Below are 71776 nucleotides of genomic sequence, written 5' to 3'. Positions count from 1 at the left end.
AGCTTCTGTCCAAAGGTCTTTGTACAAACATTCTGCTCCTGGTGCTGGTGATATCAAAAAGTAGTAGCTTCATGTCTAGACATAATCATCCTCCAAATACAGGTATTTCATTTTTTGACTGCACTTGCACAGAAATCAGAGATCAAAATAATAATTTTTGATTGAGCAACATTTTGCCTTCAAACATGACTGTTCCCAAATTAAATTATTTCAATTTTGGGCGAATTAATTCATGCTTAGCCTGTGGAGTTCTGTTGAGTTCAGATTCTCAAAAATCAGCTGGAAAGGATAAAGACTGAGTAATTATTTTTACGATTGGCTGCCCATTCAATTTCTGTTTCTCTAATGGGATTGTTCAGTGAGTATCCTACCAAAAGCGCGGAAATTGGTTCAGCTAATTCCCCTCTGCAAAAAAAAATAAAAAATAAAAAAATGAAAACCATAATATTGTATTTAACTGCTTTCTTCTTACACAGGTTCTGCCTAAACTCTTTTACTGCATTTTAATCTGTGTCACTTGAGATAGTTCTGACAGAGGAAGCTCAGCTCTGACTCCATTGAGCCACATTTGCTGCAGCAAAACACCTACACATGTTCCTCAGCCCCGTTGCCTTCGGTGAATAAGCTTGAAGCTAAAGATAAGCTGTTGCTCGAAGCTCTCCTTGCCTTTGCCATTAAGGGGGGCAGTTATTAACTTGTTGCATGCTGTTATTGCTTCATTGATCTGCAGTGAGTAGGGAGGATTTATAGCAAGGAAGGATCTGGATAAATAGTTACCATGGGGAAAGGCAGGATGTATTTTGCCAGAACACTAAAACCTGCCAAGGATCTCTGGCAATCTATAAGATTGCATTAACTAAAAATAAAACAAACCCCACCCCCCAAAACAGGTTAAAAAACCCCCAAAACAGCAACAAAAAACCCACTAAGCAGGCAAGTTCAGAGCAGAATTACTGTAGGATGTATAGGATAAAAAACAAGGGTTGCTTGAATAACACCTTCTCTCAAATACTGGGCTGAGAGAAAAAATTATTGAAAATTACTGCTTGAATTAGGGGGGAAGCTAATGAAATTGCTCTGGATGAGGAGGAATGTACAGGGATGAAGCTGGACACAAGCAGCTCCCCTCCTAGAAATGAATTCTCCTCATTGCTGCCTGACTCCCCATCTGGGACCTGCTGATCATGGAAACAGCACTGCTCCCCATTTCCAACAAGATTAATGTTATTTTAGTTCCTTTATTAGTAGGAAGAAAGCTGTTGAGCAGATTTATAAAGATACAGAAGTGCTTAAATCCTGCTGTTAACAAAATGCCTTTGAAAGTCAGCTATTGTGTTCTAACCATTTAATTTCTCTGATTATAGCTTGAAATAAGTTACTCCCTACTTAAAATAACCAGTCAAGTGATGAATAGGAAAAGTATTTCCTTACTGAATTTTAAGGCCTCTTTAATTATAGGCTCTCACTGGCTTTTGAATGTAGGATCTGTGGAGAGTTCAGCACATTTTAAGATAAACTCCTGAACAAAAGGAGGAATAAAGCATGTCCTGTCAGAACAACAACAAATAAGTCTTGATCTTAAAAATACAATTCCTGGCTCAATCTTTAGATCACTCCTACTTCACAGGCCAAATTCTGCTGTGATTGGAGTAGATGGATCTCCTGCCCATCAGGGAAGAAGAGAAATAGAGAATGCTCATAGTCCATAAAGAAGAGCAAATCATAACCTGCAGATTCCAGGGTGTGTCACATTCTACAAAAATTATGAGAATCCTCTGGAAACAAAGAGTTATCTCCATGAAAAAGTTAGGCCTGTGAGGACTCTGATATTGCCTGTGGTTTATCATTCCTTTGTGACTGTAGAGACAGGGTTTTCCCAGCCACAGATATTTTTTCATATTGGGAAGGTTTGCAGTGCCTGGGCTGTAGGAAGTTGTGAGTTCTTTGTCTGGAAGAAAATACAAGAGCAAGTGCTAGAACTGCTATTTCCTTAATTACCAGCTACATCCAGTTAGACTAAATCCTCTAAAAATAGAATTAATTTTGTTTAAGTTATCACAATAGCTTTATTTAATCTAGAGCATATATGAGCAAAGCTTATTTAAAAGCTGACCAATCTTTTTAATTATTCATTGTTCTTCAGTTACTTTGTAATGTGGGTGGAAAAACACTTGAAGTTTTTTTCTTAAAGATGATAAATCCATATTCATTTTTATCTTGGCGTTCCCATTGCTTTTGAGGGCAGTAGTGAGTTTAAACTGTGTCAGCATTTGGCTATGAGTGAATTGTAGAAAATTATTTTAATTGATTTTTATGTTTTGAATAATATGTTAACAGGCAATCATTGAATTTTGCTTATGCACATAAACAAACAAACTCATGGGAACGTGTAATGTTAAATCAGATGTTATACATTTGGGCTCAAATCTATCTAATAACTTCTAAATCCACTTTTGTGCAGGTGCACAAATTTCCACTCAAAGACTCAAAGCCAGGGACTGCAGGGATGGCCTACTAAAATATTTTAGGACACTTCTCAATCAAGTCTGATTTCTTAGACCCAAATTTCATTCTAAAGCAGAAGTGAGGCCATAGAAGTCAGTGGAATTGCACAGTTGCAAAATTCCTCTCACTCTGAAACCTTACACAAGTGAAGGGCAGAAGGAAAGCCTGGACTCTGGGTTCCCTTTACATGGCCTTGCCCTGAACGGGGAACCTGCTGGGACTCTGGATCAATCTGGTTGGGACATGCAGTAATTGAGTTCTTTGTCCCAGGCCCCTTGTGGCTCTCGGGAGATGGATCAAACTCACAGCAGAGTGGAGTTTGACCACAGCCCATTGCAGACTGTTTGGTGCTCTGCACACAGAGCAGGAGATGCTGTGATGATAATTCATCAAATTAATTCCACCCTTCTCATGGCCCAAGTACTGCTAAGAGTCATTAATGTAAAGAGGGTTCAGCACTTTGAACTACAGACTTCACTTGTGATCTCTGCTAGAACCACACATAACGTAAATACTACAGGAAAATTCAAGTAAAGATAAATTCACTGCTGGAAAGAAACATTTAAAAGCTATTCATTTAAAGAATCACCAGGGAGGAAAAGATGAACCTCACTGGAAATGGAAGATATAAAAGATAAACTCTTTCCATCACTGCAGTTCAGCAGCATGCAGGACTTGGAGGCAGATGCTGTGTGATTTATTATTTTTCTGTGTGAATAGTTTATATATGGTCTTTGTTACATGCTGTAATTTTGCAAAACATATTTGTGCCTTCCTTTTTTTTTTTCTGTTTTACCCCCTATATAAATTTCTTTTCTATGCATTTAATGATTAGGATACTAAAAACTTTTTGCCCCTTAAAGACAGGTATTATGAAATACCCCTTGACTCTATTGTGAATCCCTGTTATGAAAACAGCTGTTGGACATCTGCTAAATAGGGAATATCCATCATGTATTACAAAAATAATCAATTTATTACTGAAGCATAATGTGGCTGCTCAGAAGCACTGACTCTGTTTCCTGTGTTTCCACTCTTGCTTAAAAACTCTTAGTAAATTGCTCCATGTTCCTGGGTATCTATATTTGATTTTGAATCCCATTTGAGGTTTGTCTATTCAAATTATTTATCAGGGTAAAGACTTTTTTTTCCTCTGGCTTTCTGTGCATTTTTTAATTTTTATTTTATTTTTTTTTTTTTGTGCTTTAAAACCCTGATCTAAATTTGGGATCCAGGCACTGCTGTACTTCAGTGACAGATAACAGTAGCAATGTCAGGATTGAAAAAGGCAGTTTCTCCAGCATTTGGCATTTAATGTAATGTCAATATGCTGAAAGATTTTAAGAAAATAGTCTGAATCATGCTGCTGTCATTCCTGAAATTTCTGTGCTAACACAAATTGACAGTGGCATGCATGGGTAGTATTTGGATTGAGAACTTAAAGTAAAATTGAATAAGTTTTGCTGGAGACTGCATTAGGCTTATGACCTTCATAGGCATAATATCAGCTCCTGGTAGAAATTGTTCAATCGATGGTAAAGAGGGACTGAGGGATTTACAAGGATGACATTTGACATGACTAAAATATTTTATCAGTGGCCTCTGCAAGAATGTCTTTAAGCACCACTGTCATAAAGCTGATTGCAATGTGAAAGGAGCAAGACAGCAGGATGCAAAAATGCTCAATTCCTCACTACATTACAGCTGTTACAGAATCCTGGGGTCACAGTGAATTGTAGCTTTGGAGTTGCTAAGAAAGATATATCCTGAATCAATGCAGGAAGAATTTTTCTTTCCCAGGCTAGACCTGGAGAGTTTATCATCAGCAGAGACACCATGAAACCTTCTGTAAGGTTACAGGTAAAGAATTCGGATAGCTCGGGAATCTTTGTATGCCTGACATAAACCAAAGCAGTATTTAACTTAAAGTCGATAGGCTCCCATAAAATTTGTTGCAAGAATGGGCAAAGCTGGTCACTTGTGCAATGGGATTGTTTCACAAATTCCCATGGCAGTTTCACTGGGATCATCGGCTCCTCTGCTGGCCATGCAGCCCTGGGTGGATCCCACCACAGCTCTGTGTGTTTCCCTGCTGGGTGAAGGCACTGCAGCCTGGCTGTCAGGGTGTCCTGCCCAGGCTCCAGGCTCTGTTCAGCTGCATCTGGGGAGCTCTGTCCTCCTGGAAATGGGAGGATTCCAACAGAAAGCGGAAATCTCACTAAGCAGCATCAAAAAGCCTAAATTTCTGAATTAGGGGTCCAGAAGCAAGGAACTGAAAAGTGCCTGGTCCCCAGGCTAAACACAGTGCAAAGATAGTGCTAGCATCACCTGCATCTTCTGGGAAGATGGGACTTTGCAAGAAACCAACCAGGAAAATTTTGGGAAGCACAGCAGCTTCCAGTAGGTCTCTACTGATGTGATCTCTCCTGTGATGAACTGGTATTTTTCAACAAAAAAATAATTAGAACAATTTTGTCATCTCTAATACTGAGCTGGTCCTGATTTTTCACTTCAGAAGACTGCAAGACTGCAGTTAGTTAGGGCTGTTCACATGTTGGGGAAAAAACACTAAAATCTGTTATTTACATCCTATGTTATTCAAGCATTTGCTCTTGAGAAAAATCTTCAAAATAAATCCCATAAACTTTAATTTTCAAATTTTAAAAATTGTGGGTTTGCTCCCTTTTGCACTGCAAGTTTGAAATCTTTCTACAAGGCTGCATTTGCTCTTGGGTTGTAAGGAAGTTGATAAATGGAATCACAGCTGTTAGAGATGTAACATCCTACTGAGCCACCCAGTTCAAACCCTCTGATGGGTTATAACTGAAAAGTAAAAGATGCAGGCCTTTTACTTAAGGATACTCCTGATTCAGATTTGTAGGACTGGTGGCACAGGATTTTGAATTCCCTTAAATAGTTTCACCCTGGATTGAGCAGTGTCACTTGTGCTAATGATAGAAAATGGGGTTGGCCATATAGCCTGGCATGATTTATGGAGGAGTGCAGCACACTATGAAGTTCTTTAGCCTTTAATTCCACCAAGACTTACAATCTCTACAACCAGAATTCTCTAAAATTAATGAATGTAGCAGCTGAATAAGGGTGAAAAGGATGCACAAATTATTTTCTAATGACTTAGTTAAAATGTTTATTTTAACCTCCACAAGGGACCTTCCTTTTCAAAATTAAGGATCCTCATGGAGAAACTATCTATGTAATGGGATTGGTTAAAAGATAGGAAATTATTTGTTACATTCCTAACAGAGTGCTGAACTCCTAGAGAAACAGGTTTAACCTTCTCTTACTTTGCAGAAGGAATGCAATTTGAACTTCATCTAAATGTGCTTTTTCCCAGCCAATGTGGGTACACTGCAGCATGTAGGTGTTGCCAGTGAACCTGGCTCCAATTTCTTCCTAATTTTGTAGGTAACAGGAATGCTGCAGGCCAGACAGTGCCACTTCTGGTACCTTTGGGACTTATTTATTGCCAGTGAAAAACAAATGGCTTAAATGCAGGATGAAAATCTGGTGGAAAAGCAAAAATTGGAACAGCATTCAACTCCTCATCCTTCAGCTGTGGCTCTTCAGTAAAACTTGGGTTGTTTGAGTAGCAGCAACAATGTGTGGTCTGGAAAAACCAGCAGTAAGAAATATTTGGTGCACAAAGTTAATATTCTTAAATATCTAATTGCAAAATAGAAAGGCAATAATTTATTTTGGTGGCTTCTGAATGTGAGGGTACTTAGTGATACATCAAACAAGCTTGTGAAAAGGCTGGGGGCTGTATTGGTGTGTTGGGAAAGACACAAGGGAGGTTGAACAGGCAGAGCCATACTCTTCTGAAAATATCACCAAATCCACAGCTTTTAGAGGAGCTGCTCCCCTAAATTGCTGTCTCCAAAAATCCTTGAGTCCTTATCCTCCACATAAACGAAGTGCAGGAAGCAGGATATGTACAGCCCTGTTGACTGGACACTGCAATCTGCTGTCACAAGAAGCCAAGGCTGAGAGAGACAGTTATGAAATGATCAGGTAATATGGATCCTCTTTGCTTTTCCTGCCAGGGATTGAAAGAGCCAGAGAGGAGTATAGCCCATTTTCAAGGCCTGAATATTCCTCATTATGAGAGAGTCCTACCTCTTTCTCATTAAAATGGTGCTGAGTCGGGCAAGTCTATGCACTGTGACACAAAAAATATATGAATGTTATTTAAGAAAGATAAATATCCCATTTCCAGTCAAATTCATGCTTCAGCTCAGAAGGATCCCAAAGGGGCCAGTCCCTACAGGAGTGAACAGTAGGTTACCAAAGTTCTGCTGCTGCAGAATTTCATCCTTGACAAAGAGCAGTCAGGGAAAAAACCCATACTCTCTTTTTGGATGTACCTTCTCCAGCTCAGGTATACTGCTCTGGGTGCCTTCCCTCTTTCCAGGAGAGGAATAAAAACTGCCTCTGTTCTGTCCCAATGGGGCTGTCAGGCTTTGTGCTAATCCTGTCCATTATCCACTTGTCATTATCTTTGCAGGTTCCTACACTCAAGGCAGAGCTGTGTTTTTCCTACACCAGTGCCCAACTCCATGCCAGTTTTCTCAGCCTGGCTTTCAAGCTATGTGGGAATTCTAATGGAAACACTAAATAATTTTGCTGTGGAAAGTGAGTATGCTTTGTCTATTAGCTATAATTAGATTCACCCTTCCTGTTTTAAATGAGCACTCTGCTCTGGGATCCCCCTCTAAACACAACATTTTGCTCATTTTAGGTCTTTCTTCCCTTACTGGTAAATAGGTACCTTGAGAACATCTCAGCTATCACAGCTCATCATTCCTCAAGGCTGTGAGTTTATGATGAATTTGTACATTATTTATATAAGCAATGGCTAACACAGTTGTGCAAATTATTTCCCTTTTGTACTAAAGAATGAATCATTAGCATGAACTTAAAATCTGTTAGTTTATGCTTTACACATTGAATTATCATTTATGTCTATGAGATATGACTGTAAAAGTCTTAAAATGATTTTCCCTTTGCCTTGTGCAGCTCTAGGGATCAGCTTATGAAACATGTGAAAATAAAACCCATTGAGATAGATAATGACCCTTTCCAGCTCCATTCTGCCATTCTAGGGACTAAACTTACCAAAATCCTGGCGTGCCTGGGAATTTCTTGTTAGTAAATGGGCCTTCAGGGTGGGAGAGTGACCAAGTTATTGGCTGCCTTCTGCCTCCTGTCCTTGGACTATGATCTGGGAAATGCCCTCAGCCGTGGTGTATCCTTTCCTGCAAGAATATCCCTTTGGGGCTGTGCCAGCCCATGATGCACCAGAGCAGCCTCTATTAGATGGCTCTGTGCCATGGAGCCAAGCCAATCTCCAGCTGAAAACTGAAGGGAGAGCAGAAGATTTAAGGTCAGTTTACTTTACCCAAAGCTGTGCCTGCTGAGGGCAGTTTGGAGCACAGAGTTGCTACAGAAATGTGGTGCCAGCACCCGTGAAGTGTGTTTGTTGTGGGACTGAAAATGCCATTTGGACACAGTCATTTACATGGGAAATGGTAACTGTGCTGATGGACTGCTGTAATTGATCCCTTTTGGGAGAATACACTGAAATGGATTCAGAAATGGAAGAGTCAAAAGGAAGAATAAGACTTTAGGAAGGGGACACTTTTTTCTTTTTTTGGTTTTTTTAAACGCATGTTTTCTCTTCAGTGGTTGAAGGCAAAATAACTGAAGAATTATAAAGTGGAGAAGAGGTTTGGACAGGAAAAGGAAGGCAGTGCAGAACATCCAGACTATGAGCAGTGGGAAGCTGTGCAGAGGTGCTCTGTGACAGCTCAGGGAACATGAGATGTCAGAGCAGCAAGGTTTGGGCTGGGATTTTTAAAGTAACTCATCTGTTTTGCACTGGAGCAGATAAGCAATGCTCATCTGACCCATTTTGTTATTTCACTGCAGTGAAGTCCATCTGAAGGTGACTTTACCAGAGCCTAAAGCAGTAGTGAAGCACAGAGGATGTTTCTCTGTGGTGGCTGAAGCTCAGAGCTAGGAGTGATCACTGCTTCAGGACACTGTCCAAAACACAGTGTCTGCCACCCTGTCACCTGTCACCTTCATAATACCTGTGCCCATCTCCACTGAATTCTGACCTCTGCAGTAACAGCTGCACCTGGGAACTAGGAAATGCACCAGTTTGGTCAGCACCAAACAGGCCCACTTTGGATTAAATATTTACTAAAGTGTTTGCAGATAAAGGAGCTGGAAGAGCTGTCTGCTCCATCTCCTGCTGTTTGCACAGTAAATAACCCAGGCATGCAGCTGTCCCCTACATACACAGGTGCTTTCAATGCAGGGAAGTATAAAGCCTGGTGTTCTGCCTGCCTGGGTGGGCTTCTAAGACACAGACAAGTGAATTGATTGAGGAAATATTTAGATGCCTCAGGAATCTTCCATCCTTCATTGCTCACATAAAATTCAGAGAGATATTTCTTCCACAGAACAATTGTTTTTGGAGGAGGGAAGGAATTTCTGAATGCCCAAATACTTTGGTAGGCTAAACATCAAAGTAGGCTTATGTTTAAACAGTTATCATGTAGTAAAAATTATGTAATTTCCAGGTTGTATGGAAAGAAATACATGGCTTGTGAGTCTCACTGCTTTTCCTCTTTAGACTAAAAGCACACCAGGATGAATGGTTTTTGCACATGGCCCCAATCCCACAAGCCCAAACAGTGCAGCCTTTTCCCACAGTGGCTCTCTGCCAAGGTGATGGCTACTGCCACAGCAAGCAGTGAATCAGAAATAGCAGAACCCCTCAGATAACTCACTCAGCACTTGAACTTCTGTTTAAAAACATATCCTCAATCCTCAAGTTTATAGCAAGCTCAGACAAATCTGTTCACAGCCAAAATTTTGTCCTGAAACCACTATTTGGACTAAGCTGGAGGTGGTATTAGGAAGTACTAAATATTTATTTGGGGATTCTGATGATGCTGAGCATTTTTTTTTTTCATGTGGAATCTCCTATCCCAGTGACCATAAAGGAAGAACAGGACTTGGATGGAGCAGATGGTTCAGCAGATGGTGACTTGCTCCTTTTTTAACCAGGCTTTTGTGTAAATGGAGTGTGGCATGGATCTCTGTATGCTTTTTGACTTTGAGAGTGTGTATATGTGCTTTTGGTCTTTAATAAGTATTTAGTTATGAAACCATGTATCATCATGATGGTGTGGATTTTATTGCCTTTTTAAAGACTTAGGAAGCTCTTGAAAATGTGGGTTTTTTCACTGATTTATGAAACCAGCACTGTCTTTGCCAAAACGGTATTTTGGTTCTGATTTTTAATTAAATGAGAGTGGCTACAAACCTTGACTGTGGGACTGGACAAAGCAAGATTTTATAACAGTCTCAAATTTTTTAGTTTATTCTTGTTTTGGTTCTTCACCCTTTGGCTTAACTTTCCTCACTGCCCAGAGCATTTAGGATGCAATGAACCTGAAAGAGGTAACTAAAGAAGGGTGAAGTGTGAGGTTCACTCTGCAAATGCTTCTCTCAAGCTGTCAAAAGTTCTAAAGTCCCCAACACCTACTTACCATTCCTGTGCTGGAGGTAACAGCCCACTCAAACATGCCAGCAGCACTGCTTGTGTGTGTGCTCCCTAATCCATTTTATTCAAAAATTAGATGGGTTAGTGAAAAAATAATACTGTTGAACCATTTCAACTAATGTGCCCTTTTTAGGCTGATAAAGGTTAAGGAAAAGTCACCTAAGCAGCCTGAGCATCAGCAGATCTGAGGCAGCATAATATCTGCCACAGAGAATCCGAGGATTTGCCATGAGGATTACAGTGAGAGTGGCAGGATATAGCACTGGCACAGCTGGAACAGAAGATCATGTCCTTTTACTGCCTAGGAAGTAAATTAATTAAACCAATAGTGTCTTCTGTCTTAAAATTCACATTCCTGTAACTCACCTGTACATTTATTCCTAATTTCACATTATTTCTTAGGGCCACAGAGTGGTCTTCTAGGATCCAGCTTTGTGGTTGTCCTGTCTCTCATTTCATGTAAATTTTTCTATCTTCTTTTAACGTTAGGTGTTTGTTCTTCTGCTCATTATTGTCTCAGGTAGGAGATTGTGGAGGCAAGATGTTGTTTCTGCTACCAGAGCTCACAGGTTTTGCAGTCTGTTTTAAACTACACTGAAATATATTTTGGGTTCCAAGACAAAAGACAAGCTACTTGCAGAATTGTCCAGCTTTCCTTTGTCTCCTGCTTGAAGTGCTTCTAAGCTGAATATAATGAAGATTATTCTAAGAATTCCTAAGGGATCTCTTTACACAGGATCTGGAACTGATCCATGGGTTTCAACACTTTAACCAATGCACCGTCTAATATTGATTTCCTTCAGAAGTCAAAGCAATTTGTTTTTCTTCCCTGGAGACTTGGGTTTCTACCTTTGGCTGCAGTCCTTGAATTAATATGGAAATTGAGAACATCACTTAGGACTAGTCTCACATGCAGGCACAACGTGCAGTCTCATGGAGCCAGGTATTCATTCGGGCACTCAGAGGATTCCTCAGTCTCCTCTGGCAGCGGGACAACTCACACAGCTCTTTTCTCACCCCGCTCTGAGCTCTTGTCAGAGGAGCAGAACACTAAGTGACTTATATCTGATCTTTTTTTTCTTCCCCCCTTTCTTTTGATCACTCTTTTGTCATTTCACTGGAGAAAATGCCAGCACAGTCCTCTGGAAATTTTCTTAGGCTGGTGAGGTAATAAGGAGCTGATTACAAGCCAGAAGGCAGCTCCATGGAAAGCAGCCATCTCTCCCATCATTAATCCATAGTCACTCACAGGTGACTGTCTAGCAAGCTGAAAGTTTCAGATTTACAGCTAAAGCCTAATACCTTTCTGCTAATCAGCATTTCCAAGCTGCCAGTGAGTGTGATCATTGCCTGTGTGATGCTTCCTTCATCCTCTGGCAGTCTCAAGGCAGAGTGGCTCTCACTTGCTTTATACCACATAGACCTGGGGGTGAAACACTGGGGAAGCAGATGTCCCATGAGGGTGTTCCATGCTGGAATTCCTGGTGTAAGCCTCCGTATGACTGAGGCCTGAGGAGCTTGTGCTGTGCACGTGTAGATTCAACAAAGCATGAAGAGAGCAGGGGCACTTGCAGCAGTACAGGTCATCAAAGTCATCCTTTTAAATGACACCAGATCTTGTGAATTTGTCACAATGCCAAAGGAGCTGAGACAATTCCTCTGGGACACAAAGACACGAGTGCAGGCAGGATGTAACCCGTTAGGATCACATCCAGCCTCGTTTGAAGGGTAAGGCTCTTGGTGGTGTTAAATGACAATCTGCTCTGAATTTCTCCTGCCCATATGTCATCAGTAACAACCTACAAAACACACCTCTCGTTTTAGATCCAAGTTTGCATCTGATCCAAGGAAAACATGTGCCATCTCCCTGTATGTCCCTAGCAAGTCTATATTAAACACAGGAGTAAGCTGAAACAGGAAAAATTCCTTTTGGTATTAATTATGGGAAAATTAATCAAAAGTCACTTTCATTTTGACTTGGCTTTGCATGAATATAAAATCTCAGAGGAGAAAACATCTCAAAATACTTCCCCATGGTTCCATGACATGTGCAGGTTACTGTAGCTTAGGTACTGTTCCTTAGCAGAAACATTCTGATGCTTCAGCTGTGATTTGCCCATCTATGTTTGGTTGCTGCATCGTACAGGTGAAGAGCATCTTTAAAATAAGGACCCTAGCTGTGAGCAATCTATTCCTGGACACTGAGATGCCAATAGCTGATAAGGTTTATGAGAGGTTATAGCTCCAAAGGAATTGATTTACAATTGTTTTCTGTTTTTAAATATGGAGCTGGACATCCAATATGATCTACAGAAGCATCTGACAGGCTTACATGCTTAATATACATTGACTAAAACCAATGCTTAGGTGCTTCTAGAAATCTCCCTGGCTGTTTGTCTTGATCTCTAGATCAAGTAAATTCTTTGGAAAGCTGAAACAAAAAACTTAAGGACTGATTTTCAAAATCTCATATCCCATGTGACATCAATGGCCAGAAATTTAAAATGTTCTTTTCTCAGCATCCTGAACTCTTGCAAATTCTACCCATTTGCTGTCATAATTTGATATACACTTTTTCACGAGTTTTGAACTTGTAATCTGAAAGAAGTCAAGCCATATTGCATAGAAATTTGCAATCCCAGAATATAAACATTCTAACACTAGTATTTACAATTAAATGAGGATTTTTTTACTGTTACAGTGATGCAGGAAAAAACCCTCTAAAGTGAAATTCTGTTCTAAATGAATCTTGTTGGTGCTTTGTTTGCTTAGCCTACTAATTTTCTATATAAAATACACACACTTTACATTTTAATTTTTTTTTTTTTATGAAGAGAGAAGTCAAGGGAAAAAAAATCAAACACCTTTTCATACATTATTGTCAAGAGCAAAACTTCTGAAGGCTGGACTCTTCAGACTTCTAGACCAATGCCACTCCTGTGCCTTCAGGGAGCCCCTGAAAGGGAGGCAGTGAAAATGTAGTGATTCTTCTATTGTACAAAGTAGTAATATAAACACATTTCCATCCTCTTAGATGTGTCAGTTCCAGGAGGAATGGGAGAGCAAAAGTTTACTTGCAGCATCTAAGTGAGCAGCAATGTCAGATATCAGCCTTGTTGAACAAGAAGGTGCCATGAGAGCTCTTCAGAACAAGCCTGTCTCAAGGGGTTTAAATAACTGTGTTTTATTCAATATTTAGAAGAGATTTGAATTTCCAAATATTTTTCTAAGGGATCTTTCTGCTGAGCTGGCACTGAAATTCCAAGTTGTGGAACCGAGGAAGGGTTTTAAGACCTAATTACAATGAAAAAACAAAGCAAATTATGTCCTACAGAAATGTTGATACCAACACAAACCCAGCCACAGTCCCAAGTGCTGCCTTTGTTAATAATGTTCTTTTTTATACTTTTGTGGTAGGAGGCCATGCATGACAAAATTTTTGCTGGCATGAATATTAATGTCTTTTAGAGTTCCTTCTCTTTCCCCATGAACCCTTCTTCCTGTTAGTGTGTCAATATGAATCAAAATTAGGCCAAAATTATTTTGAAGATAAAACCTGAGCTATGTCATAATTAAAATGATATTGCTGAACTGTGCTGCACTTTGAGATATTCTGCCAGCTTACTGAGAGTGGCTGAAATGTGCTGCACCATTTCATCCATCTGCTTCCCAAACCACCAGCCTCTCTAGGAGGAGAGATGGAGAGATGCTATGAGCTCCTCGTTTCACAAGGCTATAGTTAGGGCTGCAAGCTCCTATTTTTGGACACTTCAGCGACTACTGTGAGAGTTTGTGTGATAAGGAAAGGAAAATTCACATCTTCCCAAATTAGCAGCCTCTATGCACCCATTTTCCTGCTCTTTGTCCCATTTTGCTCAAGACCAGATGCCCCTGCGAGGGTACAGAGAAGGTGATAGCTGAATGCACCTAGTGTGATGTGTTGTAGGATCTGAATGGCTCCTGACAAGAGCTTCAGGGTGGCTAAGAGCATTAGGGTTATAGCTTGGCCTGCAATTATTTTGTCTGTTTTGCCAGAATTTCATTGGTTTGCTGATGTTTCTCTAAAACTAGAATCCATACTTTAAAACCAGACAATACAAGTCAGAAATGGTTTTGGGACAACTTCATAATTCAATAGAAAGCAAGGAAACACTCAGAAAGTTTAAAAATCACTGTTTTCATATACTCAAACTCCAAGTTTAGGTTTTAAAATCACAGCAATTCGATTTCATTTTAAGGAGATTCCAGGATATTTCAAAAATCAGTAAGGACCTAAAAATGGCTTCTTATTAGATGATAGGCACATATTAATGTGACCTGATCCAGTAAAAGATTTCCTAATTCAAAATAACCCAAATGCAATTTAAGCTCAATTATACATGAAAATGACTCAAGGAGTGTAGAGTTGAAAATTTTTTCAATAAATAATGTATAAAATTGAGCCATTCCACCACATTGGTGTCACAAAGGCAACATGTCAAGGATACCACATTAAGAAAAATTGTGGATGAATATAGAAAACACAAAGTATAATTAATTCTGACCGCTTTTACACTCACATTTCTTCTGCCTGATCAAAATTTAACTGAAATAAATTAAAAATAATGGGGAAAAAAAATTGTCCAGCAACCTGAAACCTCTTCCTAAGCTTTGTGCACTTGCTGAAGTTTTCTTCCTGTAGTTCTGTTGACTTCAAATAGACCAGAGCTGTAAATTTTCCAGCAGATAAATGTGGCATTTTGGTAAAGGTCTGAGTAGGAAAAAGTGGAGAATACAGTCTATTCTGGTAGAGCACAAAACACCTGGGGGGACACCCAGGCAGGAATAGTGATGGGCTGAAAGGAGCAGTGTCAGGCCAGCTCCTGTCCCGCTGTCAGAGCCCCTTGCAGTGGACAAGGCTCAGCCCAGCTCACACCTCCAGGACCTCTTCCCACCCAGCCCAGCCTCTTGGTAATTCAAAATCAACACTGGTGACATCTCTTCCAATAGATGGGCCCAGCCAGCTCTGCCTCCCTCCCCTATCAAGGAGGAACAGTTCCAGGGGTTTGTTGGCGCTCACTCTACACCTGAGAGGAGGAAAGAGTTTTGTGGCAGAAACAAAACCACCCGCAGTGAGGATGAGCTGAAGCCTAATTAAACCTAACTGTCCCCAAGTGCTTTCTTGAGAATAGTTGTTCAAAATTACCTAAACTAATCCACATTCTTAAAACCCCCTGAGGTTTTGTTTTCCTCTCATTTATTAGGATTCAACATGTCTAATTCCCATGACTGTGATAATGTTGCCTTTGATTTATTAGGAACCTGCAAGCAAAATTTGACCACTCAGCATTAAGGCTGAAATGCTCTCAGCCTAAGGAATGTTTTCATCTCTTGACCAGCAAGATAATCACAGAGCTCTCCATCTGATAGCACAAGGAAATAGCAAGCTAAACTCTCTATTAGAAGTTTTTGAGAATAACCAGAGTTAGACAGTGAAAACAAAAGTTCCCACTGACTCTTACAGTAGATTCAAAGACCCAGAAAGAAAATGAAAAAAACTTTCTTGTTAATGAGAAAATATAATTGTCTATTTATATAACTCCTTTTTTATTCTAGAGAACCTCATCAGTTTGGGCTTGACCTTCTCTTTCTCCCTATGTGTTCACCACTTACATATTTTCTGTGCAATGTCTCCCAATTAAGGAGACTGCAAAAGCAGAATTAGGCCCTTTCTAAGTGAGTAGCAATCTAACTATAAATGAGTAATAATCTAGCACATAGGAAAAGCTTTAAGAGGGCAAAAGATCACTGCAGTGCTGTATAATGACTGTCACAGCTGAATTCAGGACAAGAGGAGGAGATCCCAAATGGAAAAGGGAGAATTTAGGGGCACAGATAAAATGAAATAAGAAAAATGTGATTTGGCTGTGCTGACATTTCAATATCAGCACATAATAAGAGCTCATTGGGAATTTTCGGGAAGAATTTGTTTCCTTTGGGAAATGCTGGTAATTTCAACATCAAAACTTTTATCTGGACTGTGTTCTATGGCATTCCCTCCCCAGAAATGAGACAAGGCAGGGAGTTCTGCCACATTCTGCATTGCCCAGGCCAGAGCTCACCCTTTGGCCAGCTGTGGTTTTTCCCCTGAATTTCAGGCATGGAACAAAGAACCATTCTGCACGCCAGAATACAGAATTATTCATGCCTCTCTTTGCCAAGCCACTGTTAAAAAACCAGTTTAGGTAGTCACATCCCCCATCTCACATCATCACCACGTTATCCTGTGCCATGTGGGCACTCCACATGATTCCCCACCCTGTCCCATGTGCTCCAAGGAGTTCTGTGCTCTTAGGAACACACAGAATTGGCCTGACACTGAAGAGCTGCTGGCCTGGAGAGTTTCATATAGATGGGCCAAAAAGCTTCTTCTCAGTTATTGAAAAGTTGAAGGGAATTTTCTCTCCATTTGGTCATTATAATATTAATATTTACCTTCACAGGAAATGTTGAAATTTATATTTAAATTTAGAATTTGTCATTTGCTTAGTTGTTTGGGGGTTTTTGTTGTTGTTGTTTGTTTGTTTAAAAATAATAAATTACTGTTTTCTGCAAGAATTATTTATTTGGTCTAATACCACAAAATTGAGCTTTTTTTTTTCTAACAGTCAAGCCTTCAGACTTTTACTCTTTCCAGAAATTCAGAGACCTTGACCACGTGTGTGTTTTATTTAGCTTCAGGAGCAGATTATGGGTTTTATGAAGACTGATTGATGCATATACTTGGCCCTTGCCCTCGTGTTTAATTTCATTAGTATTCCATTCATTTTCCCATGGCTTTAATGAACATGTCATTTATAGCCCTATTTTTATCATAGAATTGCACTGGTGTAATTAAATTAGTTTCACCTAGGATGGTTAAACCAATGCAGAAAAACTCAGGTTTCTTTTAGTTCAGTTTGAGTTTATTTTGTTACATTTTATTTGAAATTGTTAGAAGTATTTCAATCTAATTGATAACAAGCAACTCTTCTCAGTAAATAATAGGGTGTTAAATCTTTTGCTTTGCTGTAATTACTCTGGTAGGGAATCTGTTTATCTTATATCAATGTTGCTTTCTCATCTAATCATCCTTTGTACTCCAAAATTATAAAGAAACTTATAGATTCTCTTGCTTCTGATGATCTGTTTGAACACTTGGCAACAGAAAATAAAGTAGCTGTAAAAAAATCTATTTCATATTCTTGGCTGCTAATTTTCTGTTTATGTGAACCTGAGCAGTCACATAAAGAATTTTATTTTTTTTTCCATTTCAAACATATACGACAGTGGCCTTCTGGACCTTTTCCTAAGAAATACAAGATGTATTCCTAAGCATCTTATTCTGCCCTTGAAATGTGGGTTTATGCAGAGAGGTAACACTTCTGCTCACAAAAGCAAAGCCTGGTGCCATCTGCTTTAACAATCACTCTCCAGCCTTTGCTGAGGACCTCTGATGCAGCTCCTCCTTGTGCTCTTACAGCCTCAGAGTCTGGCAATAGAGATCATAAAGGAGAAGGTAAAGTGGAAGCAGTTGTGACCTTGTCTGGTTTAGGGACAGCCCCAAACCCATTCAGTTTGCTCATACAGAATGAAGACTTTGTAGGAAAAAATGGAGATGAGAGACAGAGAGAGGATAAACACAGACTTACGCATTCAACAAACTAGAGGAGATTATTTTCCTATTTCTCAGCTGAATAGAGCTGAATCCCACTAAATGCAGTTTCTGCTTAGTGGGATTCTCTGTGTACTTTGATCAAAACCACAGGAAACCAGTAAAAAAGAATACAACCCTTTCCAAGCACCCCCTGGTATTTTGACCGGCTTTGATCTCTGAGGCAGCTGTTACTTGAAAACTTTAAGAAATGTATGTGGACTTAACAGCAAGGGAGCCAAAACTGTGAAATTCTGAAGATATAAGAAAGAATTTTTGATAAAAAAAAGGATTATAACTGTATCTCTTGAAGACAAACACTAATATTTACCAGTTTTGTATAACAGACCTGGCACATTAGGTTCTACCTAGCTCAGGAAGATAAATTTCTGTGGCAATGCCAGATGCTCATTTTGGGAACCTGAACTTCATTTCCAGGTTATGAATTGACCTGAACATCAGTAATTTCTTTTTGAAATTCTTAAACACATCAAGGTGATGTAAATGTTTTGAAATCTTCTCTTTTCACTGATATTTCTGACCCACTGGAGGGTATTAGGCAAGGGATATCACCTCTATGTACCTTAATTTCCTCATCTAGATACTGAGGATCATCGTGCTTCTGTATATTACTTTGAGACCTAATAATTGCAAGTGCTGTACAAAAGAAGTACTATTTTTATAAGTAATGTTTTTATTTTTCTACAATACCTCCACCTTGTTAATTAAAATAGTTTAGTTTTATTTCAAAAGATAAGAGACTTAAATGCAGCAGGGAAACTTGTGGATATATGAGGCTTATATTTTTGTTATGTTATTATTTTTTGTACGAATTTATATTTCTCTGTGGATTTTCTGAATAGAAAATTTTCCTGAAAAGTTCAGGGCTCTCACCTCCCTGAGGCTATATTTTTTTTTTATTTCTCTGTGCAACAAGTTGGACCTTGGGCATCATGGTATTCTTCTCTGGTTTAATAATTTCAAAGCACTGATGATATTTTAAATATTTTAAAGATGCAAACTATCAAAAAGTCAGACATTAAAGTACCTAAAGAAAAAAAAATATGTATTCTATGTCTCCAGCAGACAATAATCTCAGTCAAATTGTAGCTCTGAGTCAGGTAAGATTTACTCTATTTCTCTTCACAGTGGGCAGAGAGGGAGTTTTTGTCCATAATTAGATCCGAGGAGCTGGACTCCTGTTAAGAGTTTGCTCATCAGCAAGAGAGGTGAGTTCTTGTTGTTGGCATCTTTGCTCCTCACAGCTGGGACCCGGCATTAACAAGATGTTGTGGAGGAGAACAGTGCCCTGGTGACACTCCTGGGAGCAGGAGGAGCAGCAGAGGTGTCCCAGGTAACCCTCGCCAGCCTCGGGCTGCGCTGATCAATCAGCGAGCGCCTGGAGAGCCGGCAGCCAGCAGAGCTTGGCTCTTCATCCCTTTATGATGATTTCCCCTCTGCCTCATGGTTGGTATGTTTTAGTTTCGACTTCATTAGATACGTGACTCAAAGCATTTAAGCGTTGGAGCCCAGGCATACAAGCAATTAATAGTGGATTTATAAATGTCACCGGCTGGTCGCCTCATTGTTGTGGCACACAAAAGGCTATCCTGAACTCTGGATTCCTTAAGGCACAAAATCAATGAGGAAAATGGTTTCAAAAATATGAGCCCATAGAGCTTTATCTCCTTGTGGCTCTTGCCAGAGTAAAATGCATTAGTTCCCTGTGGAACTGTGGGGATCACACTGATTTTCTCAAGAAAAGAAAATTTGAAAGCCCTCAGCGAGAACTCAGGAAATGGCACTTCGCATTTGATGCTTGGTCACAATAAAAATATTTATTCAGTGGAATAACTGCAAGAGAACATCTTTAGAGCTGGTTTTTTTTCATTTTTCCACCCAAACTTATGTCAAACAGAGGCCTGTCAAGCACCTGAAATACACATTATAAAAACATGTCCAGAAAGTGCAAGGCAATGATTCTTTGAGACACAGGAGACTTCTGAGTTGGATTTTTTTTTTTCTTTTCTGTTTCCATTGTGACTTTTGGAAGTTCAGGCATGCCACTAATGGTTTGTGAGGATGAACTGGGCAGTGAATCACAACTGGCTCCTGAATTTGCTGCTCCAGGAAACAGCAGGCAAAGGGAAGCAGCAGAGTCTGTCAAGAGTTCAGCTGTTTGATCTGCTGCCTGGTAAAATCTCCAGGCTCTATGCCCTGTTCTAACCTGTTTCTTATTACTTGTAGTTGAAGCTATTTTTGAGTGGGTCAGCAATCATATATTGTGCTATTTGCTGCAGATCTAATTAAAATAATATCAGTACAGGATTAAGGTATGTTTTTTCCTTGGTGGAGTGTTTGCCTGAGCTGAATAAGGGTAATGTGGGAGTCACAGTGTGATACATTTCAGCCCTACTTTGGCACCTAACACCAGACTCCTGATATTAGCTTTTCTCAAATGGTTCTTTTGCTCTAAGCCATGGGCCTCAAATTCAGCAGTGAGCTGAAATTGCTGCTAAATGGCTGAAAAAGTTATAACTGATACAGATATCCACTGAAACTGGATTTTAGCGAGAACATTCAGTTTATACAGAAAGAACACTGAATTACACCTCATTAGTCATGGGTACAGTTTCATGTAAATGTTTTGCAGTAAATATAATTGTGAGCTAATGCATTTGGGCTAAAATCACTGCTGTCCTGAGTGCTGTGACTTCACTAGTGTTTGCTGTCATCAAATTCTGGCCTTCCCAGATCAGTATTAGCAGAAATGTTGTGGAGTGGGATGTAGCTTTTGGAATGCATGGGGATTTCAGCATGGTTTGAGGAGGTCCCAGAACACTGCAAAACACACTCAGAGAAAGATCACAGGCAAATGCAGAGGCCGTTCCTTAACAATACATCCCTGTTCAACATCACTTCAACATATCCTTGATCCAGAGGTTTACAGATCACATTATCATATGTCCTGATCTCTCCTGATTTTGTCTGTTACATCTGACACAGAAGAGAGTCCCAGTCAGGAAAGAACTTCCCATGCTCAGGTGTCACCAGGGGTGCATCTACACCCCACGGAGAAACAGAGAGCAGTGAAACTGCTCTAACACAAAGTTCCTGAGCTGATGAGTCTGCCTGGGAAGCTGGTGTTCTTCATTACCTCAGATCTGGAACCTCACCAAGTGGTTTGGTTGCTGTTAAGCTCTCAGTGCTGTGTGCACTGAGTGTCCAGTGCTGGTCACAGTGATGAGTTCTCCTCACAGAGCACTGGCTGCCACAGAGAGCTGCTGGCAGGATTTCTGTGTAAAAAGCATATCAAAACTGAAAGAAGTATCATAGATATGACTGTGTATCGAAAGGAGGATCCTGAATTATGTCACAGCCCATCTAGAGCCGTATGTGCAGGTGTTCCCAGGGACTGGGTGACAGGAACCCACCACAGGTGTCACCCAGTGTGGTCACATCCCAGGAGCACAGTCCAGCAGCATCGCCCTAGCTCTCTGTGAGCTGTGCTGCATCACCTGGAGGCACAGCACAGGAGAACACCATTCATTTTTCTCCCCTGGTGTTTGGCAAAAACAAATAATAGCTGGAAGTAAAATGGTTAGCACAGGTTTATTACCTTTGAGAGAAACAAATCACAAAAGGGTAAATAGAAATTAACTGGGTTGAACACAAGGTAAATCAATAGGATTATACCAGGTTAATAAAAAGGCAGGACTTCTATTCTGTGACCTTTTGTGAGGACAAGTTGGAGGAAAAACATGAGAATGAAGAGAGAAGATTCTGAGCTCTAGATAGCAGTAACCAGATGTTTTTAGCAGGTGCTGTAAGCCCTAAATAGTGGATTTTGCTACATGGAGCCTTATCTGTCTAAATCCAAGAAAGGATTTAAGACTAAGGCCAGATGGGTGCAGGTGGCCATGGACCTTGCTTCCAAAGCTCAGTGGCATCTAATTTGCTCTGGTGGGAATATGGGAGGAAAATTTCTTCTCAACAGACAACTCATCTAAAAATAACTCCCTTAAACAGATTTTCAGGCTTCTTTTTGTATGATGATGTTAAGCAGAAGTAGTTTATGACTACTGAGACAGATTTTGTTATTAGGAATTTGCATTTTAAGTTTAATTGAACTGGGAAAAAAATCCTCTACATTATTTTCCTCTATTTTTAATTTCTATTATGTATTTCAACTTCTTGATTTTAGGTCACCATCCAGGGCAGTTTATGTTATGGATTCCCAGTGTATTATGGCATTGATTACAGCTGCAAGCTTGCCAGACCTATTGCTGCAAGCAGCAGTTGCTGCAGTATCTATTACCAAAAACTGATTGAAATATGAACTATGAAATGCTGACTATGAAATATAAAATTTTCATCTGTGCAGTGAATCATACTCATTTTCATAAATACATCTGTTCATATATAAACCAAAATTGCAGATGTTTCCATTCCTGAAATAAGATTTAACTGCTATGACACCTTTTAATGTTTCCAAACAGTTGTTTGTTTCCTGAAGCTAATGGTGAGTCAAGAGTAACGTCAAGATGCAGTTTGGTAAATGGATGAATGCTGGGTTAGAATAAAGTGATTAATTTTACAGCAGAGATCACTTGTAGCTCCTGGGAAAATACAGTCACTAAGAACAAAGAAGTAAATTCCATATTAATGAAACCTCCCGCATGTGCTTTGGATGAACTCTGGATGAGTTAGGGAAAAGTATAGAAGTATAGAAAGGAACTGGGAAGCAAATAATCTGTTTCTTGGAGGTCTTAGAATCTTGATGAAATGCAAAAAAAAAATTGAATTCAACCTGGAAAAATGCCAGTTAATCTCAAGGAAAGGAGTTCATGTTGTCCCTACTTCCTGTGAGGGGCAAATCTGGGAAGGAGTAACATGAAGGACTAAGAAATTGTTGCAATGCCTGTGCCCATGCAGCATGAAAAAGGAAGCATTGTTCATCTCCATATAATGCTTTCAGCAGAATACATGTGTTTTTAGGTAGCTCATTACAACCAACAAATTGAAGGTCATTCAGTATAGGGCAGAAATAACTACAGAGGGACTTTTGTATAGACAAAAAGGGAAGGTTGGAATGGATCAATATTTATAGGCTGGTTCAAAAGAAGGTTAAGTGGTTGAGAACAAAGAACATGCCAACAGTCTACAAATGGGATAAGCAGCAAGAAATAAGAGGAATTCTTTATAATGTTCTAAGGCAGAAAGGAGGAAGAAATTAAAATTTAAGCTGAACACCAAGATAAAAACTGTGATACAGAAATGAACTTGTAAAAATCTCGCAGGGAACTATTTGAACGTCACTGCTTGAAGACTTGGACACAGTCTAGACTAAATATATTTCTGGGAATAATTCATTTCCATTAGTATCAGGACATGACCTTCTCACCAACTCCCATTAATCTACATTGTGTAAGTGCCTTATGAGGCAGCAGCAGGGATGGGGCTGGCTGTTAATGCTTGGCTGGGGGACAGTACACTCCAAACAAGTGCAGCTCAGGCCCATGGCAGGCCCTGGGACCAGTCCCATCTCCCAGATGAGTCCATCTAGATCTACACTGAGTGAGAATCCCACAAAGACTTCAAAACCCGTAAGTCATTTGTATTAGCATAGGATCTACAGTAATTAAATTCTTTATCTATAATAACTCCAAAGTGAAATGAGATTTAAAAAATAATGTCTATCTTTCCTGTTTAGGAGTTTTCAGATTTTGGCTTTCCTTCTGGATTGACTTTCTGATAACTCAATGACTTTCTGTTCTGGTCCTTAGGGATTTTTCTCATGGGAGCACTAAGTGTCTCACTGTCTTTGCTTGGGCTTCAGACAAAGCTCCTGTCATTTCCTCATTCCTCTTTTACCATGTGTGCCAGTGGGACCATCTTTACCAAATATGCTCAGTTGCTTCTTCAGGAAGGAGCAGTCTTCCTGTGGGCTAGATGGGTCTGTCGAATTTGGACACTCTTTTAAGGAATACTCTCAGACTGAAAATGCCCAGTTCTAACATTTACAGTCCGTTACAACCTCCCATAGTATTCATATCCCACCTCTAGTTCAGGCAGGTTCAAATAAAATTAAAACAAAACAGTCTCCAGAGTGTTTGGTATCATATGTGAACGTAGTTGTGACCTCAAATCACGGGTAATGCAGATAAAAAGTACTAAAAGCCACTGCTGCACCTGGCACTGACAGCTCTGTTGGAAGTCACAGCTAGGCATGCCACCTAAAGATGAATCAAACACAGATTTTCCACAGGAACTTGTGCAACCTAGCAGGAAGCATAAGGCATGTGGGGGGAAGTTTTTGCTGTTTGTGTTCATATGCTGAGACTACATTGCATGTTCACATTCACATTATTATTATATTTAGAGTAAATAAGCGTCTATGCAATTATATCCAAAATCATTATTCTAAACCACTACAGCTGAGTAGCACAGAGCTGCACAAAAAGAGCACCACCTTTCTGGTGTTCTAGAACAGGGGAAGAGACCATTTTCATAGACAGAATCTTTTGATGTTTTACCCTATAGAAATACCCTCTGGTGTGTTTTGTTGGGGATTTTTTTAATGTCACTGTGGGAGTACGTGCCTGGGAGAAAATAATGACTCTTAAGATGATTAACATGTTATTAAACTCTGGGATAATCACTGTCCTGTCAAGTGTCAGCTCATGCATTTCATCAGCCCCATGTGACAGTGCTGGACTGCTTATTGCTTTCTTTTATCTAAGAAGAGTATTTTTCATGATCAGCTGCTGAATGTGACCCCTTTGGAACTGCAAATAGCATAAAGAAAACAAAAGTTGGTAAACATTACTAAGTCACCCAAAAAAATAATCAACTGTTTTTTACCAGTTGAAGTAAGCCTAAGCTGACTCCTCATGTGGCAACGTATGGGTGGGACTGGTAACAGTGAACAGCTGGGGCATAACAAAGTGTGAACTTTGCAAGAAATACAGATAATTCTGCTTTTCAGACTGGCTGATGAGTCACATACAAGCACCTGCATGATCACTGATCCTGACACTCCTGTCACGCTCACCTTCTCTTCCACTCTCAGGTGGCCTTTGCTGCTCTTGCCTTGTCACTGTTCTGATTTCATGCATCTGAGTAACTGGGTTAACTCTGCTTGGTTTGGGACTTCCAAATAAAAATAAGTGAAGGCATGTAATAATAGCCTTCCAAGGCCCAAAATGTTGCATGGTCAACAATTAAAATCAAACTTTGGTTTCTAAGCAATGGTGTATTTTACCCCAATGGAGGAGTGAGACCAAAGGCAGATAAAGACATCATGATGTGGTACATTCAAACTACAGTTCACCTGCTGAGTGACTTTGATTTCTACCACCCTGCTGCTGCCTCTTTTCAGCTGTGAGAGCCACTGTACAAGAGAACAGTGGCTTTCTCCACTGAAAAATTCATTTGTTTTGTTTTTTGGGTTTTGCCAGGGAGCCAGCATTTAATCACTAAGATGTGTCATGCTGCTAAGCTGTGTGACAGCTTGATGCACTGAGGGATGCTCCCCACTGAAAATGTAAACAATTTATGCTGTGTATTTTTCCACCTAAAGAATCTACAGATTTTTGCTAATAATGGCTTTCTTTTTTTCCTGTTACAAAGCAGTGTCTGCATTATTTGCAATTACAAAAAAGTGTCTGCATTTCCATTCAGGCATTGGTGAAGCTAAACAGCTCTTGTTCTCTTACTTTACAATATATTTATTTTTCTCTATGATCATTAATTTAAAATACAAAGTAATAATATGCTTACTTTGGGAAAAAAAAAAAGGGGGGGATTTTTATATCAGACTAGCCAGGCTACTGTTTTCTCCTCTTTCTGGCTTCTAACACAGCTATTATAGACCAAAATGACTGTTTCATCTCTCACTTGTGTGAGGTGCAGTTTCTGAAGTTGAATACAGAGGGTTATGGTCCATTTTAGGCACCAGCAGGAGCTAATGCTCAGAGCCTGCCATTACATCTTAGAGTTCCACAATAGCCCTTGTTATGTTTTGATACATTCATTTGGTCTCACTGAAAATATTGTGTATTCTTCTCTACTTTCCCCTGTCCTTTCCCTGTCATGTATCCTCCCTTTACATCCAGCTCTTGGTAGAGTGAAGTTTTTTGACAACACTTTGCCACAGCTGATTAGTCTCTGACCACCTAACCCTGTAAATCATCCTTACAAGAAGGCACTTCTAGCTCTGGGTAGGGAAAGATTCCTTTTATCTGAGCACTCAATGCCAAAATAACCCTCATAAAAACGCTTCCCCATTTTTGAAATTTCCAAACCTCTTCTGGACTGCAGGAATCAGATCTCTCTCTGGATGCTGAAATTTATTTAAATTAACCAATTATGAAGAAAAGCTGCACTTCATATTTTTTAGAAGTACTTTGAGATCACTCCCAACACAAGGCAGGCTTTTCCATCTTTAAAGAAATGAAGTGCTAAATTTGCATGATGAGATTACAAACCAGGTTAGAGAACTAAAAAATAAAAAGTAATAGCAGGTAGCATTAAGGACCTGACAATTACCTGTTTTCCTGACTGTCATTAGAATTTCTCAGAGGCACATTCTGGCAGTGGGGGCTAACTGAGCACTTCAACCATACCAGCCTGAAGTGTCACTTTTCAGGACCAACCTTTTCCTGGGCTATTAACCTTCTGTTTAAACTTTCAATTGCACATGTGCTATCTGGTGCTACCCAAGCTTTACAGCATTTTTGAAAGTGCTACATCATTTCCTTGAAGCTTCTCAACTAAGGAAACATTTTATTGGAGCTTTGATTAACCCCACTGTCACTGAAGATACAGATTAGAACTCCAGTAGCCTGAATTGTGCTTACAAGGATTTTGTTGATGTCTTTTTATAGACAGTATGCTGACATTTTGTACAGATGGAAAAATCTGGATTTCTTTCTCCCACTTACTGTTCTCCTACACACATACACACAGTCTCCCATGTATATATTTACCAGTTGTAGGAGGATCAGATCATCACAATTACAAGAGGGGAGTTTTAGACATCAGTGGTTTAGATTTGTATGTTTATTTCTCACTCCCAATCAAATCAGCACAGACTTACATCTGTAATTAGTTGTGACAGCAAACAATTCCATTTACATATGTCAAAAATTAATTTGTGGTATACTAATTATCATCCATTCTTGGGCCAGAATCACAAACGTATTTACATGCCTAACTTATGGGTTTTTTATACCTTCTTAGGTATATTCTATTATTTTAGCTGCCAATATCTTTAAAAATGCAATTTGGTATCAATGTCATAAAATGTGCTACAAAAGAGAAATGCATGGAATGCATAACTTGCATTTCAGGTTGTCTCTCTATTTGATTTGGGACACAGTATTGGAGGTTGGGGTTTTCTGATTTGGTTTGGGGTGTTTTGTAAGAGAGCAGTTCTAGCCCTTGCTGTACTTTTGGCAGGGGTCCATTTCTTCTGCTACAAGTCATGGCCATCACCTGCACACATACACATCTTTATTTCACAGTAGTATTTATTTTTTTCACATTTCAAGCTACCTCCTCCTCTTTCTGCTTTTGACTTTCCTCTGTTTCACAGCCTCTATTCCCTGTAATTATTTATTTTGTTCAACTGCCTTAATAAGGCAAGAATCAAGAGGAAATCAACAGCTGTATATTTCTTATATTCCAGAAGCTCCAGCCAAACCAGGTCTGGACTTTGACACTTGATTGCTCTGATTAAATCATAATTATAGACAGCAGGGAAAGCAAGTTTAGTTACCAATTTCTGTCTTTCATGCTTGACCTGAAACCTGCTGAAGTCAGTGGGAGTCCCCAAAGTTCCATCCAAAATCTCTCTGAGGCACAAAACTGCCCAATAATCCAGTGGCAGTTGTTTTTGTCTCAGCCTTTTTAATTTCTTCACTGAGCCAAAAGAACATCAGGCAACAGGTTTTACAGATTTAAAAAGTTTTATGATAGAAACAGGAAGCCTCTAACAATAAATTACAAACCTAAAGACAATTATTAAATTCAGAGCAGATATCTTTTTTTTCCCCCATGGCTTGTTAATTTACTTGCAAATCATTCCAGCTTTTGGGATTCAACACTGTGAGGAATTCACCAAATGTTTAAACAAACAAATATCATATATATACATCAGTTTGGCATTCCACTGTTCCATCTGGCCTCTGCTTTTGGTTGATAGGAAAAACAAACCTGATCTGTTGAGAGACTAATGAATATCTACTTATGGCTGTTACTTACTGGAATTATATCAACCAGATAATTCTGTAATTAACTTCTCTTTCTGTTTCTAAAAGTATTCCTTAATCACTGTATTTCTGAAAATTCTATTGAGATAAAAATTAATTGGAAATCATATCACACCAATTCATCTTATCATTTTTAATGAGAGATTCACCTGCTAAAGACAAAATTAATTTTGGTACATTTTATTTGTTTTCAAGGTATGCTTATGCATTAAATGGGAGCAAACATGAAGATAATTAATCTGTATTGTGAATTTGTATTGCCAACTGTTTAGCTCTTCATAAGTTAATTAAAGAAGTTTCAACTTTTTAGTTTTAGTGTAGTTTAAATAGTGACAAATTTAAAAGAAATGAGGAGGCTGCTAATTAGTTTGTGACGATGGTTACATGCCTGGTTCCTTGATAGCAATTGAGAAAACAACAGATTTTCGTACATTGCTTTTTAGGCAGTATTTATTGCACATGTTGCACAAATAGAATGTTAGAGCAATTGACCATGAGATACATAAATAAGCAGGTTGTTTTACCAGAAATAGAAGAAATCCAACTGATTTAGATCTTCAAAATATTTTTAGAGACTTCTTTGAACAACTTTTGAAAGTTCATACATGTTCTAAGACAGTTATAAAGATGCAAATTTCTGGAAAAATCATTTTACAGTGAAAACATGAATATTGCTCTGCTTCAAATGAGAGACTTAATAACAAAGAGAAGTTGCATGCTTAAAGATCTCTTTGTAGTGCTTGCAACCTTGAGGTCAAATATTCACACTTTATTTTGCTACACTCTGGAAATGCAATTTTGAGCTCTAAGTAGTGATCTACTCTGCTGACAGGAAAGTTTTGATGCTGCTTTAAGGTGCAATCACTCTAAAACTTGAAAACCAGGATGACTCTCCCATGCTATAAAGCAGGACGTGCTTGCTGGTGCCAGTCTGTGGAGTGTTAGAAGCTGGAAAACCCATGAAAACCTCACAAAAACCTGTCTGCTCAGCGTACCTGCTGTTGAGCCCCCATGTATCAGGAATTTGCTCTGCAGGCAGGATTTCTAGATGTATCACAAGCTGTACAGGTGGGTGTGTACATATTGTCTGTGTCATGATTGCTGCTAAGCTGCCTGTCTGGGGTTCCTGCCAAATAAGCAAACTTCCATTCAACACAGCCTGGCTTTCATATTTAGGGTAAAAAAAATGTCAAGGGCAGCGTTTCCTCCAGCAACTTTTTCCGTTTCACCTGAAGCCTCTGAGCACCTGTCACTGCTCTGCAGGCACAAAACACTGCACTGGGTGCACAAGCTGAACTCACAGCGTACAAAGGCTCAGCAGTGCCACTGCCCGCAGCCTGACAGAAATCCACAGGACTCAGAGGGGGGTCTCCACTGACATTTCTTAACCATTATTTCCATTGTACTCCAGAAGGATCTAACTATTCATTCAGAGCCTGGGCAGTTTCCACAGTCTGTCTTTGCATATTTATAACTTGCAACTGACTATTCTTTGTCTACATGTTTTTAGAAATCTGAGAAGTACAAAAGTCCTTTTCACCAAAAACAGGTGCTGAGCACATTTCAGGTAAGTTTACATCACTGAAACCGTACTCTCTTACAGATCATGCCAAAACTGGACTGAACAATGAACTCATTACAAAGGGAATGCTTGAATGGCCATGACTTGGGTTGCTCCATCACTCTGAGTTTGGAGTTGTCTTCACACTTCTCCCATCATATTTGGTGATTATACCTGCAGACATCTTGTTTTCCTCACAGTAGAGCTATTAACTGGCTAGCAGTTATTCTGTGCTGAGGGTCCCTTCATCAGTCTTGAGCTTAAATAATACCTTGGATATTGGACAGTCTGCTGCTTCATAAATTAGCAAGCCTAAGCAGCAGGACTGCTTTTGGCAGAATTTTCCATAAGTCTAATGATACAGCTGGAAGTACAACTCCTCATGTTCATTCTCATTGCTACTATTAGCTTCCTCCTTCTTAGCCCAAAAGACATATTGAGTTGAATATTTCACTCCCATTTGCAACAGGCATTTGAAGATAAATGTGCCCAAAATTTTCAGAGAATAATACGTCGACATGTATGATCTTTGAGAATTTAATCTTTTTGTCAGTGATAAAATTTGACTCTGGGCACAAAATCCTTTCCTGCGTGAGATTTTCTTGTAAGTTTCAGTGACATTGGATACTTGGAAACATTTGAGAAGCAGCTTGACCTTGTTGCATTCAAGCTGTGCTCACTGGATTTGTTTAGTATTTAGAAAATCTGTTTAGTATTTCACATACCCACTTTGAAGTTCTATCCTGCCTACCAGTGTTTGGGTTGTTCAGGGGCAGTATCCCTGTGAGTTTGACCCTGGATTCAAGGCCGGCATGGTGTAAATTCATCATCTTTTTACTGTGGGGGTTAAAGGTTGCAGGATGGATTTTGTGAGCTGCCTTTTAGCATGCACTGACCTGAACTGTCGGAAGATCTACATCGAGGGTGCTCAGACACACCTGGTCTAAATGCATCGGGAGTGTTCCTCCTCCAGAAGGATGAGATGTTGACTTACATCGCTTTCTCCTGCTGAATCAGGACACTCCTGCCCACCCTGTTTACTTAGCAGAGAGAGGATCAGGCACTACTCATCCAGGCAGTTCGTAAATCAATGGAACAGAGGATTAACAGCATATGGAGCATGCCCCATCCTCAGGCCTGGCATCTCCTGAGCAAGGTATATAGCCCTGGCTTTACTCCAAACTCTTCCATTTATCTTTATTCCTGTCTGAATTGTGGTGGCTGCTATTCTCTTTTATCAAAAAAATTTCCTATTGGGCAGCTAAAATAAAGCAAGCAAAGAATGAAAAGTAAAGCACAAAACTTCCACCACTGAAAAGATGGAAAGATATTTTTAAAATCGTAGTGAATATCCAGGAAGTATCCTGTGAGAGAAAAGGATGCAAAAGCTTATGCATGCCCTGCATGAGATGGAACAACGTACAATATGTCAGTCTTACATTAGTTCCCAGTTTATTACTATAGCCTGAACAACAGAATCAAAAATTACAAGTTAACAGTCACATACTCTGCTCTCGCAAAGCTGTTTCTGAAGCTGGAATTATTTGGGGTAATTTAGTTTGCTTGATTAAGATAATTTTAGGATGTGATTGGCCCAGATAAAGAATGCATCACTTTAAATATGAAGCTAGCCCTCATGTTCAGGGGCAACTAATCTACCTTTTGTGTATTAATGTGTCATAAATTACTGAATTTCCCGAAATGTAGTTGACTTTATACAAAGAAGAAAACTTCTGTAAGTGTAATTTGTTGTAGGTGGTTGTGCTTTCACAGTGATTTTTTTCTGCAGTTTTAAGTCCAGAAGTTGTAACACACTGTAAGTCTTTACTCATAATGTCTAATTTCTTGTACATTGCGTGTGTGTATCTGCATATGAGACTGGAGAAATGCTTACACAAGCAGAGTTCATGCTTTAAACAACTTTTTTTTTTTTTTTAGCTCTTGTATTTGCTAAGCAACACCAATTAACTCTTACTCAAAATACCATTCCCTCAAATAAAACTGCTGCTATTTGCAGTTGTGCCACATGGCTCAGGACACTGCACTTGCCACATAACTCATCCACGAAAGGCTCCTGCTTGCACTGGATCCATGTAGGTGCATTAAATGTCCCATGTCAACCTGTGTCTAATCAGTCTTAATGTCTAGAAATTTCCATCTGCTGTTAACGGTGTTTCCCCACCATGGTAACCAGCAATCTGAGAGCACACCTGGTCTCATACAGATCAGGAAGGCTTTAAATCAAAATCTTGGCAGCTGTTTGGTACATAGTAAGCATTGTGCCTCCTTTATCTTATTTTATATTAAAACAGGGTGACATGAAATGAAACTAAAATATGCATTTGCCCTTCCAGTGTCTTCCCCAAGTCTGCCACACCAGTGATATCCCTGCTGGCTTTGAACCGAGCTTCTGAGACCAGAGCCTTTGATATGATCCTTGCCCTCTCAGTCATGCTGCTTCCTAGAGGAGTCCGTGTCCCTGATCTGCTGACAGCCACATTGCTATTTTTTCTTCAGTATTGTACTGAAGGGAGAAGTGACATTATGCTGTTTGCAGTGGGTTTTCTCCCCCACCCACCTCCCCTTTTAAAATTAATTATTAACTGCTATGCCAGGGACAAATTATTCTGGGGAGCTGAAAAATTGTGATCCTTCTAATAGGCTTGGGTTATTTCCAGCTGGTTTTAAGCACCTTTCTCCATTAGCTGGAGAGGTGATTAGCATGAAGAGCCTCCTGAGTGAAGTGTCATTTTAGCATCGAAAGTTAGCTCTGAGGAGCAGGGCGGCCGAGCCCGGCGCCAGGCCCGTGGCTGTGCCCTCGCCTTCTCCCGAGGGAACCCCGCATTCCCTGTTCCAGTAAAGCCAGGACGTCCCTGCCCGCACACGGTGTCACCTGTGGGCTGTGCCGAGGGGACCCTGGCCAGGCACAGAGCAAGGAAAGGGGATTAGAAGCACTGCGGAGCTGAGCCCCAGCCCCGCGCCGCTGCCTCACGCCCTCTCCTTTACTCACAGGATCACAGAACCAGTTGGGTTGGAAAAGATTTCTGAGATTATCGAGTCCGACCTGTGGCCCAACACCACCTTGTCAATCAGACCACAGAACCAAATGCCACCTCCAATCTTTTCGTAAACATGACACCACCACCGCCCTGGTCAGCCCGTTCTGATGTCTAATCACCCTTTCTATGAAGAAATTCTTCCAAATGTCCAACCTAAACCTCCCCTGGAGAGCTGAAGCCATTCCCCTCGTCCTGTCCCTTGTTCCCTGGGAGCAGAGCATGACCCCACCTGGCCACACCCTCCTGTCAGGGAGTGGCAGACAGTGAAAAGCTCCCCCAGCCTCCTTTTCTCCAGCTGAGCTCCCCCAGCTCCCTCAGCAGCTCCTCAGTGCGCTTGTGCCCAGCCTCTGGCCCAGCTCCGTTTCCATTCTCTGCACTCGACTGCCGTAACTCGGTGCCGGCACGGCAGCGCTGCCCGAGCTCCTCCGAGACCACCCGTGCTGTTCCAGGGTCGCTCCAGACAGCGCTCGGAGAACGTAGCGGTGCCGGACCCGCCACATCCCCGGTTCGGACCCGTGACACCCCCGGTTCGGGTCCGTGACACCCCCGGTTCGGACCCGTGACACCCCCGGTTCGGGCCCGTGACACCCCCGGTTCGGACCCGTGACACCCCCGGTTCGGGCCCGTGACACCCCCGGTTCGGGCCCGTGACACCCCCGGTTCGGACCCGTGACACCCCCGGTTCGGACCCGCGACATCCCCGGTTCGGGCCCATGACACCCCCGGTTCGGACCCGCGACATCCCCGGTTCGGGCTCGTGACATCCCCGGTTCGTGCCCCGCTCTGGGCGCTCCTGGCCGGGGCCGGCGGGGGTGCAGCGCCCCCTCCTGGCAGCGCCGCCGCGGGCACTGCCTGCACGGGCCGCCGCCGAGCCGGACAGGATTCCCGCTGGGAAAACCTGTGTAATTTTTGCCGTGTACTTTAATTATTCTCTCTTTAATGACTCTCTGTTTATAAACTAGAGACGGGTCCGCGAATAGGGCGGGCAGCGCCGCCGCCGCTCACCGCGGTCCTCCCGCTCGCCGGGGGCGCTGCGGCCGCCCGGTCCCGCCCTGTCGCCGTTGCCCGAGCGGCGGTTCCCGTTCCGGGCGAGGCGGCGGCGGTGGCGCCGGGATGGATCGGGAGCTGCTCCGGCAGGCGCTGAACCACCACGGTCCCGCGCTGCTGTCGCTGCTCCGCGCCGAGCAGCACGACAACCCCGACTTCCGCGGGCTGCTGCCGCCGCCCGGGGCCGCCCCGGAGCCGCCTCGCGGGGCCCCGCCGGCCGCCTGGTGAGGGGCGCCGGGGCAGCGGCCGGGCGGGCCGTGAGGGGCCGCGGGGCGCGACTCACCGCGTTCTCCTTCCCCCAGGAAAGAGAGGGCGAGCATCGACACCGAGATAAAGCGCTTCATCGCCAAGAAGGCGGATCTGCTGTTCGCGCACTCGTGGAAACCCAATGGGCCGATCGAGGACACCATCGAGGAGAATGAGGGTGTGTGAGTTGGGGGCGCGTCACTTTATAAGGACCGCGCTTGAATTTACGGTGTCTTTAAAAGCAGGCTTCAAATTTTTCCTGTTGATTTTTATGGGCAATACATAAGCTTCCTGTTAACACAAAAATCATTCACGTGTTTTGCTGTCGTGAAATATTTTGTGATCTCAGGATGTAGCTTGGCCGTTTGTAACTGGCTGTGCCCTTGTTGCAGAGTGTTACGCTGTCATGCCACCCCTGGAGAGGTTCTTGGAGGTGCCCAGGGAGGAGAGGAGAGAGCTGTTCTTCCGTGACATTGAGCGTGGCGATATCGTGATTGGGAGGATTACCTCTATCCGTGAATTTGGCTTTTTCATGGTGTTGATTTGTCTGGGAAGTGGTGTCATACGGGAAATTGCAGATTTGGAAATCACTGTAAGATACAGCTTTGGTCAATACTTCATTTTTGACATCATTTTGTTGTCTCTTGCATCTCTAATGGAGTGGAATGTGTAAAGGTGAAACAGCTTTGGGATGGTGGGTAGTGCTTGATTTTGTGGGCAGCTTGAAATAGTTTGCTCAGCCAGTGAACATGTCTTGCTGTCACCCACATTATTGGCTTGAAAAGGTCATCATTTGTGGGCTTACGAATTTTTACTTGAACCAAGCCATGTTTTAAGAATTGCAGTTCTGATGTGCATTAAGCTTAAAATAATCTTTTTTGGCTTGGTCTTGGGGAAGAAAAAAACGCCAACCCTATGGCTTCATTTATGACATTCCTGTTCTGTTCTGTTTCAGGCCCTGTGTCCTGTGAGGGATGTGCCTCCTCAAAGCAACCATGGAGATCCTCTGTCTTACTATCAGACAGGTGATCTTATTCGAGGTGAGTAGCTGCAGAAGTTGTCAGGAATTAGTTTGTCTCGGGCTTGAGCCATTTCTGTAATTTTATCCTTACCTGTATTGTTTCTGCAGCTGCACTCAAGGATGTTGACCGTTACCACGAGAAGCTGGCGGTGTCGCTTTACAGCTCAGCTCTTCCACCCAACCTTTCCAGTACAAAACTGGGCGTGATCACCTCTGATGACTTCCCACTGCATTATAAGTAAGGATGTGCTGTTTGGCTGCATTTGCTGGGTGCAGTCAGGGTGTCTGAAGAGCATCTCTGACAGGCTGGCTGTCCCTTACACTCCTCAGTGGGCTTTCTGATTTAATTGGGTGATCACGTCCTCCTTGTTGTTCCTCTCTTTAGCATACTTGTGTCTGGATATGTAGGTGTGGTTGGCTTTTTAGCTTCTTTCCAAAAATAAAAGGAAAGCAAAAGGCAAGGTGAGATATCTGTTGTTCCTTTTGGACTGTGTTAAAAATTAAAAAAACCCTCAAAACTTTGGGGGACTGGAATATGAATTCTTAGCATTTTAAAATTCCCCTTAGAAAATGGGGACACAGTTGTCTGTAACATTTGTAGTGTTTTTGCATGTCCTGGAGATACAGGGTGGGTGCCCAGATAGGTTTCTCACTTGGGTAAAGGACAGGAGGGTTGGTCAATAGCAAGGAAATACATGCCTGTAGAAGAGGACAGTCTGTGAGCAGTAATACAGATACCATACAGGCATTTTTATTCTAAACATAAGCATGATGAAGTAGGGTACAGAGCCTGAGGTCTCATTTGTGTACATTGGTGCTGTTTTTAAGGCGAAGCCTGGAAGTTGCCAGCACAGGAGAGACATTCGAAGAGGTTTTGCATCGTTCCCCAGGATTCGCTAATCCATCATTAGTTGAATATTTAGCAGAAAAACTGGGACTAAGTGAGTCAAATCCACCGTCTTTGCTGAGAAGTCTTCAAATGTAAGTGATTTTTACATTGTTCCTCTCCTGTAGCTCTGTGGAGATTATTCTAATCCATTGAAATAGACTTGTGAGTGGGAGTCCTAGACCACTTAAACCTTTTACGTTTTCACTTGCATGACTGCAGCATACACATCCTTAAATATTTAAAACCAAACTCCTCTAGAGTAAGAAATTTGCATTTGAAATCCTATTGCTCTGAATAAGCAAGACACCTTACCACACACAATGTTTGATATCAGATACTTATGGAATTTATTGTGTAGCTCCTGTCATCATCTGTGGATTGAAATGCAGGATGTTTAGGTTTTAATGTCTTCCCACAGATGTTCATTCACAGTGTTTATTTTAGTAATAGGTTTGACCCCTTTTGTGATTGATGTTGTGACCCCTACGTATGTTAGGCCCAGAGCAGGTAGTGGGCTTTAGATGCTTTTGCTAAATGTACTCCAGTTTTACTTGTTCCGTTCAGCACGTCTAGAATGGTTTGGGAAAAACTGGTTTCAGAAATATGAAAGAACAGACCTGACTAAGGGAGAGCAGTAAGGCATGAACAAATAATTTTTCGGCTTATTTCAACTGCACTGCATACTGTAACCTTAACCTTGTAGACTCAGACAGCCAGCTTGATGTTTTTATTTGTTTGTTCCTTAAAGCAAAAATTTTAATGAAGAAGATTTTGCCCCTGCCTTGAGGAAAAAGCAGTCCGCATCTTGGGCCTTGAAATGGTATGTGATACTTTTTCTTATCAAAGTTTGTTGTTAGATTGGGTTACAGATTCTATTTCTGCAGTTTTTCCTCTGTATGTGTAGCAATGTAACCAGGATCTTACTGAAAATAAACCTATATGCCAAGTGGGAATGTGACAGATAAAGTCCTGAGATTCAGTTCCAAAATCTGTGTCAGGTTTAAGGGAGTTGTTCTTAGAATATTTTTAATATCCTGACCCATTCTAGAGTTGAGAGCAAGATTTGTGATAACACAAAGCACACAATTTTCTGTTTTATAATTGAGTGTTGAATGACCTCATACTTGTCAAGTCATTTAAGCTTCAGACTGTAGATGTAACAAGTGCACTTGCTGTCTTTGCAGTTAAATGGAGCAGCAGCCCTGGATATTTACTTGTGCTTTTACACTATGCTTTGTATTTGCAATGTTGATTAATTGCAGAAAAGGTTGCTTATAATGTTAAATTAAATTTTAATTTTTAAGAAAAGTATGTAATGAATTGCTCTGAAAATCAACTTATATTGATTCTCTTCTAATAAGTTAATCTCTTGGAAAATGTGCAAGAAATGTTCAGGTAATATGAAATGTAAAATCTCAGGATATTTGTGTGAGATGAGCTGGTTTGAGTGTGTACCATCTGCCCATATCACCTTGTGCCATCACTCTAATGGGGATTTTTAGCTTTGGATATAATTAAGCCTGTTCAAGGTTAATGGTGGTAGGTCACACATAGTTTTGTGCAGGAAATTGTTTAAACAATTATTCCATAAATCAGAAACAATGTAATATAGTAGCACTGTGCAGAAATGCTCTTGAGTGCCTTAAGATACTGGATTAAAGACAATACGTTTTTGTGTAATTAGGTCAATATCACCTAACTGAAGTGCCAGTGTGAAGTACACAATAACAAGGTCAAGTTTTAACCTGTCTCTTGTTTGGAATCGTAATTTGTGAGTAACAGAACAATCTGCATAGACTAACAGTACATACTATTTTCTAAATATTTTTTTTCTCCAGTGTAAAGGCTGGGGTGGATTATTTTAAGGTTGGGCGACATGTGGAAGCCATGAATGAGTACAACAAGGCTTTGGAAATTGATCCACAAAATGTTGAAGCTTTGGTAGCACGTGGAGCTCTGTAAGTCTGCTTGTTTCATTTTTTTCTCCCTTTTGTGAAAGAGAAGCATCATATGTTTCATATACAACTTTCTGTTGCTCTAGGTATGCAACTAAAGGAAGTCTGAACAAAGCCATAGGGGATTTTGAAACCGCTTTAGAAAATTGCCCTACCCATAGAAATGCAAGAAAATACCTGTGTCAGACCCTTGTGGAAAGAGGCGGGCAGTAAGTGTTGGGGTTATGAGTTTGGTTGGTTGTTAACAAGTTTTCTCATAATATATTTTTTTAATACCATTCTAGTGAGGATGCAGAATGGCATCTTTCCTTCCTGGCTATGTGTTTAAAGAAAAATAAAAGTCCTTGGAAATAGCCATCCTTGTGTAATTGTGGTTTAGACTTGGTCCTCTGTCCCAGTTAAAATCCTGGAAAAATATTTGAGGTTTAATCCTCAGTATCCTTTTTAATCCTTGATACCCTTTCACTGGTAGGATATCAGGCTTGCATAAAGTCCTGTGAATTGTTTGAATATATTCCAAAAGGTTGAGGATTGTTTAGTTATTTTTTTTTAAAAGTTTTGAAACAAAATTATGTTCTGTTACTCTGCTGAAATATTGGTGACCCACTCTAACGCAAAATAATTTTAGTTTTGAATATTCAGGGAATAGGTTTCTTTTAACCCATGTGTTAAGAAGAGAGAGACAGTATTTTTGAAACTGGAATTGATATTTCAGAGAATAGTGTTACAGGTCAGAATTAGGAGATGATAAGGTGAGAAATACTGTTTTGTGTTGTTAGTGAGGTGAGCTGAGATGACAGAGAGGGTCTCAGAGGGATGCAGGGGTGGTGTCATAATGCAAATAACAAATACTTGCAAATAAGAAATAGCTGTCAAAATCTGTGTCCTAACTGTATGTGAATTATCACTTGAATTTTAGGTTGGAAGAGGAAGAGAAACTGCTTAATGCTGAAAGTTATTATAAAAAAGCTTTAAGTTTGGATGAGACTTTTCAGGAAGCAGAAGAGGCCTTAACAAAACTCCGTAAGCACATGCAGGTGATTCTTTACTTTCTTTTCATATGGTGCTCTCGGTGACAATAAATAAACATCAGAAATCATATTAAGTCCTTTGAATAGAGAGGGGTTAAATTGATGGTTTGTCTTACTCTCTGCTTCCCGACTCCACAGTAAATGTTTTCTAGTGAGCATTATGGCTGTACCTACCAGAAGAAAGGTACCTCTTGGTGACTCCACTCTTTTGGGATAGTAAAGAAATGCCAGACAGTGGAGACAGGGAAAGAGTAAAGTAGGGATAAGAATATCCCATCACACAGTGTGATTAATAAGGTTAATTTAAAACATTCTGTGAATACAAATGTTCAAAGTGTAGAACACTTACCCCAGCCATATAAACATTGTTACCATAGTCTGGCCAGACCCTTGGTCCTTGGGGTACTTAGAGAAAGAGAGTAGCACCAGGCAAAGCTGAGGCACAGGGAGCTCACATGAGAGGGAAATGAAAATGGAATTGAAATGAAAACAGCAAGAGGTGGAGGGTGGGCGGGCAGACAGTTTGAATATCTCAGCTTTCTCCTCCGCTGTCTGGTGGTTTTTCTCTCTTCCCTTGCACGCAGCATGTTTCCCAGGTGAGCCTGCTGGGTCTCTGTGCTAATCTGAGTTGTCATCTTTTCCCTTTTATTTACCTCCTTTGCTTGTGTTGTCTTCCAGAGTGGGTCAAAAAGTAGAGCAATGAGGAACAGGCTTGTGTTGTTCTGTGCTTCTGCATGTGAGGATGTACACAGGCTGGGGTAGAGGGCCTTAGTCAGCAGTTCTTCAGTTGGTGGAGCCATAATGCTGACAGGATGTGTGGAAACAAGGGGGAAGAGGAGATAGGACAATCTGATAAAACTGAGCTACACCAGAGATAAAGAGGTGCACGTTATTTGAGCAGTATCTGCATTTGGCTGCTTTAGAAAGAGGTGTCAGTTAAAATGATGAAGAATATTCTCATCAAGTAGGAGATAAATGTTATTCCTTTGACATTCTCCTGTAGTCATTGATGCAGCAGATAAAGAATATGACAGCTGTTGTTTGTTGCTATGCATGGCCTTGGCTGCATTGAAGGCTTTTCTTTCTTATAGCTGTTAAGACAGTTGCTGAGTTTTGAAAACTAATCAGACTTCTGCTCAATCTCAATAGAGCAACTCTGTAGGGCTGTAAGTGGCAGAAGTCTGATCTCTTATGGACTTAAGTAGTTTAAGGATTATTTTTCTGCTTAGATGCTCTCCTGCATTTACCTGTAACTTAGTACATAAGTCTGATATTGTCCCTGGTATGTAGAATGACTGAAACAACTGCAGTGTGTTTTCCTGTAATACTGATTATGTGTTTTTCTCCAATGCATTTCCCTCTGAACGGAACTGTTGCTGCTGTGCCTGCTGTCTGGTGCTGCTCATCACCACCAAACCCCTGGAACTTGATTTCTTACGTAAACTATGCATCAAACTGCTCTGTGAAATTGTTACAAAACGGTTTGTATTCAAACATGGCCAACTTGAATTCATCTTCAACTGGGTTCTGCCATGTTTCTTTTGTAAACTACAATAATGATGACACGTTCCCTCAAACTCTTCTCTCTGTTTTGGTTGTTTGGGGTTTTTTTCCTTATTTTTTTACATGTTGGTAATATTGGGGATTTTTTGCATATTCTATCTGTATCTTTTGGGCTCTGTGCTTCCTGGTGTGCTGGATCATGGGTACCACTGCAATGACTGGTCAAATATATTTTTTAATGGAATAAAAACTGCAATATGGCCCTTAAATATAAACCTGTCACAATGGCCAATACCAAATTCCTGAACAATATTCATTTTTGGTCTGGGAATCCTGGTAAAACATTCCTGGTGTATACATTTGGATGGGGTTGAATGGGGGTTAATACCCGTGTTAACACTACTAATGTAATCTTTTTTATGATGCTTGGGTTCAAAAAAGAAATCTTTGGAAATGAGGGAGAAACAAGCTGCCAAAGAAGAGAGACACAAAGCAAAGAAAATAGAAACGAGTGCAGAAAAATTGCGTAAGCTCTTAAAAGAAGAAAAAAGGTAACTGTTACATTCAGTGTACTGGTTATGTGGCAATTAGTGCAGATGACACTGTGAGCAATCCATCTCAGCAAACAATAAGCTGGGGAGAACTTCTCCCTGGGTAAGCTGCTTTTCCCTCAGAATGTTTTTATACACAGTGTCCTTTTAGTGCATACAACCTTTAATGGAGGTGTGTGTAGAAGAGAAGTTGTTTAAGGAATACTTTGCAATATTTGCATATTTGCAAAGCGTAATGCCATGTGAAATTGGGAAAGAGGTCTTTCATAACAAAATGTTCAGTGGATTTAATCTTTTGATGAAGAAATGACATTTGAAATTATCTTGCCAGTCAGGCTCAATTTCTGTTCCCACCTTACAGTCCAAGCTGGGGGATGCAGATTTGCTTTGTACGTGTAGTTTTTGCCTGATACTGAAGGTCATCTCACAAGTTAATTATTTTTTTAGGTTAAAGAAGAAAAGGAAAGTATCGACTTCCTCCTCCTCTTCTTCTTCTTCATCCTCCTCCTCCTCTTCCTCCTCCTCCTCCTCATCATCATCATCCAGCGATTCATCATCAGATGTATCAGCTTCTTCTTCCTCCTCTTCCTCTGATCACAAGAAACGTAGGAAAAAGCGTCGGCATAGATCTGAGTCTGCTCGCAGCTCCAAAAAAAGCTCATCTAGAGCTTCTTCCCATTATAAAGATCAGAATAGGAAAGAGGAGTGGTATTCCCCTCCAGCTGATACCTCTGCTTCCTTTCTTAACCAAAGTTTTGAAGTGGAAAAACTGCTGGAAAGGCAGGACAGCGTAGCGTGCTCAAAAATGGAGGTAAAAGAGAAAGACAGACACTGTTCTTTTTCGAGGACTTCAGGTGATGATGAAGACACTTTTGGAGGTAGGTCTGAAGATTCAAGAGATTCTTACAGTAGCTCCAGAAGTCAGCCAAGTCATAGCAAAACTGAAAAATACAGTAAACCAGAGAGATTTTTCTCCAGTTGGAGGGGTCCTTCAGGTTCGTATCATAAATCAGATTATAAACCCAGGATGCATTATTACAGGAGATTTGAAAGGGATGGAGAGTGGAGAAGAGAGCAGTTTAAGAGACATGGCTCAGGTCAAGACAGGTATTACATGTCCCCAGGGTCTGACTATTCTGGCAGATCATGGGGGAGGTACAGGTCATATTCTAGCAGCTGTTCGCATGAAGGTGACAAAGGTTATGATAGTGACAGGCAGCATAAAAATGAAAGTGAGTCTAACAGTAGAAAAAGAAGTTATGAGGAGGCTGATAAAACAAAGGAACCAGATGAAGAAGTGTCATTAAATGGTACAGAACAAGCAGAAAGTAGTAAAAGAAATCTGCCTCAGAACTTAGTTAACATATTCAATCAGATAGCTGAGTTTGAGAGGGAAAAAGGAACTAAGCAGAAGAAGCAGTGAAGTACCTGAGAATACACTACTTGAATGAGTGTAGTTACGTGAACTTTTAACTTAGTATCTTGTGAGGAAATAAATACAAAGTGAAAGGCAGAATTTTTTCTGCCTTTCAGAATGTCAAAGTATTCTAAAAGATCATATGTTGGAAAGAGATGGAAGAATATCTTACATAAAACATCAGTTATTATTTAAAATACCAGTTTCCTGTGCTCTTAATTTGAGGTGTTCCTGTACAATATTCTGTCTGATGGGCTGAAATCCCTTGACACCCCAGGGCATAGTTAGCTGTGCTCACATCAAATACGCACTTTAACAACAGCTGGGCTTGGTTTTCCTTGTCCCTGGGGTACTATTGACTCTAGATATTCTTTTATCAAACTTAACTTCCAGCTATAGAAAAGGGATAACAGAATGAGGTCATGTGCCATCAATGTATATAGCCCATTTGATCATTAAATTTTCTTAATTTTTCTTAAATTTTTGTGTCTGGGTTTTTGTGAATGTTGCTGGGATGTTTCATCCTGGTGGACTGCTACATGTGCTGTCTACTCCATGGAACCCTGCTGTGTCTGTGAAGGCAAGTGTATTGCATGTACTCTAAGAGTAATACAAAAAAAAAAAGAAAAAAAAGCCAAAAACCCAACTTGAAGTAGAAGAGCAAGTTTTAAAACACCATTTATTGTCTAGGTAAGCTCAAGTGTGAACCCTTGGTTTGAGCTTTGGTGGGGATTTGTTTTACAAGCAGGCAGGAGGCAGCAGTTGTGTTGCTGAAGGAAATGTTACATGGTTTACAGGGAGATCTGCAAAGGTGGGTGGCAGAACCACACAATGACAACTGTATTTCAGCTGCAAGTTTTCCAGGTAACTCCATGGATAGAAGTTAGTTGCAAAAATTAAGAAATCTCAACTAGTGTGGCTTTCAAAAAATGACTTAAGACTTCTTGTGTTCAGAAATCCCAGAGATGCTGCCTCTGCTGGCTGGCTGTGAGCCAAGAGCTTCTGCTTCCTCAGGGGCGGGGATAGACAAGGTCAGCTCCACAATTTTGGCTGATGAAGCCTGACTAGAGGCTGAACCTTTCCTTCTGGGAAAAATTCCTCTGGGGAATCTGAAAGACAAAAATTTACTCATTAGGATACAGAAACCCCTGCATCTAAAACAGCTGCCAAGGGTGGCTCACAACAAAGCCACTCAGTAGCCATGTTCATTCCAGGTGAAATCCCCTAAAACACCTCTAGTCACCACCACTAAATGGCTTCAGTAACACCTGGGAATGTTGGATTATAACTGGGTCAGCATGGCACAGGCTCTGTTTGAGCATAGCTTGAACAGAGGAAGAAGGTACCAGTAAAAGCATCAATATCTTCTCTAATTAAGAAGGGGTGTTCACACTAACAAGTGTAAAATGTGGCTCAAAATTGTGCTTATATAACATCAAACCACTTTTTATTTTTTTAGTTAGAGCAAGTAAACAAAAGTAAATATAATTATTCTGTAATTATTGGGTTTTCTAAACTGATGGATGCTGAAGTAGACTTCCTCGTGCTAGAAAAATGTAGTAAAATTAAAGGACAGAGTAAGAAGAAAGTTTTTACAGTCTTCAGCAAAAAAGACAATTGGGATGACCTACAAGAGTAAAGAATTCTTTCACTTAGGGACTAATTTTGCTGGTTTAAACTTGTTCTTAAAAAACTCAAAGCAACCCAAGAGTGTTAGAACTTACCTGGTAGGAGGTCGTGAGCTCTGTGGGGTTTGAGTTTGACTACCATTGGGAGAATCAGCTGTAGGAAGCTCTAAATTGAACTAGAAAATTTGGAAAGAAAAAACAAGTTGACCTGATGGTTGGGATTAATAGGGTAATAAGATTGGGATATCAGCATTTATAGTGCTTGGCATTTGAAGAGATGTAGAAAGCAGATGAATACTTCCCTGTCTTCCCATATTGTGAGCTGTCTTTGAAAGACACTCAATAGGCTGGAGGTCTCACTCAAGATTTTGGTGGCAGTTAACTGGAAAGCTCACCTTGTCAAAGTACATTTGAAAGGCTGCAGTTAAATCGGGATTTGCTTCTAGAACATCAACTATCACTTGGTTGACAATTCTGTTGAAGTCTTTCAGTTCACGAAGATGAATGTCTCTCTCTTCCAGTGTTTTTGTTCCACCTTCCCTCTGAGACTTAATTTCTCTGGACAGTTTGGAGCACTTAACACAAATATTTTGAAAACATTACTCTTAGGGAAATACAACTTTTTCAGAAACCCGCTAAGTTAAAACCAAGGAGTTTAACCCGCAGGGCTTAACCCACACTACTGTCTATCACTATAAAGTTAGAAGTTCCCATCAATAAACACACAAACCTGTTGTATAACCCTCTCTAGTTTTGGCTTCTGTTCTTCAATGTCTTTCTTCAGCTGCAAAATAAGAGCTTGTTTTTCCTTCTTTTGCTCTTTGAAAAGGGCCTGCTGCTTCTGTATTACATCAAACTCTTGTTGCATGCTCTGCAAATTCATTTGAACAGCAATATTAGTTTATATAGCAGGTTTGGTATCTGTTCACTCTTTGTTTTTGTGGAAGGGTCTGTTGTCATTACTATTTGTTTCTAAATGTGACTCAAGCAATTAGTGCTAATGTTAACTTGGAACTTTCTGCCTGTTTGGTGGATACGGACCTGGACAAAGAAATTTCCAGTTAATTTACATCTCTTTTAAAGGCACTGTTAATGAAGTTACAGGTATGTCTTTTCAGATGTGTCTCATAGTGGCTACGAACTATTTACTTGGCACCCTACCAACTTACCAGTGCAAGCTATCCTAAAAAAACCCAAAAAACCCAACATTGTTTCCTGTGGGAAAAGAGGGATACCTTTGACTGGAATGAATAAAATCAGCTCCTTAAGGGCAGCTGGGTTTTTTAATTAATTAATAAATAAATAATTAACTAACTAACTAACTAAATAAATCTTTAAAAAATTTAAAGTCAGGAATTGGTTTGCTATTACACCTCATTATATCCCAGGACTTACTCCCTGATGAAGATTTGTGTCCCTTTTCTTTACCTTAAGAAGTAACATCTCTGAAGTAAGACCTGTATATGTCCTGTGATGGTAGAATAAGCAATAGGAATGATTGTTGACTGTAGGCAGTGACTCAGGGCTTAGAACAGTTATGTGGAATATCACCATGTGCTTAATAAAATTATAACTGAAATGTCACACATCAGAATTAAGTGTTGCTCTTTCCAAGGTCCAAGAGGCTTTTTGATAACCAAGGGAACCATGAGTGAGTCCTTGCTATGGAGCCTGAAAACACAAGCTCTTGTTTGCCTACATTTAGTCCTCAGCGTGCTAAGTTGCAAGTCAGCTAATTTAACCCTGTTTAACTGAGGCACCCTCAGTTCTAATAAAACTGAATCTGTTCCAGAAAAATCCTAGGATGTAGGTGTCAGAGGTCCCAAGATATGTGGATTTTAACCTGCAGTGCTGGACAGGATGGTACAATAGTGGTGTGTGCTGCACATGACCACAGCTGCTTTAGTGGCTGCCAGAACAGCAGCTGTCAGTGCATGTGGGATTCTGAAACTTCTAGCTGTGTGACACATGAAGTTTTGGTGTGATTCAGGAAAATTCAAATAATCACTTTTTGAAAGAGGATGTAGAGCCTTCTAAAAGTCATATCTTAATAAAAGAACAGAAAAAAAATTGTACCAGAATTTCCTATTATTCATCTAGGATGACTTGCATGGATTTAGCTACATGCTGCAGTCTTACCTGACTGGAACATTACTTGTATTTTACCTGGAGATTTTCCTGAAGTTCCTTGATCTGTCTTTGTTTGTATTTGTATTTTTCATCAGCATCCTTTTTGTCCTTTTCTAGTTTCAATCTTTCCTCAAGTTCCTCACCTGTGATCCCAAACAATGAAGCAGCATTAATGCTGTGCATACAACTCAATTTGCACTTGAAAATAACTGCATCTCAGAATATTACTGCATTGGTGTTGGCAGTACACCAAGGTTTGAGGAGATTTTAAATACTCTCCTACTAACTCCAAATCACTATGAAAAAGTAGCTGACTGCATGAGGGAGAATGATTTAAGAGCTACTGGTTCCAGAGCCAGTAGAGGGCACAAAAGTTAAATAATAAGTATTATTTAGAATTGAGTTCTATTTACTATCTAATTTCTACTTCACATACTTGTCTCAGGGACTGCCTTGAGAGAGTTTTTGTAATGTCTATTCCAGTTTTTAAGTACACACAAACTGTTTTCCATAGCGACGATTTCTTTCTGAGCTTTGCAGATCTTTGCATCCAAATCATCACCTTCTTGTTGAAGTGCTTCCTTTTCCTGTGCAGCCTGAAAGCAAACCAAATATTTTAGGTGACTGTAGACATACTGAAAATATTAAGATAATTTTACAGAAAATATTTATTATACAGCAATATTTCGGGGTTAAAACCACTTGAACTGAGATTTGGGTGCCTAGGGAACTGGAAGGAGGAGTTATTTACTTCAAGAGTATTGAAATTCTCTGAGGTATTTCATCCATGTGCATTTCATTCTGGGTACCTGCCTCAGCTCACTGAGTCCTGCCCAGCAGCATCTACACCTTGCACAGAGCAGTGTCTGTGCCCCACACTGCTGATGTGAACTACAGAACGTGCTTCACCTCTGCTTCCTTCACCCATAAAATCCAAGATTTCAGATTGTACATCATATAACCACTGAGAGACTGATAGAAGCCATCCAATTTGGGAATTAGTCACTTGTAACTTCTCATTGATCTGACCAGTAGATATAAGAAACAGCCAACAGGTGAAGTATTTTTTATAGCCCCCTGGAAAGTCTGTTACAATGAAAAATCTCCATAGGTGTAGAGGGTATTTTATACAGCCACAGTGACCACATGGCTTCTGCAGAGGGTCTTCTGCTCTCCTGGATCTCACAGCAGCACAAATACCATCATTAAGAAATTTAAAATTTAAGAGTAAGAAAAAGGTGAAGTTCAGAACCAAGCACACAGCTGGAAGTGTGTTGATTTAACAGGAAATTGGAGAGTTTGTGAAGATCAAAATAAACAGATTCTTGTTCAAGAACCAGGCTATTGTACAAAGACTAATTTTTTTTCCCGTGAAAAGCTGAAGTATGCATAGGTGATGGGTAAGTGAAAGGGGAAAGCAGACATTCTTCAAGGTATAAACCCCATATGGTAAAATGAATACCTGGAAATATCTGTCTGGTAGAAGAACTTAGTCATGTGAGATTCCAATAAAGTTGTTTCCAGTTCAGAGTGGATTATCACTTGACCACTAATTCTTGTGTATTTGTAAATCAATAGGCACTGAAGTTTTCAAACTGCTCAGAATTACGGCTCCACATAAATTACTGTATCATTTAAATAACCAATGGTGTCAGATAACATAAAACAATTGGACTCAAAGTAGGCAGTAGGCAAGGAGGTTGTCTAAGAGCCCAGGGAAATCTATAGCTTAAATAATTGAATTATAATGAATAATGTTTATAAAATACCTTAATTACATAGTAGGCCTGACTTTTCATCTCCTCTCCTTCAGGTGGCATCATGGAAAGAGTAAACATTTCGTATCTGCATTTCAGTTTATCAATTTTCCATAGGCGATCTTGAAATTCAGCACTGAATGATTTGTTTGGGGAGAAAATAAATGGGTTAAGAAAGTGTTTGTCTGGTAGCATTTTGTGGGCAGTTCTTGCTGCAGCAGTTTAATTCCTGATGTTATTCCAGCAGCCTGTACCAGGAATTGTGCTGCTACAGCTCTTGGTGGTTTTCCGTGTTCTCCCAGTCACAAATATCCCTTGTTCTGGTTACCTACATGCCTTCTGCAGCTCTAAATGGAGTCAAATCTATTTTTAAATCCCAGATAACTTCATCCCGAGAGGCTGTGCCACAGTCCTCCAAATTTACAGCTTTGGCATTTCAGTTCCAGAGCTGCCCCAGCTGCCTCCTGCTGATGGTACTCTAACATTCCCACTGCAAGATGACTGTGAGGAACAGCCGGGAACAGCCCCAAATCAGACTCTGTGAATATCCAAGAGCTGGGTGATACCAAAGGAAGAAGGCTACAATCTGTGCTCTCAGTCACACTAAATCACTCTAATTCCTATTGTGAGGTGTGTGGTCAGCAGGGCAGTTCATCCCAACTTCAAAAATGAAATGTTCATTTTTGGCTGAATCTAGATACTGGGATTTCAGGGCTAAAACCATCCCAGATACTTTGGAATTATTATTACAGGAGGGAAACATTATTTCTTTGTCATTTCTTTATAAGAGGGTGCATATGTAATTAATAAAATTTAATTTGTTATATAGGATACATAACGGAAAGCTCATTAGTTAAGAAGAAAACCAACCAAACAAAATACACCAAAAAGCAAACCAGTCTTACTGTTTGAATCAAAGAAATTAGAGTTTTCTCAAGCAGCTGGGAGTAAATACTATTTAAAAGCAACTTTTCTGTTTCATATACTTTGGCATACCTCCAGACACATGGTTTCACATGTCCAGATTATTTTGGAAAAGGCAGAGTCACACACACAGTGTTTACTGTAAAAAGATGTCTCTGGCTGAGGTTTCCTCTCACTTCTGCTGAGGCTCCTCACCCACATTAAGGCCACTGATCTGTTCACCAAGGGGTTAAAGCTGCAGCCTAGGGGTCATAGACAGGGTCTCCTGCAGGCCTCAGCTGTCTTGGTAGATAACTGAGCAATATTTATTGAATCTTCAATTTCTCTAATAGTGAAGCTGGGTAAAATGCTTCTCTTTTTATTAAGTCCCCATAAAATATGTACTCAGTCAAAGCTACAAGTTTAATTTCTCTAAGAACAGTTACCTCATGTGATGCCTTTCCTGATCCAGCAATCTTATCTGGGAATCCAGCATTGCCTTATGGATCCTGATTTCCTCAGTTCTTTCTGTTATGGCTTTCTTTAACTCCAGTTGTTGTTTTTCCAGTGTTAGAACTTTCTCTGCTTTATTACACAGAGTATTTTGAAGGCGCTTCAGTTCTAGTTTTAGGAGATTATCTTCGACCATCATCTCCTAATAAATGCCAAATGGTACCAAAATAATAAATCATTGTTTTAATTATTTATAATTTAGTAAGTTAATATTTATTCATTATTTTACCTTTAATATATATAAAAGTGCAAGACTCATTTTGCTCTGCATTTAAAAATCTTGTCATTTTCTCATTTGCCAGCAGTTCAACATGGTGACTGTGATGGGGGTAGATTGTTTCCTGAATGGTTTTATATAAATTCATCAGACTTTCTAATTCAGACTGCATTTTGGGTTATTAGACTTTTCCTTCTACAACTTTTTGAGTTTAGGTGGTTTCAAATAAAGTAAGAGACCTTACAAGGAGCTTTCTGGAGCAGTTAATATCTCACTTGAATCAACTTAGAACTGTCTTAGAGTATATTCTAGATTCTGTAGCCCTGCAAATCATGTTGTACATGAGCAAATTTTGTATATACCAAAGCTTATGAAAACAGCAAGTGGTGAACTTCATTAGCATGCAAATATGTTAAATCATTATTTTAAAATCTTGTATGATTACAACTCAACCAATTTTTATCCAAGTGCTTTTAGGTCATCAGCTTCTTTTGTTCCCCCAAATTTCATTCCCCAAAAAAAGTTCCATGTTTAGGGAAAGAGTTTTCATTGAGGAGGAAGTGCACCAGTTAAGTCAAAGGCAAAACTCTTTCCCCTGCTAGTTAGACTCTGTGTTTCCTGTGTTAGTGCTTCCTTTAGGAAGGCTAAAGCTTACTGCAGAAAAAAAATTGTGCAATAATTAGAGGAGTGGGAACTGTATTTTTCTGCTTATCAAAATATGAGGAAAGGATTTACACTTTGTTTCTAATTCCTTAAACCAGAATACAAATTTATTCAAACCATCTGTCAGAAAAAAATGCTTGCAGTTTAATAACAAAAGTGTGCCAATCTTATTAGTAGGCACCGCAGATTGAGAGTAAAAACTCAGTGTTATGTAAAGCCATCCTTGAACAGTAAATGTATTTTCTATTTTAAAGGTTATTTTTTCTCAGGGGAAAAAACCCCAACATCCACTGACCTGGTGGATATTGTGCTATAACTGATGTGGGATTAAATTGATATTTCATCAAACTTTAAGCTGTGTAGAAAGGAGAAGCAACACTTTGCCTAGTAAGATGATAGTGTTGAAGATGACTTCAAAGTTTGGGAAAGAAGTGTAAATTAGAAAACTACAGAAAGTGTACTTATGGATATAATGATGTAGCACTGTGGAAGGCAGATGACACCCCAAACAAACAAGAGCATCCTGTTTTCGTAAAGCTGTAAAATAATACTGTACCTGCTTAATGTGCTTTGCTTTTCTTAACTCCTGAAGTGATCTCTCATTGAAAAGAGTTAATTCTTCTATCTTTTCTATCAAACCACTTGTTTCTTCTCTTGTCTTATCAATTGTTCTCTTGGTGATTTGGATGTCATTCTGTTTCAAAATAAGTTATATTTGACTTATTTCAGTGAATGTAAATTTCAACAAAAGCTACCAGTTAAATTTAAATGAAATGTATTTAAGTCCTGGAATCAGGAACCATCATCATGATGTGTCCAGTATGCTGCTCTGCAAACTGCATGGTATGACTTCATGCAGAGTGCTGCATGGGGACTTTGAACAACTTTCAATGCAATCGTACTTACCAATTTATGAAAACTATAAAAGTAATGACTTTAGAAAACAGCATTCTCCTGGTTCTGCATGGGCCTAATGATAAACTCAGACATTTGCAAGTCAGTCACATGTTGATGAAAGCTCAGCTTGTCTTTCCAACATTCAAAGCTTGTCTTTATGCTATGGTGTCTCACTTAATAATAATCAGTAATAATCTATTTTTCTAAAAGTTATAGGGATTTTTTTTTTAAGTTTTCCACATGGGTGGAAAACTTAGACAAAGTTCAGATATCCTTTAGTCTAATACCAGCTTCTTAATTACTAAGACCCAATCTAATTCTCTGAGCTTTCTAAATTACACAGTTTCTAAAATACGCAGTGAAAATTATATTCTAAGGAAGTTACCTGAAGTTTCCTGTACAGTGACTGTAGCACATCATATGCCTTTTTCTTTTCTTCTACAGTTTTCTTAAGTTCAGCAACTTTTCCTTCCAAAACTTCTTTCTCATCTGAATTAACCTCCCCTTCTAACCGTGACAGCCGTCTCTGTATTTGCTGAATATAAAAATCCTGTTAAAATAAATTTGAAGAGAATTAAGTGTGAGATAAGAAATAAACTTGGATCTAAATGTTGGCTTTAGGACAGTCACCCAATTAAGCTATTGTTTTTATAATAGTTTCTGGCTTTTAGACCTCATTAGCAAAATATCTTAGATGACTGATGAGCAGTGATGGTTTGGGGTAATCTTCTAGAAGAGCAACAAAGCACACTCAGCACAGGCTGCTGTAGGGAGGCTTACGGTGGAGTTGCCATCTTGTTGTTATGAGTGGATGCTGATATAAAAGAACAAATTTTCAAAGTGGTGCATAGGAAATATGCACATAATCCAATTAGTAAATAACAGGATTTTGGCATGTACCTCTTGTATTGCTTTAAAAATATACCCTGAGGTGTCTGTGGTTCAGAGGGATCAAAGTAAAGAATGGATTTTAGGAATTAGTGGGAAAAGCAGCAGATCCAAAAAATAATGAAAGACACAAGTGCAAAATGTAGGTGATACTTTGGCAAGTTTCAGTAATTTCAATTTTATCTGTACATGTACACACAAATAAATGCAGACTTCAAATGATACTGCATAACATTTCCAAAATGGAAGACTGTTAAAGATTACAGAAATCAAGCAATGTACTGTCAGTAGACTCAAGAAACAATCTTAGTATGAAAATACATTAACGTTTTACCTGGCTATATATTAATTCTTGTTGTTTTAACAGATCTGTGTCAAGTTTGCGCAGTCGACTCTTGAGATTTTTAAGTGATTTTTGACCTCCTTCAATTTCTGCCAGAACAGTCTTCTCCTTGTCACTCTGTGCTTTTAACTCCTGAGTCTTCTTGAAAAGTTGCTCCTTTAACTGTCTCATTTCATTTTCTCTTTCCTGGTTACAAATTGATCATTAAGTAGAAGAAAGAAGTAATTAATCACAGCAGAATTAATTGCTGAGGAAGTATTTGTTTTTATTAATCATATGTAGAAAGAAATATTAGTACTATGTCCATTAATGGGAACATGGAATTGTAAGTTTTCAAAATGGTTGGCAAAAAAAGTATTTGACTTAAAGAGAAAGTAATACTTTTCATTCATTTTTTAAAAACCTAATCCTACCCTACAGTTACATGACATTTTTTCCCAGTTACAGGAATGCTACTCTTTTCAGCCTTTCAGAAAAATAAATTCCTGTCATTCTTTTCAAAAAACCTCCTTACAGCCTCCAGTGTCTGAATATTTGAGGACTATAATACAAAGCTTTGCAATGGTTTAATTACTCTTGTAACGCTATGTGTGCACATATATGTACGTGTGTGTTTATCTAAGATGGAATAATTCTGAAAAATTACAATTTCTAAAATATCTAAAACCTTTTTCTCAGAGGTAAGTTGCCATTAACACATAACTCAGTGCAGGAAAGGTTTTAGTAGGATAAAAAACAATGCTGAACACGTCAGGTAACCTGAAATGGACAATAAAACAATAAAAATTGAGATTATTTTATTTTTGTAACCCTAATAAGGAAAACAATTTTATTCTTTCCCTCCCTCCTTCCACCCCTGCCACTCAAGTAGCCAAAGATCTTCCAAAGCTCAAGCCACTAAGCACACCAGTTTCCTGAGAGGTACATCCTAAAACAAGTGATGTGATTGCCCCTTCCTGTTTCAAAGGACTCATTTACTTTTAGTTCAAGTCTGGTACAGAATTTGAAGATATACATTTAAATTAATATGCAAAACACCTGAGAACTCACTTTTCTACATTGTTTAACAATGTGTTTCTGGATTTAATATGTATGTAACCATCTTGCTGGATCAAATAATGGTGAGAGATAATTTAATGCCTTCTCTAAGGGTTTGTAATCACATTGCACATTCTAACTGAATTTTTTTGTAGTTGAACTTGCTGTAAATGCAATTCCAAATTCAAAACTTAGGATGTAGAAGGCAAGTGTAAGTTTGATATGAAATTATTATGGACTGTAGCACGTATCAGTGGCCTTTGCATCATGCTTGAACAAAGGAACTTTCTTCTGGAAGCAAACTGGATTTAAGCATGTGCCAGATGCTGAGCTGTATTTCTGAAGCTAATGACAATTATAAATTCATCCACTGACACTGGATCATGACTTGACCTTCACCTCATGGTCTTTATTCCATATCTAAATTAATTTATTAACAGAAATTTTTGCTCTCCCTTTAAGTGAGGTTGTTAACAGAGATAAGATATTCAATAAGCCTCACTGTGCAACAGTGCCACAAATGGAACAGGGAGAAGTACCACAGAACTAGAGAGCAAAACAGTGACATTTCATCCACATTGTTCCTGTAAATATCTCTTCACAGTAAATTAACAGATGCAGCAAATAGTCATGTGTGTCTAATGGTGATGGAAGGGAGGCTTCTGACTAATACATTACAGACATTGTTCAAGAACAGTTCATCCTAGCTAAAATATTCCCCTGCAGCTGTGGAGCTGCCAAGCTCAATGTCATCTTGGGTTATCCGCCACAGACATGGGTAAAGAAACCCTGCTAAGGCTTTTGCCACCCTGGAAACTGTCTTAAGGGGAAGCAAAGAAGGTTTTCATTTAAATGAAATGCTACACCATTACTTGTTTCCAAATTATCTGAAAAGCCAAAACAGTAAGGCTAGTAATTTAAGAAACTCTCTATAAAGGAGACATCCCATCTCTAGTTTCTGAAAGTATATTTAAAATGTGTGATTATTGCCTGTGGAGTTAAAAAGTTTGAAAAATGACATTCAATCTACTTCAAGGCATTATTTCACATGCATGCTCTAGGAAACACAAAAAAAGGAAGAAAAAGAAAGAGCAGAGTGGTATGAAAGAGCATGCAGAGGTACAGCTTTATTGTCAGTCATGTGGGACACCTGCTGTCACATTAATTTAACCTGGTCATTCTAGAGCAACAAAAAATTCAGCATATCCAATGCTCAGCTGTCCAGCAAAATGTAAAAGAATATTTCTGTCATCTTCAGTCAGAAGCTAAGTAGTGAAAATACTTTACGAGAATTAGTAGCAAAATGACAAAACAGTATTAGCATTTCCTGAAATGCAGAAAAGTTCAGAAGATTGCATTACAACACTGCATTTATTCAAAAGCTCTTTACAGCTTAGCAGATGAGAACATTTTTTTTTCCTATACTTAATTTGCAGCCTAAGAAGTTGGTTTTTAATTTTATAGAAGTATTATTAGGCATGTTAAAAAAATAGTCACCTTATTATAGCTTGTATATGCCACTTCCCAGATCAAAATCTTTATTCATGAAAGTGAATCTAAAGTGAGCCAGTAATTATTTAACAGTCCACAAGTTAGATGTGTCAGAGTATCATGTAACAGAATTAAAATAATGAAGAGCAGACCAGGCCAACCAAATCTGACTAAAAGATTTCGAAATATTTTTTAAACTGTTTGCCAAAATCACAGCTCTTTTCAGGTTTATAAATTTTGGTGGTGTTATACTAGAGCCAAGAAATTTTTGGTGGCAGTGATACTGAAAAGATTCCCACTCTTTAAAAACCTTATTGATGGGTATCAGTATCCTGAACTAATACAGCTGGAATTACTAGGATCATTTCTTTTCCTCCAGAGTTTTCTCAGCACAGACATATCTAAATGCACACTTACTTCAGTATTTGATGGAATAGCTACATGTAATATCAATACTTCATTTCAATAGAAAATTTTAAAATTAAAAAGGTAATTTTAAAATATAAAGCTTGCAAATAAAAATGACTCCCCATTTCTAGAAACCATGAAAAACATTTTACCTCAACACTTTTTTCTTCTTCCTTCAATATTTCTTCCAACCTCAAAGCTTTCTCTTCTGCACTGAGTGTCTCCTCAATTGCAAGCTTCAGTTTATTAGAAAGACTTGCATTTTTTTCATTAAGAAGTTTTAATCTAAACAAAATGACAGAAGTTAAATGTAGGTTGCCTGGACAATGCTGCCAAAAGGAAGCAGCAAATCTGATGGAGCAGTTGCCTCAGTCTAAACTTCAACCTTTGATAAGCAAGGCCCTGATTTTTTTTTCCCCACCCTTTAAAAACAAGGATTACCAGGAGTATTTTGCCGAAATTACCCAGTGCCAAATCTATGCAGGACATGAAGTAATCAGAAAGTTGAAGTTTTCAGTCATCAACATTATTTAAGGTTATTTTCTGTCTCAAGGATTTGGTTGTATTTCTAATCCTTACAAATGTTATCTTTAAAGGTCTGTTTCTTACCTGGCTTGTTTTCCCTGAATTTCTTTCTTCAGATTAGTTACTTGTGTTCTCAAAGACTCTAGATCAGAAGCAGTTCTGTTCACAATGGATTTCAAAGCCTGCAGCTAATAAATTACAAAATGAAGCAATTGAGCTCTTATTTACTTTGGTACATGTTAAGATATTTAAAATTATATTTTCCTATTTATTGAAAAGTATTCCATTACTTTTGAACAGTGCTCTTCAAATGAAGAGTGCTGCAAATTCTGAGGCACTGTAAATTGGCCCAGCTAGTAAATTCAATCTACTAATTACGCAGTATGAGTACTGGGGAAAAATAATAATAATAATGAACGTAGAATGAATTATGGAGGTGCTATGAGCTGCAATTCCTGTCTAACAGCATCTGTATGAGTGGAACCATGGTTTTATAGTGCCAGCTGACTTTGCTGAAGTTCTTTGTGAACATGGATAACCTTATATATCTAATCAACATTTCTACATCAAATGTTGCTGAATACATAAAATTATTTTGATTAGATATTACTGTGACAAAAATACACATATTTAATTTGGTAAAAAATATATGACAGCATACACTCATTCAACAGGATAGGAATACTTTACAATCAGTAGCTCTTTCATCTTCACAGTATCATTTAACAGCATAAATTTAACTGTTTTCACTTTCATAGATGAAGAAAACTGATCAAGGGCATGTACAGCAGGTTTCTTAGAGGTCACAAGTTGTTGGCTGAACTTCTCCTTCTTTCCTTGTTTCTCACATGCATCCCACAGATGTTCTATTAAGAGAAGACTGTTCTATTATCCCATCATGGAGTATTAATTGTGAAAAACTTCAAGCAAGAATCTCACAGCTTGAGATGAAAACCGACCAATTCTACAAACCCTCAAGCTTGCATGAATTATAGGGTAATCTAATAGCCTACACCTTGTTTGAGCTACCTACAGTTTAATTAGGAGATCAGTCTATGAACCACCTGCTACAGAAAAGCTATCCAAAGTTAAGGCAACAGCAAATGCAGTGCTTTTCAAAAATCACTAAACTTGCTGAGTACCCCAGTGTTACCATTTTCTTGTTAAGAAAAAACTTACTCAGGTATTACAAGTGTATCCCTTCTCAGCAGAGCCATGAAACTTGAATTACTTCTTAGAAATACTTTACAGCCTTTAAGTAACTAAGCAGTGCAGCTCGTTCCCAGATTTAAGTGCAGATTCAGTATGGACAGCACCAAGCATGGCTTGTTCACAGGGCAGCCCTGTCCCACTGCCTCTTGATTAGAAAGCCATGTGAAAGCACTGGGTGTTTTTCCCAGGAATTGGAACCTGCCTACCAGGCCATCAATAGACACTTCTGAGAGCACAGGACAGGAATTGTTTGGAATCTGGAAGAGATTTCTTTCATCTTTATACAGTACTGCAGTCTATGTGCGCTAAGGGAAAGAAGCCGCATGAAGCATCTAACAGTGTTAGACCATTTAAGAGAAAATTCATCCATTTTACACCTACACAACAGAGAATACATTCCAATCTTTTCACCACTCTCAATGGCTAGAATTAAGTTGAAAGTTCAGATCCCAATAAACAGGAGTTGGCTGAGAAAAGCAACATTTTCTTGAATTATTAAGAGCCTAGTATAAAACCAGAGAAAAGCAAATGGTATCCCTGTATTTCCTCCATCTGGTCCTCAATTATAGTTTCACAGTTTTTAACAGTTTTCCTGAATTGTTTGCTCACCCTTACCTCATCCTGCAGCTGAGTCCTGCGAGTATCCTGAGTCTGGAACTCCTTTCGGAGGTTATTTGCTTCCCGCTCAGCAGAAAGTATTTTCTTTTCATACTCCATATTATTAACAGTTTCATTTACCAAAAAGGCAGTCTTCTCCCTCAGCAAAATTTCTTTGTTTCGGATCTCCTGTTTTATCTCTGCAATTAGCTATCAGGATAAAAACTTTTTTGATTTTCTTGCATTAGTTAAGATGTGTTAGATTAATAAATGGTACAAACAGAAGATCAATTCCCGTTATTACTATTTGCCTGAGACAGCCCAGTTATCATTCTTAAAATTATTTTATTCCATGGATATATCACACCAAACACTACAGTGGTTTTGGACTGGAAACTTCCAAAATATTCCAATGATTTAAAATCAAAAAGACACTGTAAACTCATATGAAAATAAAATAATTATTGACTGATTGAACCGAGGAAAAAAAAACCTAAGCAACACTTCAGGTAGACTTGAAACAGATGAAATTAAACAGGAAAATTACCAGCATTAGTGATGCTTACTTTATCTGACAGATTTATAGCTACTCAGTGAAAATTATGCATTTTGAAAGATTTGGTAAAACATTAGCTACCCAGAAAATTATACTGTAGTTTTGAAGTTAATAAAAAACAACAAAAAAAAAAGCCCCACATCAAACCCAAACCCCAAATCGACATGGACCAGTTACAGCAGTTTTACCAAAGCACACTGATCAATCTCCTGATCTCTTTTTTGCATCTGATGAATTGCATTCTCCCACTGCCTGATGACTTCTTGTCTTTCTTGATGAACCCTGCGAAAATCTTCAGCTGCTCTGTCAAGTTCCATCTGTTTAAAAGAAAGCACCTCCATGATTTCTGAAGTCAAAACTGTCACATATAAACAAGGGATCTTTGAGAACCTTAAGCACAAACCTGAGCTGTCATGGTTTCTGTAAGTTCATTATCCAGAGCTCTGCGCTTCTGGTTTGCTTCCATGGTCAACTTTTCTATTTGAAGGGTTAATGTCTAAAATGAATGGATATGAAAATATTTGAAAATTAAGTATTTGAAAATAAATAGATCACATTTTATAAATTCTAAAAGCCCTGCTACAATCACAGGTTAAATTATTGAGGCATCAATTTTATTGTGTTTTAGAAAACAAAATGATAGTGTGGCCTCCCAAATTTTCAGTCAATACAAGTGGCCATAAGAACCAAACTGCAGCAAGGCCAAAGTAACCCTCCACTGTAATGTGTGTAAACGTGTGTAAATGTGTGTAAATGTGTGTAAGTATGTGTAAATGTGTGTAAATGTGTGTGTGGTGTCCTTGGCATACAGCAGTGAGAGTGTTTGTGTAAACCAAAGCTTTTGGGTTACATATTTAATGAGTAAAAATCACTCTATTTAAAGGCTATAAAGAATAATAACCAGGGTTACTTATCTCTACATTAGTAATATACTTGGGAATTCACCCTTATAAACCCTGAACTTTTGACTGGACTTCTTCTTTATGCAGATATATATGTTTATGTCTTCCAGTATTTCAGTAGTCTTACTGAAGTAACTGTAATTTGTCCTCAACAGTATTAATAAATTCAGTTCTAAAAGGAAATCCCACACTATTCATCCATGCTTGGTGTGAAGTTTTGAACAAACTCCTCTTAATTCAGTAGCACTGCTTTCTAGATTTTATTATCTATTTACACACCCTCCCAAAAATATTTAAATCTTACCCAGATGAATAAGCAAATTAATGTCTTCAATTATGTCTCTCATTATTGTAAAACCTGTTCTCTCAGCTTCAAAATGAGCCTCATATGGAATTGCACTGTTGTGCTAAAAGGAAACCCGTTTCAAAGCAGCGTTGAACAAAATCTTGTCTTCATTTTATTTGACTTGATAACATAACAAGGTCTTCAAGTGATGGAATGGTTCTTCCTTTGGTTCCTGAAAATTGCTGTCATTTCTACTTACTCCTAGTTTCCCTTCATCTTGCAGTGCATACTTCTGGATTGCAATAGCATCATTATCTGTACGATTTAATTCCTTTAGCCAGCTCTCCAGAAGTTCCTCATCCCAGTTCATCTGTTGTTTTAAGTTTTCCAGCTTCTTAGTGGTTTTATTTATAATATTCTAATAAAAGAAGAGAAAATTAAAGTTTCAATATCAAATGTCTAATATTCATTGAATAGTAATTGAAGCAACAAGTCCAAACTACTGTAACAAGTCTACCCACATCTTGTCCACAGAATTGATAGTTTTCTTTTTTATTAATTGTGTGTTGTACTTGAGGAATGCTATTGGACATCCTGGTCTTAAATAAGAAACAAGACAGTAGATTGCCAAAAATTTAAAATGCAGATAATTTTAAACAGAAAAGTCAGCCTCTGACAATATATACCCATCTGCAGGGTATTTGTTCCATTTAATAAACTGATCTGAGGCATCCAAAGGTGAGGTTTCTCCCTCACTCATTAAGGCCCAGTTGTTAGACCCTAATCCTACATATTAATTTTCAAATGTGACCTATTCATATGACTGTGAAAAGACTTTCTGACACAAAAATGGGAGAATTGATCCAGCTGAACTGTGTGAATATCTTCATCCTGCTACCCATTCTGAGAGACTGGAGATTACAAACAGATTTAAGAAGAGAAAGAACAAATTAAAAAAAAAAAAATATTAAATAATGAATGGAAAGAAAAAGAAACAGTTCCAAACCCAGAAGACCACCTGTAATTGAGTAGCACTAGATTACTTTGTAACTTAAACCAAATCTTTGATCTTGGAATCATGACCCAAGTTTATTTTATGTAGAGAAGAAGATTTGCTACCAACCATTTGATTTTTAAACCATTAAGAAAATACCTTTGAGAATTAGAAATACAGTGATATGAATGTGTGGCTGTGAATCTGGTATTAAGAACAGAATTGTTTCAATATCTAATTAATATTTGCTAAGTCTTGATCAGTCTATGCAGTAACATCCTCAGTGTCAATCTGCTTGCCTACACAGGAAAAGCCCATCCCATCTACTACAGTTTATAAGGTTTAATTATAATTAGCTATTCTTGACTTAAACTACTGTGGGTGTATGTGCAAGTGAGGACAAGACATAAAATTTTGCAATATAGGTGTTCCCTTCCAAAAATTTCAAACCTTACTTCTTGAGTGTTTTTCTTCTGTCTCAAGGAAGCTATCTCATCTTTCAGTCGTTTAATGTCGTTTTTGAGACGTCCATATTCTCTCTCAGCAAGGGCTTTAAAGTGATGTTCAGTTTCAATTTCATTTTCTTTGGCTTTGTAAAGAGACTGCAGAATAATAAAGTTCAGTATTTTACAATAAACAAAAGGTATACATCAGCAAACTTTTCTTTTACATACAAACAAATCCCAAGTCAGAGATGGTTTCACCATGTAAATGAAGGAATTTTCAGAAAAAGTGTATTGGTTTGATTTTAGTATCTCAAATACACATATTCTTATATGTAAACATTGTATCAAGTATCCACAGATCAATCTTTTGTAGCCCTAAAATCTCAGTTCTAAGATTTTTCACCCAAAATTCAAAATCTTAACATTTCAACATCAAAATCTTAGTCTCTTCATCACCAGTGACTTTACACCAGATCTGGGAGGTGCAGCAAAAAAAAAATATTTTATTGTTTTGTGCTGAGAGAGACCACCCCTTCTGGCCTATAGCAGTATCTGGATATTGCCTAACCTTTCTTTCTTTTAATTCAAATTAACACTTTAATCTGGCCAAAAAAATTAAGAAGTTGTTCATCTGCAGGGATGTTTCTTAAGACTTTTTCTCCTAGGATATTTTTATCTGGAAGGTGTAATTCTTTGTCTCAAGATTAGAAATCTAAACCAGCCCTTTTGGTCAGTTAATTCAGAGATCTTGACCATCTCACTTCATTTTTCATGTCTGTGAATTAAGTCTTCACCAGAATTTCACATTTCACAACTAACTCTTCACCATTATAAAGATTATGATTTTTTTTCCCCTTACACAGTTGTTTGCCTTGACCTATTATTTTTTAGCCATATCTACAAAAATCCTCATTCAGGAAGAATTCTAAAATGCACCCTTCCTGGCTTCTTCCTAGGTAGAGTAAATTGAATTTGGATGGTCTTAATGACCACCAAATCATATCACTGAGGTATATAGTTTAACTTTTGTTTCCTGTGGAAATCCTGGAAAAAAGGCCTAATAAATTTCTAACAAAGCTGGCAAAATAGAATGGGATAGCAGCCAGAGAGAGATACTCAGGTTACAGGTCTGCCTGACCAAATGGATCCTCTAGAGGTGTTGATTTACCTCAGAGAAGCTGATCTCTTGTCTCACGTTCTTCAAATGAGACGTCATCGCTTCTATGCGCTCCTCAAAGTTGGTCAACTCATTCTGAAGGTTCTCCTTTTCCTTCTGCATCTTCTGCAGCTATTTAAGAGTCAGAATCGTCAAATTACTGTTTGCGGTTGAGTGCTTATTACCTGCAATTATCTAAAAATAGTCATTACAATTATTAATGAAAAAATAACGTAAGTAATAGCTGCTATATTGCTCCAAAGCAGTGAAATTAAGGACTTCAGGCGAAAATCCGGAACTTTGCTACGGGAACGGGCAGCTCGCACTGCTCCTCCTGCGGGGCTCGGGGGATGCGGGGGCGCGGGTCCCACGTTCGGAGGCGGGGATTGCCCTCCCGATTCCCCGGGAGCCCGGCAGGTTTCCTTCTATCCCTCCATCCCTCCCGGCCCCGGGGAAGGACGGGCTCCTCTCCCTGCCGGCCGCGGCCCCGCGCTCACTTCGTCCTCCAGCGCCTTGTTCTCGGCGTTGGCCACGGGCACGGCGTAGCCGGGCTCCCATTGCAGCTCTGCCAGCACCGAGGCGGCGGCGGAGGGGTTCCACAGGCTCTCCATGGTCGCGGAGGAGCCCACAAGGGCCGGGGCTTCGGCAAGGCCGGGGCTGCGGCGGCTCCGGGGCTGAGGCGGCTCCCGACGCTTGGCAACGGCGGCAACGGCGGCTCCGGCCGGGAGGGGCCTCGGGCGGCACCGCCCGCGCTGCCCCGCGCTGAGGGCTCGGTTCGATGGGCCCGGTGCGATGGGCTCGGTTCGATGGGCCCGGTGCGATGGGCTCGGTTCGATGGGCCCGGTGCGATGGGCTCGGTGCGATGGGCCCGGTGCGATGGGCCCGGCTCTTTGCGGGCCAGCGGGCCGGGCACGGGGCTGAGCCGTTCGTGGCCGTGCTGAAGAGGCGAGTGTCAGCCCCAGCGCCTCAGGCACCACCTCAGAGCCCCCCTGCCACAGCCAGCTGCACCGGGTCTGGGGCCGGCAGAGTTGCGGCTCCAGCTCGGCTGGGGACTCCAAATAGGTCTGGAGCTGACACCACCTGCCACTGGTGACACCGACTGACAGGTGTCTGTGCATGTCATGTTCTGAACGTGAAAGGCCTTTGGCATTATCTCCACAGCTAACAGGTGGGTTTCCTGAACCACGTTGTGTTCATGTGACCATGAACACTGATGCAACGTCCCTGGGAACTTGCCCATCACCTTTTGAAACCATCTGTACTTCTGGGTTGCAAATTACCCTATGCCACTGAGTTCCACCCATTCGCAGACCAAGACAGACACAACGCTCTTGGCAGGAATCATTGAGTCCTAGAATGGTTTGGGTTGGAAGGGACATTAAAGATCATCTGGTTCCAGCCCCTGCCATGGGCAGGAACACCTTCCACTAGACCAAGTTTCTCCAAACCCCATCAAACCTGGCCTTGAACTCTTGTAGGGATGGGGCATCCACTGGAGAACATGTGCCAGTGTCTCACCACCCTCACAGAAAAGAACATCCTCCTAATATCTAATCTAAACCTACTCTCTTTTAGTTGGATCCATTCCTCCTTGTCCTGTCACTACATGCTCTTGTAAAAAGTCCCTAAAAAAAGGAAGGATAGCCTTGATAGAGAAACCCTCTTTTGGTGACAATTGTCTGTCTAAAGCATCTGAAAAGACATTAAAGAAATTAGTGAAAGCATGATTCAAAGATGCCTGAGCCAAACAGCAATAAGCACTTGGAGGAGCAAGGAGTTTGCAGTAAGATTTCTTACAAACATGAGCCCATGGCAGACTACCAACACAGACCACAGAAGACATTGGTCATGACATATATTTGTAAATGTATTATGGGATATTTTTGGAGAAGGAAAGTTTGCTGAAGGACAGTGAAAGTCAGGCCTGATGGGGACGCACCAAAGGCATGACTTGAAGTGTTGTGCAGATTATTGCTGGTCATTTCACTGGTCATCCCTTGAGAACAGTCCTGCATTATTCTTAAAGTACTGAAAGAAAAAGGAACAACAATGTATGAGGGCAACAGTTTCTTAAAAATAAAGGAATGGTACAGGGTTCAGTGCCTCAAGCTACCTGTGAAAAAATATAGATGTCATGAGGAAGATCTTTTTTGCTTCTTGTCTTACCTGGCACAGTTGGCAGTGGATGCTTGTAAGAAGTGCTGAATAATATTTTTGAAGAATTAAAGAACGTGTAGTGTCTTGAGACAGTAATTGGCAGCAAGCAGCCTCCTGTCACCTTCTTGTTTGCCCTCTGGCGTGTATGAAGTTGTGATGGCCACTGTCCTGTGTTTTGATCTTGCTGTGCACTTTCCAAGTCTGCAGCTCAGTGATGATGTGTCTGATTGTGAGAATGATGTGCTGAGTACAGTTAGTGTCTTCAAAAGGAACCTGGGATGATTAGACCTTATTACCAATGTGGGCAAAACAAAGATACAGATGATGCAGAAAGATAGCTGCGACATATGACCATTAAGAAGAAGGGAAACTTCTGCTGGCAGAAAATTCAGACTTAAGATATATATATATTCCTGATTCTGGCATACATGGAGGACACTTCTAGAAGCTGGACATGTGTAGCCAGGTGTCCTTTCAAAATGAAATCTTAGGACCAGTAGCTCATAGCACTGTGTCAGAAATGGGGATTAGCACAAAAGGATCAGTACAGAGGTGATGCAGGGGTATGATGACAAGGAGGGAGCCTCAGCTGAGCCTCAGCTGCTTGGACAGTGTTGGGTGAGTGCGTGACCTGCGGAGGACTGAGCCTTTTGACCCCCTCAAGCATTGTGTGCCAAGAGCCACCTATTGCAGAATGCAGTGAAGTGACCTGGCTCAATGGAAAGGTGGAATTCCAAAGACACTACAAGCTGCTAGAGAGACAGCAGAGAGTACAATGGCACATCCCTGTGTACATATTAGGGGGCCCTTCCTTTCCTACCCAAAATGAGGAGCTCCTTTTACTCATTATATGTGAAGAATAAATGCAGCTTGCCTTGCAGGGGTTTTAAACTGACACCTGTAATTCATTATGGCTTTGCAGTGATGAGCACCTGATAATCTTGTATTATCCAAGCTGAGCTTGTGTATGAAGGAACATGAGACTATATAGTGCCTGAGAGAAAGCAAATTATTGGAAAACTATTATTAGGTGAGCAATCAGTCCTGTTCACTAAACAAAGCTTCCAGTGAAATAATGGTAATTTATAAGCATGTGCCTTAATGTGTGCATAAAAGAAATCAAATTAAATAAATATTGGTGCAGTTAGTTAAATTACATACCAAACTTTTGAATATCTGTCCTCATAAGTGTACTGTTCACATATTTTTGAGTGCAGATTTATACATAATGTCTGAAAAGTATAAAGTGTTATATGAGTAAAGAGTATTGTTTCACAATTTCATGAAAATTCCACCCTCCTCACTTTCTCTTGCCTGAGGCTGACTAAACAAATCTCCATGATATGCTCTTGTTCATATGGTTTTTCCCTTCTCCTGCCTGTGGAAATGTGTTCAGTAAATGCAGGACTGTTTGCCAGACGTGCTAATCCACCAGATGGTGCTGCGTGTCTGTGGATTCAGGGTGGTTTTGTTGGTGGCTTTTTAAAATAGCACCAGTCAGTTATCAACTCTTCAGTTAAAAGGTAATATAAAATTCCTGTCCTTATATACATATACATATACATATACATATACATATACATATACATATACATATACATATACACATCACATACACATACACATACACATACACATACACATACACATACACATACACATACATATACATATACATGTACGTATGTATAAACATACACAGAAGGTTGTTTTGTTTTATTTTTTAAATTATAGATCTTATTCTTAAAAGTATTAGTGGAACAGGAGTACTTGTAGTATGACAAGCTATTTTCCTGTTAACATTCCTTTTGGGTTGAATTTTCACTTATGTAGACCACTGTGCTCATTTGTTCAAAAGACTTAAATGTAAAACCAGTGTTTCTGGCCTTCAAAAAACTTAAAACTCCTCTTGTACTTGTTAAAAACATAATTTTTAAACAAACATTTTGTTTGTTTAATCTCATTAAACACTTATCTGTGTGAAAATAAAGATTTCAATTATGGATTTCTTTCTAATATATGATATTTTTACTATATAAAATATGAGAAAATATTTTTTTCTGACTGTACATCTAAGCCATCCTCTGAAAAACGACTCATTGAAGGGATTATTGGCTTATTTATAACTAACCCAGTGTAGCCAGTTGGTGTCAGTTAATCATTGTTGATAATCAATTTCCCACATGAACCTGCAAGTGGCAGGGTGTTTGATAATGGGATGTAATAGCCCCACTGTATCTTCTCTTTCAGCTGGGTGCACTAAGGCTGTTGGCACAATGAAAGAAGAAAATAGGAAGAGAGATTGAGGGGACCACACAAGTGAGTGTGAGATCAGGACATCCAGGAAGTCTGAAGGATGAAGAATCTGGCATGATAATGACTGAAGTATTGACTAAAAGCCCAAAGTCTTTATTGAAATCTGGACCTCCTGACTTGGGTAAGAGCAGCACAATGGGATAAAAAAGGAGAATTGCTTGTAGTCCAGGTCTGATGTGTTATCAGTATTGTTTATTGCTAACCAGTGAGTGACGTAAACTAATGGCAATTTAATACATTGGTCTTGGGGAGAAAAAAACCCAAAAAATAAAGGCAAATATGTGCCAAAATCAAATACTTTTAAAGTTTGAGGAAGCATAAATTTGTTCTCTTTATCCTGTTCTACACTTTTCGCATAACTGTGCTGGCAAAGGCTGCAGTATTCCTGGTGTAGTGCGGTGGCTTTTGTGTGCTGGAGATGGAAAGCCCCATCCTTTTGCTGCAATATCCATTTGAAAAGTTACCATAAGACAATGTGCCATAGGGTAATTTATTTTACTTGTAGGTCCCGAGTTTCAGCAAGCACTGGGAGGGCAGCTGTGAGAGCAATGCCTTTGGTAAGGCAGGAATGATTTGTGGAGGGGCAGAGCAGCCCCTCCGTGCCCCGCCCGGCAAAGGCGCTGCCCGGCGGGGCGGGGTGTGCCTTCTCCAAACACTGCTCAGAAAACGTTCATGTAAAACCATTACCAGGTTTTATTTAATAACCTCCTAACCCTCTCTCTCTCCTCCTCCTCCCCTCTGTTCCTCTAATGCCTTTTACAGCTCTTGCTGCACAGCATGAAGCCTCAGAGCTGTATTCATCAATGACTCACACCCTTGCTTAGGGGCCAATTTTCATGGAAGCTATACAGGAAAATTTTGAAATGCACCTATCTCATGCAGGGCACAAGCTGATTTCTCTATTCATTACTATTCCAAAAGGACTTGTTGTCCTTTGGAAATGTTCACATATTACTTACATTTGTGTGTGCATGCATACATGTGCAGAGCTAACTTGCCTTTCGATTTGAGTGGTCGAAAAATAAAAATGTATTATTGTTATCATTGATGAGTTAGCTGAAGGGTCACTAAGGGCGTGCTTACACTCAGTGAAAGCAGACAAATGCTAAGGAAAATGCAACATTGTGCATTAGGTGAACAAATTCTACAGACTCGAGCACAAAACTTGTTAAAAACCACCCTTTTGTTTGATGCTATGAGTAGCAGCTTTCTGAGGAATTTGGGAGTAAAGCCAAGGACTTACTCTGAGAAATAAAACTGCAGTTTTGCCTCTGAAAGCTATTCATGTTGGTCAAGGTTATAATACCTTTCAAAAACACTCTGAGAAAACGTTCATTTCCCTTAAGACACCACAAGTTAAGTCAAGTTTTAACTTTGAGGGGAAAGAGAGGTAAAATCATAGAAATTATTATCCCAAATGACCTTTCATAAAACCCATTTGACAGGAAAGAAATCGTTACTGCAAAATGCCAGTCATAGACTAATTGCATTCTCAGGGGTTGCTAATTATATCCAAAATTACTTTAAACAGTTTTGGGGAAGAGACTGAGACTTACTGCTTAGTATAAAGCAGTTTATTTACGCATGTACAAAGTAGCTTACATCCCTAAGGGATTAAACCAATTTCAATATTTTACTGTAAGTTGTTGTAAAAATTGTGTCATGCAATGATAAATGAGAAGTGGTACAAAAAAAAAAAAGGGTAAAATATACTTTTCCTTTTCATAATTTTTCCAACAGGCATTTCAAATTATAATTCTAAGAATAACGTTTTCCTTCACTTTGTTTCTTAAAGAGAATGAAAACATCTCTTTCTGCAGATTAGGCCCATCCACTGACATTAATTTCTACCTTCTGTCTGTGCAGGTGAATTCCTCAAGAATGTATTAAAGATCAGATTTGGGTTTTCCTTATTTGTTGATGTTGTTTTGCTGAATGAATTTTGCTAACAAAACTTTCTGCTTGACAGATGAGCTTTGTCCATGGCCTAACAAGGGATCATTGTCTTACAGGAATGCAGAGAATTACCAAGCTCCACATGTATGTGTATAGATCAGAAAAATTCACGGCTCTGTCAGAGCCAAAAAATAGTAGTGAATCCTGTGAAGGCAGCAGTGTTTTAGAGATGTTTTAGAGATGACAGGACAGAGGCGTGAAGAGGTTAAGTAAATTCCCTTGTATTGCCCAGAATAGCAAGTAGGAAATTAGAAATTTTTAATTTGTGTTTTATTTCAAAGCACAGCTTTAGCACCTCTGGGGAAGTAATGGCTGTTTTGTTTACAATAGGTAGCCTGTATTCAGCTCTTCCTTCCCAAAGCCCATTTGTGCTGTAGAGAATATGTAGGGATTGTGAATGTACTTATAAGTAGCATTCCACAGTTGAACTAATTGCCAGGCCAAGCAAGGGACCACAGTAAATGGGTGAATAATTTGATCCAAGATGGATTTGTACTCTACCAACACAGCCTGAAATCTTCTAATGCTTTTGGATTTGGCTGTGAGCTGTTCATTGTTGTTTGAGCCTGTTCTTTTCTATTACCATTTTTCTCTGGATATCATTTCTGTGTTCCTTATCTTTGTATAAAAGGCTGCATCTTTACCATATTTCCAGGGAGTAGTCAGTAGAGGCATACAAAATTTACTGCTGTAGACCAAAATATGACAGATAAAGGTAGTGCATTACAAAGTTCTTGCCCTCAATCATGCAGAAGGCTCTCTATGCTTCTGTGAGCAGTGGCATGAATGTGGCTTCACTGTAATGGGAGAAGGGTTAACAGCAAACCAAGACATTTTCTGCAGCAAAAAGAGATGGAATTGTCTCCAAGCAATTGCCTTTTATGTAATAAACAGTGTCAGTGGTCAATAGAGGGAGTTTTCTTACCCTAATCCCCTTCCATTAACTTAAAATAGAAGTGCTATTAGTTTGACTAGCAGGTTGGTGTATCATGAAGCCTGGTCATACCTGGTTGCATTGCAAATTTAACTGCTAGCAGAAAGGTTGCCCCAGTAGCTTTTGTCTATGCTTTCCTTGAATAAAATACAATAATGCATGCTAGAGCTTCAGTGGTCTTAGGTGCTTTTGTCAGATGTGTCTATTGATATGCTGCAGCCTTTTGGAATACAGAGTCCATTGCTTTTTATTACAGATTTTATTGGCATCATGAAGTTGTGAGTAGATTCTCCTGTACTTTTAGTTTCTATTGGTTCTGAAAATCCAGCTCTAATTACTAATGGATACTTTCCAAATTAATTTTTTTCTGGTAAAGGATGCACATAACCTGTTATCTTTAGGTATCTGCTGGCAGTACACACAGCCTGTGCTTTGGCTAACCCTTGAAGGAGAAGATTTGATAAACGAGAAAAGCCAAAAGTGCTTAAGATAAGGAGGAATTTAAAGGTTACAACAGCATATCTGTCTTTCTATACATGAGCTGTTGCCTTCAATGGATGTGATGTTCCTCATGGATGCAGTGAGATGTGACAGAATGGTTACAGAGCTGAGTATTCCATGGCTGAGCAGCCCTGAGCTCAGTCACAGGACACAGAAAAACAGAGCGTCAAGGCACCATATTTCTTTTGTGTTACATACAAACAGCACCTCTGTCTGATGTCCTTTCTAGTGGAGCGCAGCTACTGTGACCTCTTTCCTGACCATCAGTTTTCTTGTGTCTTCTTTTTTGCTTCAAAAATACATTTATTTGAAGCACAGTTGAAGTAAAAAAATAAAAATGCAGCACAAAATTAGAAATTAAGGATGTTATTCCTACTTAATATTATGAAAAGTTATACACGAAAGCAGTGAAAACTGCAAACCTTTTAAAATTGTTTTTAGTGTTGTTTTAATTTTGTTTACATGACCTTCTGTATAAAGAGTGTAATGGTAAAGCAAGGGCAGTGCCATGAAGGCCAGAGGCCTCCCAGTTACAGAAGGGTGATGGAAGAGAAGAGCCTTAGCTTGACCTTAGCTACAGCCATTCCCAGCTCTTTGCTGAAATCTCAAGCAACTGCAATTTCTTCTGTTCCCTACCTGTGTTTGTGAATTCTCATGTGAGTGCTTGAATCCTGCTGCTTCTAGCTGATAAAATTCTGTGTCTGTAGCAAGTTTCTTCATTTTCTTTCTGTTTTTGGCACTACTGAAGGAATCAGAACACTTTTAATTGTTTATTCCTTTGCAGTTTTGTATTTTATGGGAGGAAATTGGCCGTCCTCCTGCCAGCATCTGTGGAGCCAGAGAATACCCCAGAGTTGTCAAGGCAACAGCTTTTGCTTGGGGAGCTGCAAAAGGGAAAGGGACAGGAACATCCTCTGGAGAACCAAGGGCTTTTGTTGCAGGGCACAGAAATCTGTGCGTGGCTCCTTTACTGCAAACACCATCTATGGGTGGCTCAGAGACAGCAGAAGGCATTCCCAGTGCAGCATAATGAGGTGGAGATTCTGAGAACAGTGTCATGATGTACACTCAGATCTGGAATCACAGGCCCAGACTGGGTTTCTCCTCAGTGTGTTTGTTCTGTTGTGCAAGGTCAGATTGAAATAATGGCATAAATCAAGTGGTTTTAGGCTTTTGGAAGGAAAGGAAGCTTAGTTCTCTGTACTACCTAGAACTTTTAGCAAGCAAAGCTTTCTATTTAATTTTTTTTTCACTATTCAGTTCTCTGGAAGGGTGTCTATTGGTCTAAGTACTAACTGGATTCCTGTGGTGATCTTGCTCACCTCTGCTGGGAGATTTACCTCTCATGCTGGACAAACCTTAGAGTGAACAAGACCCTTAGCTAGAATAAGGCACAGGGCTCACCTGAACCAGCAGATCTATGCTAAAATTTACCTGGTGCAGACTGTGAGCTGCATGATTTCAACACAGAAAACAGCATTGCAAGAGCCCTAGAAATGCATATAACGTAGCAAAAGTTCCTTCATTCTGCCCCAAGGACAGGATCCAAGGATACTGTCAGCATTGGAGTATTCCTGGTATTTCTTCTGCTTCAGCAGCCAACAAAGTCTTACACCTGTATTTTATAGTTGGAATACTCAATGCATATTTCTATGGAGGCATGAGAAATTATGCATTTCCCGTTTGACATAGGAGGCCATCAAAGGGTTTAACAATGTGTTTCGTATGGAGAGATCAGATGGCCCCAAGACTTGTTGCTGTGCTTAGTATTTGGCACACAGTGTCACCCTCTTCGTGCAGTAGCTACTTGATAACTCTGAAGTACATATTTGCTGTCATGTTCCTGCTATGTGCACAGAAAAATGCTATATAGGACATAGCATAATCTTGTTTGATATTATGATCCTGTAATTTACTTTAAAAAGATTAATCTTGTAAATACTGTAAAGTTATATTAGTAGTTGCAGTAAGCTGTTTAAGATTTATGCAGCAGCATTATTTATATTTATAGTCAGTGACCTTGATACCTTCTAC

General features: G+C 39.6%; 2 protein-coding genes across 2 annotated transcripts; one reads left to right on the top strand and one right to left on the bottom strand.

The window, feature by feature from the left end:
* Positions 1–33768: 33768 nt before the first annotated feature.
* Positions 33769–42808, top strand: TTC14 (tetratricopeptide repeat domain 14). Its single transcript, XM_088061006.1, has 12 exons — positions 33769–33939; positions 34018–34139; positions 34354–34553; positions 34917–35001; positions 35091–35220; positions 35811–35963; positions 36620–36691; positions 37710–37829; positions 37913–38035; positions 38746–38863; positions 40802–40911; positions 41359–42808. Exons 1-12 carry the CDS (start codon positions 33782–33784, stop codon positions 42332–42334), a joined length of 2367 nt encoding a protein of 788 aa, XP_087917132.1. The 5' UTR covers positions 33769–33781; the 3' UTR covers positions 42335–42808.
* A 167-nt stretch (positions 42809–42975) lies between these two features.
* CCDC39 (coiled-coil domain 39 molecular ruler complex subunit) lies at positions 42976–62556 on the bottom strand. Its single transcript, XM_014254312.2, has 20 exons — positions 62376–62556; positions 61891–62010; positions 60732–60878; positions 59542–59700; positions 58498–58590; positions 58283–58411; positions 57557–57748; positions 55814–55917; positions 55357–55489; positions 52259–52453; positions 51422–51586; positions 50696–50833; positions 49193–49401; positions 47856–47979; positions 46523–46682; positions 46123–46229; positions 44687–44827; positions 44352–44531; positions 44053–44132; positions 42976–43437 (listed from the first exon to the last, which is right to left on the bottom strand). The coding sequence occupies exons 1-20, from the start codon at positions 62487–62489 to the stop codon at positions 43263–43265; spliced, it is 2865 nt and encodes a 954-aa protein (XP_014109787.2). The 5' UTR covers positions 62490–62556; the 3' UTR covers positions 42976–43262.
* Positions 62557–71776: the final 9220 nt, after the last annotated feature.

The sequence above is a fragment of the Pseudopodoces humilis genome, chromosome 11, assembly GCF_049639895.1.
Source record: "Pseudopodoces humilis isolate 2021_Gansu_Grassland_sample_001 chromosome 11, ASM4963989v1, whole genome shotgun sequence".
NCBI lineage: Eukaryota > Metazoa > Chordata > Aves > Passeriformes > Paridae > Pseudopodoces > Pseudopodoces humilis.
The sequence above is the reverse complement of the archived record's forward strand: the minus strand, read 5'-3'. Positions and strand labels throughout refer to the sequence as shown.

Excerpts from the sequence above, each read along its gene's own strand:
- TTC14 (XM_088061006.1), top strand. The coding sequence starts at position 33,782 with ATGGATCGGGAGCTGCTCCGGCAGGCGCTGAACCACCACGGTCCCGCG. Across the intron at positions 34,140-34,353 it reads CACCATCGAGGAGAATGAGG|AGTGTTACGCTGTCATGCCA; the intron begins GTGTGTGAGTTG and ends CCCTTGTTGCAG. Across the intron at positions 37,830-37,912 it reads TTGGTAGCACGTGGAGCTCT|GTATGCAACTAAAGGAAGTC; the intron begins GTAAGTCTGCTT and ends CTGTTGCTCTAG.
- CCDC39 (XM_014254312.2), bottom strand. The coding sequence starts at position 62,489 with ATGGAGAGCCTGTGGAACCCCTCCGCCGCCGCCTCGGTGCTGGCAGAG. Across the intron at positions 50,834-51,421 it reads CACTGTACAGGAAACTTCAG|AATGACATCCAAATCACCAA; the intron begins GTAACTTCCTTA and ends ATTTTGAAACAG. Across the intron at positions 46,683-47,855 it reads AGGCCTACTATGTAATTAAG|GCTGCACAGGAAAAGGAAGC; the intron begins GTATTTTATAAA and ends GTTTGCTTTCAG.